Raw genomic sequence first — 72,089 nt, 5'->3', positions numbered from 1 at the left:
TTCATTTTCATAATAAAACATAATAACGAAATGACATGCAAGATAAAATTTCGTCAACGTGTCACATTTCATGCCTATTAGTTCTAATTTTTTCCACAATACTATGTCGCCATCATCAACGTGGAGTTCTCAACTAGGAAGTCAGAAGCATTAAGAAAATTTTGCAGGAGTCCGAAAAAGTGATAATCGGATAGCGCGAGGTCATGGGAGTATAGTGGATATTCGAAAAGTTCCCAAGAATTTTAAGATTTCTGATTTTTCTCAACGTGGATAGGCTCACATGAGAGCGAGCGTTGTCCTGGTAGAAGACGATACCTTTACGGTTGACAAGTTGGAGCCGGAGCGCCTTGAGTTTTGTCTGAACTCTTTCCAAGTGCTGACAGTAAAGATCCGTATCGATCGTTTGGTTTCTTCATAGGAGCTCAGCAGTGGACAATTCCACGCATAACCCATCACATACTTAAAATAAATAAATATAAATTTTTTACATCAACATTGGCATGACCTGACGGTAATTACGTCTTGACCGAAAGCTTTACACTTTTGATGAGTCTGAGACGCATTCACGCCCCTTTAAATTCATATCGTACAACAAAATTGACCTACTTTAAAAACTCTATTTTGTGATTTTATTATAAACTAGTAATAGTTCACAGGCTCTTTCCGTTTGCAACAGTTTGTGCAGCGAGATTAGGTAAATTAAAAATAATCGCGTTTTCCCTGCACTCTCGTGGATTACTTTGAAGTATGCCAACTACAGAGATTCAAAATACGAAAAGACTTTCTGACCAACCTGATAAATCGTACGTATCTAAATCGAGTTCATTGATAAAACTGACGACTCTAGCATCGCCTTAAGATGGTCTTAAATATAAGAATCGATTAAATACTGATTCAAAATTCAAAAATTTATAGAAAACTCAAGATTTAAAATGTTTCAGTATTTTCACATAATATAAGAATTTAATTACATCTTGAGAATAAGTTTATGATTAATAATATATCGCTCATTTGCTAAAAAAATGACATAAAAAAAATGTAATTCTTGAGTTGTCTACAAAAAAAAGATAATTTCAATGAAAATTGAATGTATTAAGCGGAAAGCTAATAATACTTCTATTCTTCTATGATCAATAGACCAAATTGTAATAAAGCAAAATTACAATTCAAAATTATATTACAAAATTTTAATGATTTAAAATATTCAAATTAAAAAATTTTACAATAATAAATTACATCAAACTAATAAAATTAAGCATAAGATTAGCAACTCTATATCAATCACAGCTGTTTTTAGTCCTGAATGATAATTTTCCTTTTTACAAACTCCAATTTGTTCAAACTGCACGCCGCATATTAATCGGACTTGAAACACAGTCATGAAACCGGAATACATAATATTTAATGCTTTACAAGCATCTATAAGATCCAGTCTCTTCAGAAAAAATGTGAAAAATTTTATTGTAAAAAAATAACACCTCAGCCAAAATTTGAACCTGGATTACTCAGTATTCCGGACGGGTGTCCTATCAATTCGACTATCAAGGCATGCTCCTCGAATATCTTCATATGCAATCATACGAACGATGCTAATATTTTCGCCATTAAATATAGCATTTTTATAAGAAGTTCTATATTTTTAATATAAAACGTAATGTGTCATACCATGCACCATCAATATGTATAGCATATCGATCCGTCTCGCGAATAACTATAAAGCCACGTTTTGCCAGATTTAAATGCAATTTTCTATGTGTTCCCATAACGTAACGTAATTTTAACTGTCGCCATCGGATTCCTCACTTCAAAAACTATAAGAAATAATGTTCATTTTACTTTCCCCTAATACAACAAAAATAAGCTTTTTCGTAACCCTTCCATAACAAGCTCAACTTTTCAAGATTAAAAAACTGAGAATACATTTAAAATTTTTATATTTTAAACGTTTAAGCATTTAGATATCCGACCTTTCTGCGACTTCCTCGTCGTTGATAGGGCTAGTGGGACTCTCCTTAGAAGCGGCAGAACTACTTAAACTCGCGGTGGGAACTTCAGGACTCGTAACGTCGGAGTTGACGATCATGGAACCAGTCAAAGCCGCGGCCGACGCTTCATTCTCAGAACTGACCGTACCAACATTTCTGTCAATCTTCTCGAATGGTATCCTGATTTGAGTCAAGTCCGTCATCGACACATCAGTTGGACTAGAGCTAGTTAACGCGTTAATGTTCATTGGATGTCTAACTTGTGCTGGATCTAGATTGTTATCTAGATTATCGTCCTCCAGGCTGACTGCGTTACTGAAGTCGTCATTTGGATGATGACGATGATGGCGATCAGAGGGAGACACAGGAGTAGTGACGGCGGATGCCTTCTCTGAACTATAACCAGATTCTCCGATCTCCGGATGAGAATTATCTATCTCAATGTTGTCTTCCACATCAGCGTCGCTCTCTTCTAAAAATAATTTTTTTTACACAAAAGTATTTACAAGAATATTGATTTTTAAATAATGTTCTGTTCTTTTTATTAAAAAAAAAATATATATTCTAGAAGATTTCCTAGATTTTTTCAGGAATTTTATTTAAAATTCAAAATAAAATTTAAAAAATCTTTAATTCTTTAATGCTTTGAAATACATTTATCTTATTGCATCTTTAAATGTTTCTTAATTATACAACTACAAAAAAACCATTTTATATTTTATATTTTATATTTTAAGTTTTATATTTTAATATAAACTTAAGAAGTTACTTCAGTTTTGAAAATAAAATTATCAAATTTTAAAATAAAATTATCAATTTGAGAAATAACAAAATAATATGAATTAAATAGAATATAATAATTAAAGTTCCTATAATAAGAGGTAAGAATTGCTATCATATACAGTTAAATTAACGTTAGTAGCACTAATTTTATCATTTAGGTTACTACTATAGTAGATGATGTATTATATATCAATATTATCGATTAATAATTAAATGACACACTGATACTAATGTATATATATTAACATATTCCATTTAGCAAAAACTTTGAAAATGTTTCTTGATCTAGTCAATGTTTCTTGATCAGTTTCTGACCAGAAATTAAGAAGTAAAAATGATAAGTAAATAATGCTATAAAGTTTTTGCATAATAAAAAGTTGGAAAGTACTGGGCAGTTTTTATGTAAGATTCTTACTTAGTCAGAAACTCGATAAGAATCAATGATAAGTAAATATCGACTGTCCTAGCAGTTCTTGTCCAGAAAAACGTAAAAAATACTGATCAATATTTAATGGCCAGTTTCTTGTGTCAGTAACATTGCAGAAAAAAATTTGTCAGTAAATGAGTTATTGCCTTGCTTGCTTTTTGGTCCTCGAATTTTGATGATATTGTTTGTGTGAATAACTCTTAATATGAAATAACAATTTATCAAGGAGCATGGCCAGGTGTTGTCGTTATTTATCTTACAAAAACATAAATTTGTTTACAATTTTCGACCCATTTAGATCATCGTCAGTAAATTAACAATTTTTCATCTTAAAATAGTATTATATGTACAATAGTTTCTCTACCTTATAGGAGAAAATCAATTTACGATATCGCAGTCCGCAATCATATTATCATCACCTGCCTCTAGATATGCATTAACCGTTCGTCTTAGTATAAACCTTTATTAATCAAAAGAAGAAAGTTCAATACTCAAACATTTTCAAAAAAATCGAAATTAAAGAATCCCAAACGATTTATGAGTAAGTTTTATGTGACGTTTTCTCAAAGACCGCAAAAATCAACAATAGTCACTCACGTAACTCACAATAACGAAATCAATAGTTCGAGTCTCAATAAAAATAAATTTTTTTTCAATTCATAATACAATTTTTACGTAATAATTGTAAATTATATGATAGAAATTGGTTAAATACTAATCAAAATCTTGTTAAAAGCTAGCTGGTTTTATTATTCATTGTTATTATTATTATTATTATTATTGGCAAAGCAAGTTCTCAAACCAGTCAATTTCTAGCCAGTTAAACTGGCCAAAAAATTACTAAAATTCCTGGCCAGTTGCCAGGTAGAAGCTAGTTGAATTTCTACTCGGAAAATAACATATAAGCTGCATAGCACTGTTGTATTAACTATTGTTTCTTTTTTTTTAATGTTATGTTTAAAATTCATAGTTGCTTGGCTATTACATATTATGACGAATATAAGGAACCAATCAAAAATTATTATTTTATTTATTTAATTTTCATTATAAAAACTCTAATAACGATCTGTTCGCAATACATGAATCTAGCTCATCAAAAATACAGAATTCGAAAGATTAAACACTAATTTAGAACGATGTTTATTATCAATTTTTTAAATAAAAAAATTAACGAGTCACATGAGAATGTACCATAGATGAATGTGAATGCCAGACTTATTGTTAATAGAATGTTAACAATTTGCATTATCAAGAAAACAATTTTGTCAGAAAGATAGAATTAAAAATTTAAATTTAAAAATAAAATTCCAAACATTTCGCTAAGCACCAACAAAATGTTTAAGGGTAAAAAAGAAATTCCCTGAAAATTCTAAATCCTCCCTTTCTGAGTAATAAATCTTAATATTGATCCTGAACAATACCTTGATTTTGAAATTGGGAAAATATTTTCCTTCCAAAACATCTGTATATTACATAAACAATTCGAATTGTTATAAATTCTCTATGGCTGGTATTCATACACAATTCTTATATTTAAGACCATTTTAAGTACTATCTTGAAATGTCATCAACCAATCACGGAGCCATATTAACATCTTAAGACATTACTTAGGATGATCTTGAAATAAGAATTGATTATGCATACCGACGTGTTTGTAACAAAAGGGAAAAAGAGCTATACCTGACTTCAGTACGTTATCATTGTTTTCTTCCGCGGGATTATTCAGATCCACTAATGCGTTAGAATTATTATGATTTTCGTGCCTTTTATTCTTTCGATTTTTCCTGGCAGCTTTTTTCTCCTTCTTCAATTGCTTCCACGGTGTGTCGGACGTTTGATAGTCACGCTGCTGAACGTTCATCATGTCGAAGGCGTCCTCAAATTCACTGTTTTTCCTTCTATGTATCAAGTTAATCATATACCGTTTTATAAATTAATAAAATTAATTATCGTAATCTAAAAAAATACAGAAGTTTCTCTTTACTTCAACAGTGGAGGCTGCGGCTTGTCTGCCGTGACGGGTACACTTAAATCTAGAAATGGCTCAGTGCGCTGTGACGAGTGATGGCAATCCAGACATTCCAAGGTAGACACCAACACGCCACGGAACACCGCTTCCGGTCCCAACAATCGCATGTTAGCCTGATTGCCGTAGAATTTCACGCGAGATTTTAAACCCTTCTCCACGCATTCCGGCTTCGTCTTTCCGCTCAGTCCGACCTCCTTCAGTATTATACTCTGATATCTCTGTAAAATAACATATAAAATTTTAATATGTTTATTTGAATAATGTTTGCATTTATCCTACAAATTTGGCATTAAAAATAACAAACATCTAGTGCGGAAAATAAGATGATAGCAAAAAGATTATTCAAAAAGAATTCAGATCAAACCTGGGATTAACTATCAATCACTCAAAGCATGGACATGGAAGTATAAATAATAAGATCAGCGCTTTTTGGCAAACTTGGCTGTGTTCATATCAGAGTTGGATAAAGATTTAATTACACACTTCTACGTTAGTCTACAAATGATTTCGAGTGATTATGAAATAAATTATGATAAATTTGAAAAATATGAAAACTGCAAGAAAATTTATCCAACTGTACCCGTGGTATGTCTATGATACATAGTCTAATTTATGATCTCTAAATAATAGTTCATGCATTATTACCTATCGATCAATTAGCAGAAAATGCGCAAAAAGCTCGCAACAAAGATATCAAAAGATATTGTGAAAACTTCTGTTGAAAGTATTCAAGAAAAACAATAGAAAATGTTTTCAATCTCATGGCAACTTCCGATCCATACATTTCCAATCTCAGAAAACTGCCATTAAAGAATTTATCTCGGGAAGTTGTAGATTAATCATTGAGATTTACATACTCGAATGAGCCGTAAGATAATGAGGATGGCTGAACTATGAGAAAGTCACAGCTACGTGCTGTTCGAAAATATCTGTCTCACTTTAGTAATATTATCATTAATAAAAACGATAGTAAAACAGACGTTTCCAAGCTGTCACTCTCGCACACAATTTGAATATCCCCACCACATTTTCTTAGAGAAAACTTTATATTAAAGGTAGTCTGGTCCACAAACAATAGCCAAAATTTGAAATCTGTTTCCTCAGCAAAAATAGTGAGCATCTGTAATCTAGAATGTGTAACCTAAATGCAAATGCAAATTCAATAAAAAAAAAACTATAGAATTTTAAGTGTAAAGTTGTAACCTAGTCTTTTTTTAGCATATTCTCTTCCCTATGGTTATTGGCCATTCAAATCCCTTCAATATTCTAAAAAGTAATGTCGATTCTGGCAAAATTATTTTAAAAAACATTTAAAGCAAAACATTTAATTAAGAGAGCTTTTTGGCTTACCCGTAGATCTTCATTCCGAACTATTTCCAACAAGTGTCGAAGAAACTCATGTGAATCATGCTGTCCACCATCCACACATTGCGTTGTCTTTTTTCTGAGTTTACAGAGAAGATTCAAAGGAGTATAAGTTTGATGACCGTTAGTGTTTTGCATCTTTGACAGGGTTTCGCAGAGAATCGATGTGAAACTGCCCCATCGCTCCAAGGTCCCCTCGATTGGTGGCTGGCAGACAAATAAAAAAAATATATAAATGATTCTTTTCTTCAAGAAAAAAATAAATGCAAAATTTTTAATTATTTTAAACATAAATATGAGACGGCCTTTTAATTATTATTTCTTATGTGTAAATTTTTGATAATATTAACATATTTTCTTAATTTTGATCAATTTATTTCATTAGATATGATGTTATCAGTTTATCAAACACAAACTTGATTGATTTATTTGATGACCAAGTGATTTATTGATTATAAACTTGATAATAAACTTGACTTGTTTTAGTTGACGTATCTAATAATTCAACTATTTGTTTATTCATAAATTATGTTGCTTTATTTTAGAGATATGTAAAGTATTCGAAAACTTTAAATCTAAAAGATTCAAAATTTTAAATAACATATAAAACAATCTTATAAATTACAATCCTGTAAAATTATATTTAAAATTATTCCAGTAGAAATTTAATGCATTTATTGAATAGTTTATTAGACAGCTTTAATATCTGATAATTAAACAATAAAGCTATGGAGAATGTAATCTCCAATTAAGATGTAGCGCTTTGCCTGCAGTTACTGCGCATTGTGTTTTTTTCTTTTGGACGCCGATTTCAGGAATAAACAAATCAAAATGGCCGATCCTATAAAATTTTAAAGACAAAAATTTTTTAAATGCGTGTAAATAATATAAAAATCGATATTTGGTGATTTTATAAGTCTCTAATTATTGCTGTGTAATTACAATTGTTCAATTGAAAATAGCGGATTTAATATGGTGACAAAAGTTTCAAAAATTCAACACAATAATTTAAAATTTAAAGGAAGCACAATATGTCTCTCTTTGTCTTGTCATACAGTATACATAATACAGTTTTAAGGCTCTGTATAGCGCGAAACGTCTAAAATTAATTTTGAAGGATTTGTAAGCTTCATTGTTATTAAATATTACCGGTTTTTACACATACAAATTCTTTTCATTTTGTAATCCCATACATTTTCGATATTGATTTATACTTGTTTTATTAGCCTTTTTTACACTTCAACTTTTATTGTAAAAATATATCTAGCATTTTTTAAAAGTCTTTTGAGCTACTTTTACAATATTAAATTCTATATTTTCATATTATACCAAACTTTCAAAAATCCGCGAGATACATATTTAGATCTCCTTTTGTAAATTAACTAGCATGCCATAAAAATATTAAAATAACAAATAATTTTAATGAGAACTAAACATACCAGTTCTACTTCCTCTTCAGCATCAATAGGTTTGTGTTTACCACCGGGGAAGACAAATTTCTTCCCGGGCAAACGTAGATCCTCCAGCACCTTCACCAAATAAGGTGTCTGCGCTAGACACTGAAGTACGGCATTGAAGAAACAGGTATTTCCTAGATTTGCTAAACCCTATTGCATGATTTAAAAAATTCTTTAATTAAATTTTTAATATCATTACATATCTCTCTTCTCCTATTACTTTATACATTATATATATTACACATTTTTTCAAATTAATAAAAAAATTATGAAAAAATTACTAATTGTCTATATTGCATTTGAAAGTAATACAAAAAATTTTACAATTTTCTATTTAGATAAAAAATTATTTCAATAAAAAATAGAAATGTGCTCTAGGGGAAATATAATTTAAAAATAATGATAAAAACTTGCATAGTTGTACATGTATAAGTAAATTTTATATGTATGTTAAGTATTCAAAATAATTTATGTAAAGTTTCGTTGCAACATAGAGATTAGTTGTTCTAAAAACAAAATTTATTTACAATAATTAATGTATTAGGTATATAATTAATTCAGTGTGTCCATTTTAACATTAAATATTTTGTTTTATGGTTTATGAGTGTGTACCACTAACTATAAGTTTAAAACATTTATATGATTTAGCAAAGTAGGTGACATCAATAACTTCACGAAACTTTCTATATCTGTCCGTCATGTGACGTAATTTTAATTAGCATCACCGAATTCTTTACGATGAGAAATGTTCGTTTTATTTTCCCTGAGTATAGCAAAAGCAAACTTCTTCATAACACACCCTTCTTTCAATGATTTTTCCTGGTTTTCCAAATTTATAGCAATCCTGGCAATGTCTCATATAACATATTCACATACCCCGACTTTAGGAAGATTGTTTAACATTTTATGCTTCTCCTTCTCCTGTACATCAACTATCATCTCTTTTTGGCACTGAATCGCTGGCATTTTTGGTTGTTGAGATATTTGTGGAATATTGACACACTTTTTGACAAACTCTACAGTTTCCAGCAGCTTTTTTCTAAAAAACAAAACGTACAAACGTGCATATTTGTAAATATATTCTTCTTATATTAAATCATTTAGCTTATCATTTAACTCACCTACTGTTGGCATGAACTTCAATTTCACACTGATAGCACCAAACGCTCCAATGATGAGAATCCGTCACCATGCAATGACAGTCACTGTGAGGCTTTCTGTAGTGCTCAACAGCGTGTTGCTTTTGTTCTTTGCCACAGCCTTGCTCTCCACATTGCAGGCAAATCCACAGTGGCTTCAAAACGTCACACTACAAATTTGAATAACTCAACATTAGTTTAATAATCTTTAATAATGTTCTCAATTTCCAGAAAAATAAGAAGTAGGGACACTTGGACAATTAAGAAGATTAGACCTTTTAAAATTCTTCGTGTAAAGTTTAGGAGAATGCCACGTCTTCACTGTGTATAACCACAGTAACAGTCAAAGTGGCCTCCTCCTAAACTTTACACAGGAAGATTTAAAAGGTAGTGTTCAATTCTTCTGACTGCTCAAGGGTCCCACTCTCTTCTACAATAAAGAAAAAAGTGATTATAGGTTTCTCTAAAAAATATTTAAAAAAAACGACTCTTATAATAAGGTACTACTGTTTTTAATTTTCTGGAAAAATAAACTAGGATTAATTTATGTGTCTACAGTCGCGAGTAATACTTAGTTTATGTGTCTATAAAGATGCACTTGATACTCAAGAAATCTTAAAATTATTGTGACACAAAGAACAATAAACAATTATATCTCAACAATCTTATCTTAAAAGAAAAAATCAGGAAATATATGACAAGGAAAAACAGTAACAAAAACATTTTTCACCCAATTTCTAAGAATTCTGGAGTAAAAACATTTAAGGAATTACATACATCCAGGCAAATAAAAAAAATTAATTTTTCAATTTTTATATTTTCTCATAATGTATCTTAAGAACATTTTCCTAAAGTTGCAAATCGGAATACACAAAAATAAAAAAGTTATAACGTTTTAAAGAGACAGATGTCATGTATCGCCGGCGTATCGTTCGGCAAGCGTCGTTCAACTTTAAATGTATTTTTAAATAGTGTTTCTCAACTCAATATTTCAACACAAAATATTTCAACAACCAATGGATCACACTCAAATTTTTTTCATTTTCTTATAAACATGAAAATATCCGTGTTTATCGTAGAAATTTTTTTAGATCTTAGTTTTGTTTTGATCACCCTAAAACTGATAAATTTTTAGGTAGAAATTCACACTCATATATTCAGATAAACTCTATTTTGCAACAAATGCAAATTTTTAAAATCGGCTATAATAAAGACTAGATTTATCTATCTAGTTTAAGAATCTATAACAAAAATATTGTTTTTGTGTTTCAGATGAACATATAGATTTTACAGTGAGTACCGCAAACTTTGACAGTAACATGGTTGATGTCAATGACGATATCTGCCACAATTTGAAATAGATTTAAATAAAAATTTAGCAATTTCTTAAGAAAACTTTATATAAAAGATTAATCTAAATCTCCCTTCAATAATCTTAATACTTTCAGAAGAAAAAATTTATAAATATAAGGTTATTTTTAATACATCTAGCTAGTATGTAACGATATAACTCTTAATATCTGATGTGTTTTTAAAGAGTAACACTACTGTAGAATTAAAAAAAAAATCGATTTTTTTTATTACTTAAAAAAATACTTTGTCCCTTCTAGAATGAGTTAAAAAAAATCTTGTCTGTTACAAAATTTCTTTTTTTTTAATTTCGCGCTCTTTCTTAAGCGTGTCGGACTGCTCCAAAACTATCTATGGCACATCAATACTTGCTGGAAGAGTACAGCCTAATGACTTATCTTCTGATTTCTAACTACTCTAATACACCAACAAATGTCGTTAGAAGGAGTTTATGTTGAATGAGAAGTATTTCAAAACAAAAGTACATTAGTATAGCGTATATCTGCAAAAGAACATTTCACATGTTGCAAACACATCATTTCTTTGCTTGAAAATTTGATTTTTGTGTGCAATGCTAATATAAAACCATTTATTTGTGTCAACCGGTGAAAATCCGCAACACGAGAAGTGCTCAGTGTCTTGGTGTAATTGGAAAAAGGCACAAGCACGCCGAGCGGTCTTAAACAGATGCGGCAAAGAAGGCACGCACCAGCATAAAATCGACGCAGAAACAAAATGAGGAAAAAGGGATACTTTACGGTCTTGGGATAGCAAACTAATTGTATAAAATTTCAAACAATCACATTTTTCATTTTTTCACGTCCAAAACACGTCTCTAAACTTTAAACGCGTTTTTCTCAAAATGTGCTATTTTAAAACGGCACGCAGCATACCTCCAACAATTTTCATTCTTTCCACTCAAACTTTTAACCACTTCTTTAAAATAACATTTCGAAGAGAAACACGTACGGAATTTTCAATAAGTTGATTAGAACATTATTTATTGACAAATAATTGCCCATTTTTTTCATCAAAAATTGAATACTTTTTTTAATGCTTACCAATTACTCAAAAATAAATATTTTTCAAATTTTGTACGTGTTTCTCTAGCTATACTCATGTAGATTAAAAAAAAATTTTTTTTGTTCCAAATAAATATCTACAATAGTTTTACTGCGTGCCGCAGACCACCTTACATTAAGCACGTCTCACAAAACTGGCTCTAGCGTCGCCATTTTGTAATATTTTTTAATAAAAAAAATTTTTTTAAACACTTAAAAACATGTTTAATAACATCCTTAAATATTATTATCTTCTTACTTTTCCTTTCATATAAAAAAAAATTGCAAAAAAAACACTTTATTTGAGCCATCTACAGTATTATTCCTTAAATCAAATAATTGGGTGCTTTCCATTTAGTGATACAAGTCCACACAAGCATACTTTATGTTTTTATATTCAATGAGTAACAGAGATAGAACAATGCTTGTGTCACTAAATGGAAAGCACCTAATGCGTTCACAATGTCATTTACCTCCTCGGCCATCTTGAGATCCATCTCTAGTTTTTTGCACATGGAACATTCGCTTAATATGCCAGTCTTCTTTAGATTCTTCTTCACTTTGTTTAGATTGATGGCCTTTGCTATATGCGGACATTTTGCACCTGCTAAATTTGATTAATATTACTTATAAATAAATATATATTTAAGTTCAATTTAAATGTTTTTATAGTAGAGTTGGGTATTTATACATAGAATATAAATATAAACACATGTATACAATGCACACTATTAACACTTTCAAATGCAGATTTTAGCCTAACCCAAAGTGAATCAATGTTACATGCTCTAGTTTAGGTTCTAAGTAGACAATTCCAGAACATAGTGCCATTAACCTGACTCCAAATACACTTGAAAATGCTATATATAAACTATGTTTTACATGTCATCTGTGTAAAATACTAATCCATAATCAAAGAATTATATTTCAACAGAAACAGTGGAAATTATATTTCATGTTTTATTTTTAATATATTTTATATATATTTATTGTACCATTCAGCTTTCGCCAAGAAGCGGGACTTGGTTTACTAATATATTTTTATTTTATCAATATTAAAGTTTTATCAATATCAAATATATTAATAATTTAATAACATACAATTTTATAGCTTACTTTTTCTATATTATTATGTTATCCAATTTATAATTTACATTACCTATATTGTCTAAAAAAATGTGTGTAAAATATATGTAAACATATGTAAACAATTCATGTAGAAATAATTTTGAAATGTATGACATAACCATATTTTATAGACACTTTGTATTTTGAATGTGTTAAATTACAAAATTCATTTTTAAATTAATAAGTGTAGAGATCTCGATTTCCTAAACAACATAAAGTTTAACATCGATTCACAAAGCGTTTTAAAGAAGTTTAAAAAACGTCTAACAAAGAAACATATTTTTAAAGGTAGCCTCAAAACGTTTTGACCCGATGACCCAATTTTAGACTTTATTGTATGGGTAATTTTGTTCTCTATCTAAATTATGAAATTTCCAAACTGTAATAGTTCATATTGTTCAATTTCTAAGTTACAATTAAATCTCGAAGTCGATTTATTTGACTTCTCTGAGAATTCAAAAATACGTCTTCTAAGGATCGGAAAAATTCAAGTAAAAAGTTAAAGATTCAAAAACGAGGAAGCAGTAAGATTTGAAAATTTTCGAATCCCTCCTATCAGTTCACGAAAATCTAACGAATGAAAATCAGACACTCCGGGCACGTTCTACTTATACTATGCTCCGGGTGTGATATACGCCTTTTCTAACCTGCGCTCGCCTCCTCACAAGACTCTGTGGAGGCCTCACTAACGTCGGGATTCGCATCCGGTTGCCTGTTGCGCTTTTTACTCATCTCGCCGCACTATCCGTGGACGTTCTCGTCGTCGCGTGAGTGCGTCCGTTTTCGCCGCGCTAGAGATACCCTGGTGTGTCAGCTAAAACCTGACGTTTGCGTACGTAAAAAAAACATGTGGAAACTCTGTCCGTCCGCGCGCGAGTGCACAAAGAATACATGCCATACTACCACTACGGCGATGCATGAAGTTCGTTCAGTTTAGTCAGTTCAAATATACTGAAAGGCTAAAGGTTGGTTTATAATAGTCGTTACCGTAAGAAATTCTCCAATCATAGCCGATGTATAGAAGAATAATCGACTATGTTTGGTCAATTTTTTATGATTACGTATTATTTTATGATTACCCTTTGAGGTTTGTTCGTGTCGCATGCTCCAAGAGCATTTGGATCACTTTTATCACCAATCACAGCATTAGTTCGAACGTATTGGCGCTCGTTGGAGTGAGAAGGAGTATGTGTTGAAACATACAATGCAAACAAATCTCTTGTCTTTCTACCATGGACCGTAAAAACACATACAAAGCTGCGTTCGAAAATTCTACCCGTCGAGTAGATAATAATTTTGAGTGACCAATCGGGATGAAGAAATTTTGATTTCTTAAGATTTCTTCGTCCTGATTGGTCACTCAAAGTTACTCTACGCGACAAGTAGAATTTTCGAACACAGCCCAAAGGAAGGGAGAAGGGACTCGAGAAGTTCAAGTTTTGTTTGACGTTTGACGTATATTTGTATATCATAAGAATATATTTTTAAATAAATAAAAATGGTGAACATGGAGATTGTAGGAGCATCTATAAAATGCAGCTTTGATACGCCAATCTCTGTGCGAAAGTTGAAACAGAGAGTCGAAGAAGCAACGGTAAGTGATATTGAGACATAACCTTAAATTACTTTTACCATTTACGATCATATAACCATCTGCGGAGGAAATCGAAAACGTCTGGAGATTGCCTCCTAGACCTGAAGACAATCCACAAAAATATATTCAATAAACGTCTTTCTTCTCAAAGTAGTTGGATTCGAGCAGTTGAAACTTCTAGTTATGATCCGCAATATTTTGACGATATTTATTACCCCAGATAACCAAGTGTGTTACAAAATCACGCAATCTGCTATTGCGTACGATGCTAGCAGTTTGCTGTAATTTCTTCAACAATTTCGAGTACACCTAATTCTACTTCTTTTATAACAATAATATAAGCACTGTGATATAGAAAATAAAGTCTAATATAATTGTAATATAGGCTGTTTTCCTTTTAGACAACACAGTCGACACTTAACACAAAGCGACACACTTCGCTTTTCGTTTACAAACTCACTTTTCGACTCTACTCAGGAAGAGAGTCAGACTATGTTCAAGTGTGTTAACTTGTGTTGATTTGTGTCTTCTAAAAGGAAAACAGCCATAATTGATGTGTTTAGAGCAAACAATGGATCTTACGTGAGAAGTTCAAAATTCTTATGGAACCATACAATTATAAACTTTGTTTTGAAAACACTAGGTGATATTGGATGGATATCCAGTTCAAAGTTGAAAAGCAAATGTAAAACTATGATCAATGCTTTTAATGCAAGAAACAAGACGCATAATGTTCAGTTCTATGTGACGTTTTCAACTTTCAATATAAAACGAAATCAATAATTGAATAAATATAGCAAATTTTTTCCAGACATAATAGCTATAAGAATAAAGTTAAACTTTGATTAATATTTTTTGAACCTATTTAATAAAAAAATAAACATTCTCTGGATTTCTTTGATTCTTGTAGGAATTTAATATTTACCATCCATACAGCATCAATTGTGAAAAGTTTTCAGGAAGATTTCTATCTTTCACAATTTTATGTAATAACAATTCTGGAAAGATTCTATAAAATATTATATGACATATTGCAACAGACACATTTTTGAAATCTATCATGTCATAAATTTCGAGAAATTGATCAAAAAATTATTTTTAATAATTATTTTAGAACAATTTTGATGTTTTATTTGATGTCATGATAACTTTTTTTTAAAAGTGAAGAAAATATTATTTAAAGTTTAAAACAGCAATTTTTTTATTTTTTATTTATAAAATTTTACTGTTAACAAGTTACTGTTAACCAAAATCTTTTTGAAATAATGAATATAGTAATGTTTATAAATTTCCTTGGCAAAAATTATTGAGCCCTAAAAATTGCTTTTGACCAGTCCAATGCCGTTCTATGTAATAAGTAAAAAAAAAAGACTTTGATTTTGAGAACTCTCTAGATTTGTTAAATCTTGTAAAAATTTTATATTTATTATCTATTTATATTTCTCGTTTTCTATTTGATTTTTGCGCCAGAATTTTTAAAAATAAACGTATGTTTCCCACAAAAATTAATTAATAAAAATAATTATTTGATTTTTGTGGAACATCCATCAATTTATAATAATCACATTAGTTTCAAACTTTACATGCGAAATATAATTCATATATTGTTTTCCAGTTTTTATACATGAAATGTTTATTGTAAAGTATGCTTACATTAGTTGATAAATTATAAAACTATTAATGTTTTATAATAGAAAACCAAAATTTGAATAGGTAATTTTTGTGATAAGTGCCTCACATAAGAAAATCTAGTATTTAGCTCATTTGTAAAATGATCTATTAAAAATACACAACAGCTTTATCATATAAATAAAACATTTTTGTGAAATGTTTTAACAATATGACAAATTTCCAAGATCGCACTCAAACTTTTAGATATGTTTTTAATGCTTGATTAATGCCTTTAGAGTAATGATTCTTTATTTGTTTTTATTGTGAAATGCCTGTACTTTTATTAAAGTCTAAAATGAGAGATTTATCAATTATAATATTAATAAATAAATATCATGGTCTAATTCTTGTTTTCAGGGGCTTCTACGGAATCAATATTACATCCTGTACAATGGTCGACTTATACAGGAAGATAGTATCTGCTCGAATGGCCATGCAACTGTGGTCCCAAGACTATTGGGCGGTAAAGGTGGTTTCGGATCCATGTTACGTGCAATAGGCGCGCAGATTGAGAAGACCACAAATCGTGAAGCATGCAGAGATCTCAGCGGTCGCAGATTACGTGATATAAATGAGGAAAAAAGGCTGAAAGCTTGGATTGAGAAACGGGTCAAGAGGGACAAGGAGGCGGTGGAACGCAAGCAAAAGAAATTGGAAAAACTGTGCGCTGAACCGAGGCACGAGTTCAAAGATCAGCGTTATGATCAGGAGCGTGCAGAGTTGACTGAGAGAGTTGGAGACGCTGTAGACGAAGGATTCAAGATTGCTGGTACATCGGGTATCAAAAGGAAACACGAGGAAAACAGTAAAACCAGTAAACGCAAGACTATGTTGGATTTGGAGATTGACTCCGATGAATTTGAGGATTCTGACGATAGTGATGAGGATGAGGCCCTGCCTATGGAAAAACCTAAGGCAAAAGAACAAGCGTCGATTGAAAGCGGACATTCCAATGACGATACCGAAAATATCGATGAACGTGTCAAGCGAGTAAAAAGCGAAAATTCTGAATCGTTGATTGATAATCAGATAAACAATAAAGTGTCGAATGATGACTCATTAAATACAAAATGTATCAAAGCCTGAACGTAAATGTGTATAAAAAGTACAATGAAAAATTATATTTATGCCGCCTTTAAAGTTGGATTAATTGCTTTATATTCGATTTATGTAATAATTGCTTTACATTTTAGAGAAATGTAGCTTTAATTTTAAACACATTATGTCATTTATTAATAATTGTATATGGAGTAAAAAATTTAACGATGTAAATTGCTTGAAATAATTTTTTTGTAATATATTCCTTAATGTGATGCAATAAATTATATGTTTAATTCAAATAATGCTTGAATTTTTTCAAAGAATTTTCTGATTCAAACAACGGTTCTCATTAAATTCCAAGCTTTCAATTCTACCGTTCAATTCAATGGTAAAAAAGTAATATATAGTTTTATAGCATGTAACAGAATTTTTATGTAAAAGTAATTGATATAAATGATATAAATATGTGTAATTTTTTTACTTAAGAATCGATTTTACATCAATTTCAGGAATGTATGTTAAAGTTAACATGTATAAATCATGGATTAGATTAGATTTCACTTACTACTATCTAGTTTTTCCTGGGATCTCTAGTAAAGGATAGGGCAATGTTTAAACAAGCTGCAGACTGGTTGCTGCTATTTGAGGGTAACTTCCATGCTTAATATGTAAACATAATACTAAGAATATTAAATTTAGTACATAAATAAAAGAATATCAGTAATATTGAAATCAGTTGTTATTTTTTAATATATTATAAGGTTATTTTAAAATGTTTAAGGTTAAACATTTAAATAAATATCTCTTATATTTGAATGCAATTTGAAACATCGCGCGGCGGTTGATTAATCCTAGCTTTCCACACACATTTTTTGTTACCTTCCTGCACCTATGGATTTGTGAAACCTTGTAAGTGACACCATAACCAGTATACTTGTTTTGTGTCAGCACTTTTGATCTTCGCGTGGAAATCCATTGACTATCCGTCATAAAATTTAGGACCAAATAAGAGTGTTTTATAAGGGTACTGATACAATACACAAATTATGCTGTTTTTCTCTTAACTTTCTTTTGAATAATTAAAAAAACCACTTTAAATTTATGCTTTTATTATTGCATTGATTTATACTGCACTTTACAAATTTTTGCTTCACAGATGCTTATAAATATACTTAAATTATCAATGTACGTATGTATTGTACATACACACGTTCCTACATCTCATTGCACCGACTTTTGGGAAGCAGGCATTACGGGCATACTGCTATGCTAACACGCTCTATCTCTGAACAGAAAGGATATTTTTTAGCTCATAATATGAAATCGATACTTTAGAGTGTGATAAAAATAAATGAAATCCGAATCGAAAAAATTTTATTCTCAAGTAATTGCAATTTTTTGGGAAAAGTATGTTGCAAAAATTTGCAAAAAATGAGTACTTTGAGTAAAAATAATCTTGAATTTTTAAATTTTAACTTAAAGCAAAAAAATACAGTGGGGGGTCTTTAGTTAATCCTTTGGATTAACAAAAAGAAAAAAATAGTTCAATATTAATTGTTCCAAAAAGTTTTTAATTATTTAGAGTATCAAAAAACATATTTAAAAAATCGGCAAATCATGATTTTATACTAAGAATATTACAATGCATATAATAATGCATATACATTATATTAAATTAACTTTTTTATATTCCACAATTTCATATGCTTACTTTTATACTATTTGGAATCCAGTAAATGTATATTTAATAAAAATAAAGGAATATCCAGATAACGCCGAAAACTTACAAGATGATTGGATTAAAAATAATTGGATCTTTCGGATTCAATTAATCATCTTCAATCGCTACTTAATTGTTCAGTGAGTAGTCACGCATCTAGATGCACTCAATGTCAAAATTCTAGTTAATGAGTAATCTTTATCTTTATAAAAGAGATTGATTTTTAAGATACTGACTATTCGACTATAAATTAATAGCCTTAATTTTCAGACAGAGTGATTCGGTACAGAGTATTTATTCCACGCATATTTATCGTATATTTATTTAGCAAATTATAAAAGATTGTCTTTACATACTGTTAATAATTATTTTTGCTTTTAATTTTACTTTGTGACGTCATACTTACCCAGATAGAAATGCATGCAGAGGATCATTTTATCACATTATTATCTTCAAATATCATTGGTCGAGATACGATATATGTTTTGTAATAATAAATAACATTGTAATAAATCACATCCTAAGTATATACAATTTTATATATATATAAGGAAAAGTGAGCCCAGATATTTGTTACTTTGCTGATTCATAATAATTACAAACTGATCGACTGTAATTATTATCTACTTATTTGCAAATTTGATGAGGAAATAACATTATAAATTAAGGGGTCTATGCAGTCAAAGAAATTGATTTTTATTGCATTTTGTAAAAACATTATCCTTCTGAATAAAAATGTCGCTTGGTAGACGTCGAAATTCGCAAAATTACTGGTTTGGCAACTGAAAAGGTTGAGCGGCGCATTTAATTTCACCCATCTGCAGGTAGTCCAGTATAATATCAGCCGTTACAAGCAAGTACAAAAGAGACTGTCGACATTTTTTTCTACTCTATAACTGCTTGCACAAACGGGTTTTCTCATCGGTTTTCTTATGTTATATCTATATACTAATACAATAAAATTGTGTTGTGCACGGTAATAAAACTATTTGAGTTTTAGTAAAACTATTTGAAATATTTCAAAACTTTTTAAATGTTTTTTTGAAAATTTTTCTCTTACTTTTGCTCTGATTGTGGACAGAATCCAGATTAATTTGAAAAATTCCAAAATGTATAAAATATGTCATTTTCCACCATTTTTGCAATTGACTCACAAAAAATATTTATTTTTAAGCGATTTGACTGTTTATAAGTTCGCTAAAATCACATTTATTACATGTGTTGATAAAACTAATAAAATGATATTTGTGCAAAAGTTTATTTAGATTTACTTATTCATGTAAAAGTTATTTACTTAAATTTGCATCAAAATTATGGTCTTATACGCTGCATATAAAATTTTGTTTACGAAGTTCAATAGAATTAAATAAGAAAAAATCTATATAATCCTATCCTATTTTTTAATCATAAATAACAGATGTTATCGTTTGTTATATGTTATTTAGTGTATATCGAGTAATCATCTTTAATTAAGGTATTTCTGAGTTTTATTGAAATTAATATTATTTTATGTATGATGTACCTAACCTATTTGATAATACTTTAATTTTAAAAATTTTGTTTTGTTTACATGTAAATTATTTTTATATTTCTTACATACGCACATGTATATAAAGCAAATTGTAATTTTCAAATTGCATTAGATAACTTGACAAAGTTGTATAAAAAATGCACATTTGGAATATTATTTAATTGTTTAATTAAGATATTCTTAAGAAGATAAGATAAAAATAGATAACTTCTTTATTGCAGCTCAAATGTAAGTCGAATTAAAACAATAACTTTATTATTAAACATCGATGCAGTTTAAATCTTTTTCCATCATTTTTTATCAGGTTCTTTTAAACAAGGATCATAAGTCAAATTATCTGTCGTTTTGTCCTTAGCAGCCAAAATTCAGACATTCTCATAATTTGTCATTGATTAGAAGAAAAACGTATAAATCTAAGTAGTTTATAGTTATAAAAGTTCTATAGTTGTAAAAATTCGACAACTTTTAGCTGGTATTCGATAGTCAATAAAATTTTCTTAAATACAGAAAATATATAATATATATCGCGACAACAAAGAACAGATCCTATATATAAACAATAGAATAGAAGAGCCTGCATTTCCAGCTTTCTTTTGTTTCCATCTTTTTATATACTGTATTGAATCGACTTAAACTTTTGGAAATGACTGTACTTTGTCGAAAGATGTCGAGAATCGTCTATTAACGGTACGCAGCATTGTATGACGTCACGACCGCGCTGCCTGCGTTACTCATTTTCTACGCCGCAATGCGTTTTCCCTGCTGCATTGATTTTTACTTTATAGGCGGAAATTCACGCCTGACTTGATCTTAAAATATATTTTCTGTTCCAAATAAACAAATCGTATCGCCAATATGCAGAAAATCTGCGACATTGAATATATTTCTCGATGCAAATGTGGGACTACTTTGTGGGCTAGCGCGTAAGGTTACATTTAGTAGCGACCGTTCGGCGGGGCTCGGGTACATAAGGTCCCCACTCCGTGCGTCATTCGACCATTCCGTGATTCCTCTCTGAACGGCGTGATCGAATCTTACTCGCTTGTACGCGCTCCAGGCCAACGGTTGCTGACGAGCGATCGACTAGACGCGAGTTGGATACAGGTTGGTGTATTCAATAATTAATCCATACTTAGTTATACGATGGGGCAAATGGCTAGAATAGTTCCTACTTACGAGGCGCATGTGACGCAACTATCGGCGATAATAAGAGACGTCGATCGACCGCGGGAGATTGAGGTGGGCAAGCCAAGCCATACGGAACAACTGAACAGTTGGATCACCAACGTGCGTCAGAAGAAGCTCAAGTGTCACAGGAGCCCGAAACGCGACTTCCGCGTGGAAGCCGTGCTGACTCACACCTTGAATAAGGCGGAGTACGAGCTGCGGGCTAAACAGCTGTCTAGGATAACGCGCTGGCGACGGTTGAGAAAGCATCTCCTCAAGGGCGTGGAGTACGGCAGCTGTGGCATGTACAATGCAGCTGAACGAGAAAATGAGAGATGCGACCAGCATCATGACTCAAGAAACAACAATTTCTGGCAAGGAAACTTGTGCGAGGACCTCAGCAGCATGGTTGATTTTCTTCAGCAGCTTAGTGAAATTAAATCGCATGTGCAGCGGTGACTAAGCTTGAAGAAGCCTCGTTTTCTCAGGTGATCACTGAAGCGTCGATCGATGAAGATCTGCAACAGTAAAGAGTTTTCGAAAATATCTTCAAACGTGTCCAAGTTTATTCAAACGATGGGAGGAGTCGTATCAGCGAATACTTCTTGTTACATTAATTCTCGATAACGCACTTTATCAACTGCAGCGCGCTAGAAAATGAACTTGATAATGTTCATACGACATTACGTCATTCATGGATGATACCTCGATGGCTTCTACTTATTTCTTCTCTGTCAGCTCGGATAGAGTGAGAAATGTTTGGCGCGCGAACTAAAACTCGAGTAAATCTCGAGTGAATTCTGGGTCGTCTATTTCAATATCCGCAACCTCGACGCATCTGGAAGATTGGCCAAATAGTCCTCAGCAACCTTGCGGCAATCTTTGCAGTCTTATTGTTACTTTGGTATATATTTGGTATTTTTTACTTACAGTCTCACCGTTTGAGATGGCACGGATGCGGGTGGAAAGAAAGGGATAGAAAGAGAAAAAGAGAAAGTTGCTGTAATGCAGGTGCAAGTGATCCTTGGAATTTCATACATGCGCACGCACACACGCACATCGGCGCTCCTACCTATCGTCGAGTTGGTTTGTAAACTGTATCGAAACCAAAGTACTTTCATTATTTAGTTAACTTGTCAATGTAATATATCTAACATTATGTATACTTAAAGCAAAATATTCACAGAAAACAGAAAGAAGGACAGGTTTTTATATTGTTTAAAGAAATATTTTCAAGTTCCTTAAGTTTGTAAAATCATAGATATATTTTAATACTGCCTTGCATTGTGATAATAGTTCTATTAGTGTATAGCATTTAACTTTCCTTGATCTTTAACAGTATAACAAATAATTTGAAAAATAATAAAATTCATTTTCAGAAAGATAAGACTTATTTATCAAATTATGAATTGATTCCAAAATTTTATGTATCAAGTTTAACCCATCAAGGCTTTAACATAGATGGATTTCTCTGTTGTTTATTTCCAAGATTTTTTTTTATGCTGTTTAGGATCAAGATAACAAAGATAAAAGATCTCCATTATTGTACAGCCGAAAGATATTTGTGATACTTTTAATTTATATTTAACATTTGTAACAAAACTGTGATACAGATTAGATGAAGCAGATGAAGGAGAAAGTATGAGATTATGTAAGATGAATAAATGCATTTTGCAAATAATGTAAAACAATTCCTTTTCTTAATTTCTCTATTCACCAACTTATTAATGTGTCAATCCTTTTCAGTCTGGCACATAGACATCCATAGAAAATTCACCTTATCGCGAACAAAGGGTCTACCAGCATGGACGACGTCGTCGTCGTCGTCACCGGCTTAGAAAACTGTACCTATAAGATTGCAGTGAGCGAAAGAGAGAGAAAGAAACCATAGGGGAGTATATCTGCGTTTTTGAGAGGGAGGGAGAAAAGTCTGTGTTTCTAGAGACTGGTTGAATCGGCGCACAAGCAAAATTGTCTTCTGCACGATACCGAGCTCATCTGCGTGGTAGTCTGCAATGAGAAATTTCATGCGGTGAGGCCTCTATTTTCCCCCGAATCGGTCGTTTTCCCGGACAAGGTCCAGAACAAGTCGATTCTCGTTGAATAACATAGGATAAATATCTTTGGATGCGAGAAGCCGTTACTCGACAGGCTGGTATACTTCAAATAAGGTAACTCATCATGCGAGCATGTGGATAACCAATTTGAGTTACCGAAAGATTTTCCTGTGTGATATAAAGATAAGCCACATATATATGCTTGTCTGGTGTTGCCGTAATAATATGTTCATACATCTGGGCAATTTTCGGCCACGCCGAGACTATGATTAGGATAGGATGTTAACGCGTATGTTTTAGATATTTGAAGAGTAAGAAGCTTTCAGGAGATACCAGAGATTTAGCAGGATGTAAAAGATGTCGATAAAAAAGGGTGTTTATGTAAGAATGTATTGAATATAAAGAAAAATGGAAGTGTTAGATTTTTTCGATTTGGTAATATTGATTTCAACCCAAGCAGGAATTAAATTTTATTCAATTTTTAATAATGATATGCATCTTGATATTATTTTACATAAGCAATCTTGAATTAATGTCAGTTATGAAAAATCTCAAAATTCAAAGATTCGAGAGCTTGGAGATTGAGTATCCTGAAACTCAGAGATCTCTGGCATGTCCAGCAACTTTGATTATCCAGAACTTTCGGAGTCGAAGTCTATGGAATTGAAAAAGAATCTTGGCTTTTTCACGGATCTCCCAAACTTCCAATTTTAAACTGCCATACTAAGGATTTAAGTACCAGAGAAATGAGAGGGAATCGAGGCACGAGGAGCAAAATAGTGTAATATATAAAATATAAAAGCCCAAAGAAGAGTGTGTATGAGTAGCAAGTATGAATAGCAGTACTAAATTAATACCAATTGAGCGATACTGTTTATTATGACTTGGTAAAACCTAGATAAGTGAAATTTTTATATGTATATATTTGGATTTTTTAACAAATCATTTATCCGGTAATTATAGGTATACTAAATTAGACAATATTTCAATGCGATAATTCAATACGAGACATTTTTTAGTAACAAAATATTGAATACTATTTTGATAGTATTTTATATTGAAATTTTCTTTATAAAGATGAGTTGTAAAAGGATAGAAGGGTTGGAGGGGGGGGGGGGTGTGCAAATGAAACAAACCTTTTTGATTGACAGAGTTACGTGTATTTGGAAGATCTCGTCCCATTCGACCAGTGGACCGTGAAGAGTATGGTTTGAGTTGCTCGAGAATGTGCGTGGTATACCTATATAGATTGCAGTCTATTGAAAATGATCATCGTGGAGGTTTGAAAGAACCTGGACGGCTTGAAAGAAAGAATGCGAGTCAGAGTGAATTTGCTAGCGTAACTAGCTATCGTTCCTTATATCAATTATAATACATCTATATGTTATATTTTGTTTTGCTCGGTTCTCTTTGTGTTTCACACAGCAGGCGGCAGAATGACAAAGCTAGCTCTAAATCTTTCATAGATTAGAGAAGTGGCCCTTCCGACATATCACTGTCTGCACACTCGACAATCTATAGGACTACGCGTTGCTTCGTGATCAACGGGAGATCTAGCTGGATTTGCGTATTGCGTGAGAACGATGAAGGTAACGAGAGACGATGGATTATTGCTGATCCTTGTACCTTGTACCTTGCGATATATGTTAGACGGGACGGGGAAGGGGGGGACAAGACAACAATGTTTTTATGAGTCATAGGAGGAAGATGCTGTTTTGCACAATGGCGACGAAGAAACTTGGAGAGAGCACAAGATACAATCGCTGATGTATCGATGTGATGATATGCTGATGTCCCATACTTCGATTAGTTTACAAAGATACAATGTCATCCGAATCCACACGAAATTAAAGTTTGCACGAAACATTTCTACAAGGATACTTCGAACTCACGGATCTGCAAAGTTGAAAATCTCGGAATGAATTAAGTTCAAGGATATAAAATTTAAGCAATAATCGCAAAAAGGGATATAAAGCTTCAATAATTTAAGAATTTGAGACACACTTGGAATCTGTAGACATCTAAAAATCGAAGGACAATTTTGGATAATATCCAATCACTTTTCATCATTAATTTATTTAAAATTAAATTATCTTATCGTAATTTTTTTTTTTTTTTTTAGAAAAAATTGCGACAATATATTTGTCAAATATGAAGCAATCTCGTATCAAAAGAATTGAAAGTATTTTACAATATAACTGAATAAAAATGAATCGGAAATTTTCTAACTAGAAATAAGAAAAAAAACACATTGTTTTTAGAAGGTATCGATTTTAAAAGTTTTTATAAAAAGGTGTACAATATTTTATTCATGATTGTCAATATATAAATGTCTACATTGTTTTCAGAATATAGAAAGGTTACATATAGAGGGGTTAGCAAAATGTCATTAAGGGAGGGGTGGAAGGGTATCAAATATCATTTTGTTTTTTCACAGAAAGCAGTCATTCGAACGTTCACTATACCCAACATGTGTTCTATTCATGGAATAAGTAGGATGATTTGATCATATACGACAATGGTTCACGAGGTGATGTTTGTTTTACGATGCCACGTTTTTAAAGAAGCAAGGAGAGCAAATGTATGAAAATTGATATACTAGTTTGAAAGAAGAAATGATGCGAAGCAATTCAGTTCGATGGGAAATTTCTAGTAAGCTGTCTCCAAAAACGTCTCATTGTATTGGGTGAGTGCAAAAGTTCGTACCCGATTTATAATTAAAACTGGAATAGTAATTTAGCAAGCAGGACCCAGACACGAACTTTTGCACTGAATACTTTCATCAAGAACTTTATCTCTTCAAGAGATAGCTATAGGTTTTGCAACAAAAAGGTATTGGAAAATACAGTTTTTCTGAAGAGGATGCAAATTACAAAATTTGACATAGGTTGTGTGGACCGAAAGTGTGAACTTTAATAGAGTTAATTAGAAAGAAGATAATTTATGGTATAATTAAGGAAGATAATAGCATGTGACTCGATGAGATAATAGCTTGTTAAGAAAAATGTATGGAGTAGAGCAGTGTAATAGAGGTAAGCTGCAGAATTTTAGTCAGGTAACGGTTTCAAAAAAAAAAATATTTTTTGTCATTTCGCTTTTTTAAGTATTTCATTATTATTAATTATTTTGAAAAGTTAGCGTTGGTTTTTTTAAACAAATAGTTATTGAGCATTAAAAAATTAGCACTACTTGTTGACTTCCTTAAAGATTACTAAATTTTATTGTGTGAAATATTTGATTTGAATAATTTACCAAGGTTATTGAAAACTAACTTGAGAATTAATTTTATGTTGATTTTTTTTTTAATATGAGTTTCTAGATTTAATTTATTGAATTTATATAAAAACATCATATTGATTCCAATTTCTATTAATATATTCATTATATTTGCATTCATATCTAGATTTGAACGGACTCATGTCTTAACATAATTTTAATTAGATAATTCATGTTTTTTTCCTATATAAGTATATATTTAAGAATATTAGAAGAGTGATGTTTGTATGCAAAGTAGTTGCATTTTAAAAATGAAGCTGAAGAAGAACATTTGAATCGCACTTGAATGAAATGACTTGCACTGCCGTTCCTTAGTGTCATTATAAACAGCCTTATATTTCTTTTGGTATCTTGAAGAGGCTTGATTCCATTTTCTTTCTCGCTGTGAGATTCTGTTGCAGTCGTCAACCAAAAGGGCATCTCGGACGTGAGTTATTTGTTTTTCTACAATTTTGCGTACTAATAGAGTGTTTTAGAGAGGCACAAAAGTGATCAACCATGTCGTGATCTATCGTCAGCCTTCAAATTCGACGCTGGTCTTCAAACATTTGCTTAGCTGAGTGTACAAATTTGGTTCTCGATTTCTTTCATCGTTGGCTACTGTTGAGATTCTTTTCTGATACAAAACTTCACACGAGATTCACTTGCGTTACGTAATTCACCACCTGCTAGATCATCGAGATTCTTCGTAACTAGGATTTTATCGTAAAAGAAGACCATGGATTATCGTTGCAGAATAATATTGTCATAGGACCAGAAATTGGTTTTTTAACAGCACTGGTACGAGATATGCAGAGTTCCAGAAAAATGGCATATTATCTTTTCTAAAAAAAAGTAAGTTATTTTATATTTAATTACATCTAAATATTTGTTTTGTTAAAAGATTATTAAAAAAGTTTGTTACGTTTCTTTTATAGATTTCTCCGAAAATTGTATATTTGTGAAAAATCGCTACATAAAAAAAATATCAAACATTAAGGAAATATCCTATCTTAATGGAAATTGAGCATCATAATATCATTAGCTTAGGACTTTATTGTAAAATATAATAGACTTTTTGTCACAAAAAAATCATATCTGTAAGAAATTTATCACTTATCACACAAGAGCATCATACAATTCATCATAAAAAAATCCTTGACCTTCATTGAAAATAGAAATCACTATGAGATTGCATCACAAAACAAAATGGTCGTGGAATTATATGCTCAAAAATATCGAGAAATTTTGTTGAAAAAAAAGGATCATCGCAGATTGTCACGGGACTCCATTGTAGAGGAAGATCGTCGTGAGACTGTTACAGAAAAGATCATCACAGAATTTCGTTGCAAAAGAGGATCATCGTAGAACTTTGTAATAGAGGATCATTGCAGAAGATCATCACAGGACTCAATCGCAGAAGAGGATCATCACAGAACTCAATCGCAGAAGAGGATCATCACAGGATTCCATCGCAGAAGAGGATCATCACAGGACTCCATCGCAGAAGAGGATCATCACAGGACTCCATCGCAGAAGAGAATCATCACAGGACTCCATCGCAGAAGAGGATCATCACAGGATTCCATCGCAGAAAAGGATCATCACAGGACTTCATCGCAGAAGAGGATCATTACAGAATTTCATCGCAGAAGAGGATTATCGTGGAAGAGGATCGCGTGTCTTGGGACTTGGTTGCATAAGGATTATTATGGGATTTTATTATAGAAGAGGATCACGGGGACTCAAGAGGATTATCGTAGAAGAGGATCATCGTAGAATTTTGTTGCAAAAGATCATCACAGGATTCCATTGTAGAAGAGGATCATCGTAGGACTTTATTGTAGAAGAGATTCGTCAAGGAGACTACATTGCAGAAGAGGATTGCACGTTGTGAGACTTTGTTGCAGAAGATTATCACGAGACTCAGTCGCAGAAGAGGATTATTACAGGACTCCATTACAGAGGAGAATCATCAAGGGGACTCCATCCCAGAAGATCATCGTGGAAAAGGATCATGTGTCGTGGGACTTTGATGCAGAGGATCATCACAGGATTCCATTGCAGAAGATCATCACAGGACTCCATCGCAGAAGAGGATCATCGTGAAATTTTATTATAGAAGAGAATTAACACAAGACTTCATCGCAAAAGAGGATCATCAAAGGGACTTCATCGCAGAAGAGAATCATCGTAGAAGAAGATCGCACGCCCTGAGACTTTGTTGCAGAAGAATATTATCACGAGACTCAATCGCAGAAGATCATTGTAGGACTTCATTGTAGAAGAGGATCATCAAAAGGATTTTGCCGCAGAAGAGGATCATTGTGGGATTTTATTGTAGAAGAGTATCATCAAGAGGACTCCACTGCAGAAGAGGATCATCGTGAGACTTTATTGCAAAAGATCAAAAGGATTTCGTCGCAGAAGAGGATCATTAGAAGAATTTTGTCGCAGAAAAGGATCATCAGGATTTCGTCGCAGAAGAGGATCATCATCAGGATTTCGTCGCAGAAGAGGATCATCATCAGGATTTCGTTGCAGAAGAGGATCATCAGAAGGATTTCGTCGCAGAAGAGGATCATCAGAAGGATTTCGTCGCAGAAGAGGATCATCAGAAGTATTTCGTCGCAGAAGAGGATCATCAGAAGGATTTCGTCGCAGAAGAGGATCATCAGAAGGATTTCGTCGCAGAAGAGGATCATCAGAAGGATTTCGTCGCAGAAGAGGATCATCAGAAGGATTTCGTCGCAGAAGAGGATCATCAGAAGGATTTCGTCGCAGAAGAGGATCATCAGAAGGATTTCGTCGCAGAAGAGGATCATCAGGATTTCGTCGCAAAAGAGGATCATCAGGATTTTGTCGCAGAAGAGGATCATCAGAAGGATTTCGTCGCAGAAGAGGATCATCAGAAAGATTTTGTCGCAGAAGAGGATCATCGTGGGACTTTATTGCAGAAAAGTATCATCAAGGGGACTCAATTGCAGAAGAGGATCATAGTCAATTTTGTTGCGGAAGAGGATAATCATAAGATTCCATTGCAGAAGAGAATTATCGTAGGACTTTATTGTAGAAGAGGCTCATCAAAAGAATTTCATCACAGAAGAGGATCATCAAAAGGATTTCATCACGGAAGAGAATCATCAAAATTTCATCGCAGAAGAGGATCATCAAAAGGATTTCATCGCAAAAGAGGATTATCGTGGAAGAGAGTCGCGGAGACTTTGTTGCGTAAGAGGATTATCATGGAACTTTATTATAGAAGATTATCATCAAGACGAGTCCATTACAGAACAGGATTATCGTAGAATTTTGTTACAGATGAGGATCATTACAGGACTCCGTCGCAAAAGAGGATTATCACGGAAATCTCATTGCAGAAAAGAATCATCACGGAATTCTGTCACAAAAGAGATTTATCGTGGGACTTTGCAAAAGAGGATTATTACAGAAAAAAAAATTATCCTGTGATATACAAGAGTGCGTCATAGAAGAGGATATATATATATTTGTATATGGAACTTTTGTTAAGAAGAATCGTTATCATTTGACTTCATTAGAGATAAGTATTGTTAGAAGATTACGATATAACTAGGTCATCTCAATTTTGTTACAAGGTTATTGCTCACTTATATGATAGAATAATAACCGTTTTGTAAATTGATCACAAAACTGTTATTATTCTATCATATATAATATACTTATTATACCTTATGTTTTCATTTGTTTTATAAAGTCAGGAAAAGGTTTTCTAATGTATAAGAAAATACAAAACTACATGCATGAGAATCAGTATGACTTATTGAAAAAGGATTATCCTGGATATATAGAAGATCGTAAAATGTCTGTGCAGAAAAAAAATTATGCGAGTTTGTCAAGAATTATTGTGTTATCGTTATTGAGAAGAATCGTCATAGAATTTCATCACAAAAAAAAGATTGTTTTATTGTAATATAGAATTATAATATTTGAACATAGAAATTTAGAATTTTAATATCATACAAAGTTTTGAAATCGTGAATTATTAACGTTATTCGCATCAATTTTTCAACTTCGTAATTATTGAATATGCTACTAAATTATAAAATTTTATTGTAAATTTAAATTTGTATCTATGATGTTCATCATGCATGATTGTTGCATCTAACTTGTCATAATGAACTAGACGTGATGCGTTTGTCTGAAATGCGCCTAATCTAAAAAGAGAAAACTAATGACCGCTTCTGTATACATGTATCAGATCACCATTTGCAAAAACACTTAACGCATCAACGAATCAACAAAAGCGCATTAAAGAAAAATGTGAACTTATATATGAGCATATGTTTAGAGAAAATTTTGTTATATTTTTGTCTTGTTTGTATTTGATAATTTACTCATAATCTAACATTTATTCTGTATTTTTCTCGAAAATCACAATATAAATAAAGTTTAAGCAAAAGTTGTTTTTTTTTTTAAACCCATTCAATGATATCCTATTTATTTTCCTTTCTTCCCTTTAGAAGAAAGATAAACTCTGAACTAGTACGGCCAATTCATATAAAAAGAACAGATCTACTTCAAGTAGTTTCCAGAAAACTAAAATTATACCTCTATTGCAATAATATTGTAGTAATATTGCAATATATTACATGCTGTATGGGATATTAGAAATAAATATTATTTATTTCAATATTTTAAAATATCGGGAAATTATAGCTTTTAAATGTAATAATTATAAAGTTTAAGAATATTTTATGCATAAATTATATTAACTTTTAAACAAAAATAATATTCGTAGAACATTTTCATAATATTCCGGATATTAAAATAATATATCATGAATATTATATAAAGCGTACATATAACGTTCATACGTTCATTCCCTATATAGATTTATAGATATCGTGATATAGATTTAATTATATTTACAGCAAATTTAATTGAGATAATATAAATTTTTCATTATGTTACAAATTACATAAAAAAAGCCGATTATCACGATTATGAATGTGCAATGTTAAAACAGTATTGGAAAACAAGAATATGCATAAAAATAACTGCAGTGATATTTATTGGAATTTTATCCATCGAGATACGCTTCTACTGTAATTAGAATTCGAATAAAACAATACAGCCTACCTTAATTAATTAAGAATTAAAATACAAACTAGGAGCAACATACATTATTTTTACAATATATACAATTATGTATGTACATACACACATCACATATATACAAAATGCTGCATATTATTTTGAGAGGTAAATATCTCGAAAAATAGAGAAGATACGGAAAAATATTTCAAACAAAAGTTGCATAATGTGAAGAAAGACAAATATTAAAAGTTTTTTATAAATCAATGAACTTGTGAAAGCCATTTTTTAAAACGGAATTACATACTTTTTTAAATATGACTCCTATTATTATTTTACATATAAAAGTATTAAAATAGAGTTACTGAAACACTTTACAAGATATTTTATACTTCCCTATAAGCGCTACAATATTATTTAATATTAATATTTTTGAAATATTAATTAAAAGTTATATGTCCACTTTTTATAATATTACATGAATTTCATATGAGAAGTAAATAATATTATTTACTTCAATATTTTAAATTCTCGGAGGTATTATAACTTTTAAATCTATAAAGTTTATGAATATTTTATGCATAATAATTCACATTAATTTTTGTTTACAATAATATTCGTAGAACATTTTCATAATATTCCATGGATATTAAAGTAAATACCACGAATATTATGTTAAAATACAAATTTTAATATGTGACATATAACATTCATATAACATTAAAATAATTAAAAATATTGAATATTCTCAGAATATTTTTTAATATTTTAATTTTTAATAATATTCGTATAATATTTTAGGAATATTGTGTGCTTATGGGGTTTATTGTAACATATTTCGACATAAAGTATAAAATATCTCATAAATTATTCAGTTTTTCATAATTGTACTTTAATCTCTTTGTGCACAGAATGAGATGAATCAATTGTATATAAAAGATATATTAAAAAAAACATACGTAAATGTATATTACAAACAAGTATAAAATTCTTGAAAAGTAACTATGTGTTTTCTTTATACACACACGTACACACACATGCACACGCATACACACACACATACACACACAGAGGATATCTGATAATAACTGTACTTCTCGTGAACAGGTAGAGTGAATTAAATTGACAAAGAAAACACTTAATATTTTATGTATGCACTCAGGAGATCTTCTCCTATAAACTATTAAAGTTTGGTTACGATTTATATTTTTCGCTAGCTCTTCTTGTAAGTAGAAAAGTTATCGTTCACGAACTTTGAAATAATGAATAAGATATTAATAATTAAAGATTACTAAATAAGCGCCTTTGGCCTACAAGCAAATGCAAGTAAATAGCAAAATATTATGACCTGCGCCTAACGTCTAACGTTACTAGGCAGTTGTTTATAAACATTGCCATGGTTATGCAGGAGTGGCGTAACTATTAATTGTGCTTTTCATAGAACATATGTATGTATGGATATACATACATACGTAGTGTACATACATACATACTTCCAAACATTTCTTCGCGTGTAGTAACAATATAGCATGTGCTGCACTAATTTTGTGAGCCATCTTTTTTCGCGGACATGCGAGATCCGCTTATTTGCAGACTTTTATTAATTAATATCTCATTAATTATTTCGAAATCCATAAAACAAGACTTTTCTGTTCAGTTCATTTTGTTCTACTTACTCACGAGAGGTAATGTGGTTAATGGACAATTTATTGAGTATTACGTAAGTTCGTTCGGTTTTTTTAATCTTTTTTTTTCAATGAAACATATTTCTAAAGTTTTTGTTAACAAATGCACTATCTATTATTTTCTATCACTTTGGCCCAACATTTAAGCAATTTCATAATGCCATCTTATTGCATATCTTTTCGGCTGCTTGGCGTCACGTTTTTTCTTTATCAGAAATAATACAGCATAAAAGTGCTCGTTGTGTTTCTCCATTTTATATTATACAAAACTCACTAATTAAATCGCTAAATTAAAGAAAACTGTACACTAAAATATAGCCACAACTTTAAAATACAAGCAGGGTTAACAATGCATTTTCTTCCATGTAACCTTTTCTTTCTCACCAGGCGTCAAAATGAGTGCGCCAAAATTTGAATGAACTTACGTAACAATCCAATACAAGTACAATAGACCGCTCTTAGCACTTACCCCACACATTATAATATGATCCGACAGATAAATAAAAAAATCACAATAATACGCATTAATATTCTAATTAACCTTTCACAAAATATCCTAATGTCGAGGAAACATTTAAAGCACGGCTGTGCAAAGAACTTTCGGGATTCTGGTGTAAAGATAAAGATGTGGAGCCCCTTATCTGTTCATTTGCGTACACAAACACATGCTTTTTGTAAATGAGCAATTACTTTCTTAGGGCATATACGTTCTTCGCATTTAAAGAATTAAAATTTGAAAAGTAATAAAAAAATCATTTATTACAACTCTCTATTTCTTCATTATACTTATTATCAGATAGCAAGTTTACCGAATGTTACTATCAATGAAAGTGCATTGCCTGAGTTGCTCTATTTATTGAAAAACTGGCTTCCCATTTCATTAAGATTCACTATTGGCAATGTATGCCATGTGTGATTGTGCGCAATTATTTATAACAAGTTATTGGAAATTTTATATTAATAAGTTTCGCACATTGTTGTCCTTTAGTTTCCTGTGAAACAGTTTCCCGGTTGCCTTCAAGTTATCCCTATAAGATATCTTTATTATTAGGAACGTGATTCGAATCGAAAGGAAACTTGTAGTAACAATTTCTCTTTTTGTGTCAAAGAATAGCTATCTGAGTACACAGTACTTGAACGATGTCAACATATTCAATTATGCACTTGATTGATGTCAATATATTCAATTAATAATTGCTCGTTAAATAATCGTCAAATTATATATGTTATATATCTTACCGTAGATAGTTAAGTATGGCAATAAAAATTTACTTAAATTGACTTTACTTAATTTATATATTATAGAGGGTATCCCGAATTTAAATGTCAAAACTTCGGGAGTGATAGGGGATATAAAGAAATTTTCTCCAAAACGAAGCAAAAACGAACATATCTCTAAAGAGCATTTTTTCTTAATTTATTGATTATCCCTTATACGCTCCCGAAATTAACATTTAAATTCGGGACATTCTGTATATGTAATTTGGACACAAAATTAAATAGAAATTAATTTAGAATGGTAATAAGAACAATAACCGAAATTTCGGGGCTCCTTATCATTGGAAGATTTGATACGGTGCAGCACAGACCTTCTAAAGACATTGGCAGGACATTCTAAGGATATTCATACGTCCTAAAGTCGTTCTCAGGACGTCCTTTGGATAAAGTGTATTTTATGGGCTATTGCAATCCCCTTTTGCTCGGTTCTAAGTCTAAAATACTTAAAGCATATCCACAATATTTGAAAGAACTTCAACATCTTCTAGACTTCATTATCTATTGTGTGAATAGGATAGACCCAAGATTGTTAAGCAATGTTATCGTTCTGCTTGAAGCCTTGAAAAGGATTTTGTATCCTGACGGGTTTGCTGGGCGTAGCGAGCAATCTGCTCCAGGCACGGCAGGTCTTACCGGACCATACCCACATACCGGAGGTGACGCCAACCATGAGGGACAGGAAGAGCCTGAGAAGGGCAACTTCGAGACCGGCGGCTCGGTACACCGGGCCCGGGGCGCAATTCTGTGCCGCGCGGCAGTCCAGTGCGGCCAGCAGCGCCAGTTTTTGCCATCGCGGCCTCACGGAGGCCTCGTGCAGTACGCAAACAAGGCCGCCCAGCGCCGGCAGTGCGTACAAAAGCGCGAAGATACCCAGCCGCGTCATCAGGCGCTCTAGTTTCGTTGCACTGCGGCCGGCGCAGCGCACAGCTCTACGCACGCGGATTAACGCATTTCCAGCGACGCTGCCAAATACACAGCCCAACAATAGCAGCACGGTGTGCGGTAGCACTTCTAGCCATAGCGCCGTCTCGTCAGAAATCTGGCATAGTCCAGTCAACTCGTCTGCTACTACGTTCCGCGACAGTAAACTTCCTATATAAAAAAACCGCAAATATTCGTAATTATTTGGCAAGAAAATATCACAAATATATTAAAAAAAGTATAACTGAAACAAATCATTAAGGGGATGCTGAACTAACGAAATTACCGACATTACAGGAGTACAGTATAATTAAAGGATCTCTAAATACTCGGAAATAAATAAAATATTAATATATTATATTCAAGATGTATTTTAATTTCTTCGTTATTAACCTTCGATTGATTAAGGTATACAATTAAGGTGATGCTGGAATCGTCTGTGTTATACGCGAGACTACAGATCTTTTTATTGAAGATACGGATTGAAAAATTCTCTTACAAAATTAAAGTACAGATAATAAAAAGGGTGGTGGCTACAATTCCCAGTAAACCAACACATAATTGTTACATAGCTGAGAGAACACATGAAAAGAACAATGCTATATATCACTGTTATGTGGATGAAACGTAAATATTATATAAATTTGAGAGCACTCTAAAAGAAGAAAATTATATTTGGTTAAGACACCCGTACCGGAGATTCGAGAGATCCCAGGTTCGAACCCTAGCTAAGGTGATATTTTTTGCAATAAATTCTTTAAAGTTTTTTCAAGGAGGAGAGGGTTAAAATTTGATGCTAGTGAGCATTGTGTATTATTAAATTAATTTTAATTTAATAATAAATGTGATATTACTGACTCTTGTTCAATTATAGCTATGTTACGACCGAAAGTAACGGCGTGCAGTTTGTGTTGAATCTGAGAAAATATATAAAATCACATGAATAAATACAAAAGCACCAAGATCCGGCTACGACCGTAAAGGCGTTCTTGTTTAGATTTGTATGTTACATGAACGGTCGAATATCTTTCTACTTTAAAATTATATTTTTTTGTTACGTATACAGGGTGATTCAAAATAACATATTGGTACTGTTACTGGCATATTCGTAATCAAATTCCGAGACGATTTTTTCTTTGGCAAAAATTTGTCCGGAGGTTACCCAAGTAGAACAACGAGTCAAAATGACATCAAAGTGATTCACACCCAAGTAGCACATATACATATGTTTCAAAAACGTTTTATAAACATTTTTCCGAAATATTTTTTCGAAACGTTTACCAATTTTTAGAAACGTTTCTCATGCGTTAAAATGCCCACTCAGTTAAACGTTAACTGAAATGTTTCTTTTCTGATAAAATAACGTTTAAGAAACCATTATCCCATACAGCACAGAAAATTCCAGCAACATTGCAGCAACGTTGCAATGTTGCAGATTGCAATGCAATATTACGGAGACATTGCAGAAACATAAATTACCAATATGCCTGCAACATCGCATGGCATATGCCAGTAATATTCCGGAAACATTGCAATATCATAATTTTTTAATAAAGTAGTGGCAATAAAGAGCCAAAGCAGAATATTCGTGTATAATAATATATTAATTTAACTCATCCATAATTATTTATCCGCATTTAGCAAACTAAGGTCGGGCGACTAAATTTTCCGCTGAATCTTTACATTTCCTAACAGTATAATCGTCCATATATCGATTGTAAGTCGACTCATCCAAGTCAGGCTTTCAAAGTTGACTGCAAATCGACTTTGCAGAGACGTCTACATACATCCTTTAAATGTTGACTCTAAAACGTATGCAGCCCCGTGGGGCTGTGTGAATCATAGTATTGTTAAGAAACATAAATATTTATATCAATAGATGAAATAAGTCCATATATGAAGAAACCTCGATCTACAGCCCAATGAACAAACAATATTTTTTAATTGCTTTTTAATAAAAATTTTTTCATATTTAATTTAATTATTGTATTATATTGATATATATTTTCTAATTGCATCTTATTTAAACAAATAACAGAAAAGTTATTCCAGATGCTATTCTGCATTTGCAAAATTAGTAAAAAAAACTATAATTTTATATTTGGTTATATAAATATTGTGCTTTAATTATACATATTTCATTTTTTCGATAACGTATATTGACCTGATCTACCAGTTATATACACATATTAGCATAAAGTGTTAGTTATCATGAAGGATCAGTTCGGCAGCGATCACGGAGGTCAAGCAACGTTCACCGGAGTCGCGACTTGGATGGGTAGACCGCTTGGAAATTTCCGAAAAAATATTCCCGAGATTTTATTTTTGCGAAAAATGTTTTTTAAAATGTTACACAAATATTGTTTTGTTCATTGGAATTATGTGATGTAATAATATTTATGCTAATATTTTGAAAAAATGGAATGTTTCAATGCAATATTTCAAAAAGCGGACATCTTAATGTTGCTGCAATCTTCCAGCAATGTTGCAGCAATGTTTTGCAATCAAAATACAATATTACAATGTTTCAATGAAATCGTTCTGCAATGTTCCTGCAATCTCTCTGTGCTGTATGGGTATAGAAACGTTTTTTTACGGATAAAAAAAATTTTAAGTTTCTACTTTTTTAGAATTTCTAATTAATTTTCAAAAACAGTTTTCTTAATATTAAATAAAATAGAAATGTTATTTAAAGTAAAAAAAAAAAAAAAATTCGGGAATCTTTCTCAAGAATTTTTTTGGAATTTTCAAGTGGTCACCCCCATTCAAGTCGTAACCTCGCCGAACGTTGCCTTGACCTGTAAGACTGCTGTAAATTGATGTCTGATGATTTGTGAACACTTTATGTTAACACATGTATATCGAGTCAATATATGTTATTAAAAAGATGAAACATATAATTAAAACTTATTATGTATATAAATATATATAAAATTATACTCTTTTACGATTACGACTTGAATGAGTGACCGCTTGAAAATTTTCGGAAAAAATTCTTGAGAAAGATTCTCGATTTTTTTTATTTTAAAAAACATTTCTATTTTATTTAATGTTAAGAAAACTGTTTTTTACAGTATTACTTTTTTACAGTATTTACAGAAGAAACGTAAAAAAATACATTTCTTAAACTATGGTTTCAAAGACGTTTCTGTTTTTTAATGGTTCTTTACGGTTATAAAACTATGGATACGTTTTAAAAACGTATTTGAAACCATTATGTGCTACGTGGACAATTATGTCAAAATGACATCAAAGTGAATCGTAATTGATCGAAAAGTGACTTTTAATGATCATTTTGCAGTCACTTTGACATCATTTTGATGTCGTGATGATTCTCTGTTCTGCTTGGGTAGTTTTCAAATTATAAAAAGAATTAGTTAACGTATGACGGGTCGGATACAAGTGGTAGACAAGGGCGGCGCGAGACTCACTATTACACGCGGATATTTCCGTGAGGCGCCTGCTGCGCTCAAATGACTGACAACAGTACACGGACAACACATTCCTATTTAAACTTACTTTCTCTCTCCTTCTCTTTCTCTCTCTCTCTCTCACTTTAATTATGCTACATTTAACTTGTCAAATATCGATCTCTGTCATCCAGCCATCAAATATCAGGATGACCGTGAAATCTTCAAGTTTACATTATTATAATGAATGTACGCTCGTGAATAATAAAATTTAATGCAAATAAGAATACTTAAATATCATTTGCAAGTTAAAAGTAGCACATGCAACAGTGAGTCGCGCCCCTGTCTACCACTTGTATCCGACTTGTCATACGCTAATTAATTCTTCTTATAATTTGAAAACTAAGCTCCGGACAAATTTTTTCCAAAGAAAAAATCGTCTTAGAATTTGATTACAAATATGCCAGTAACGGGAATACGTTATTTTGAATCACCCTTTATAACTCATAACATAATGTAAAAATGTAATTTCGTAAAATATATGCAAACAAATACATGAAAAAATTTTTGGCTTAATTTTTTGCTAAAAGAAATGCTTAAGTTAAGAAAATTAAACATCTTTTGTGACTCTTCACACGAGTTTAATTATGTTATAATTATATCATATATGCAGCTAATATGTGTTGAGGGTTTTTTAATAAATATTGTCGATATTAAAAATCTGTAGTTCATATATTGATTTTTAATACACAGAGAAAAAAGTATGTGGTATTTGTAACTATAGTTGCATATTATAGTTGGAAAATTATGGTTAAGAGAACTATTTTTATAGTCATTATCCCTATATTGTTAGTACAAACAACCTTATATGTATAGTTTTCTCTGCGTATAGTAGTACACAAAACTGTCACTAGATGGCTGCTATGACTTATATTTCTCGTAAGAAATTACATAAATGATATAAAAAGCGGAGCTTTATGAAATTTTTCACCGATAAGAACATCGGTGTTATTATAGTAAAATAATTTTTCTGATGAATTGAATGATTTTTCCTTTGAAAATGAAATCAAGTGGGAGATGCTTTGATTTACTAATGATTAAAACTAACCTTTTTAAACTTCCAGTATTGGAACCATATAAGCATAATAATATAAAATTGAATTACGGTAATTGCAACCATTCTCTTCTTTCAGTGTATCAGCAGTGTATATCGGAATATAATTTACATCCTGCAAACACCGAATAAAAGAGCAGCAAAGAGAACCAAAACTTACCACTACTTTTATGTAACATACATGTTTTAAAGACAAATATGTTACATTGCAGTATTGGCACGATTATATATTATAGATATAACATTTAAAGTGTTCTGTTGCAAATCTGAAATAGATCAGAGACGTAATTTTGTTGCTGATACTCAATAGTACATGTAGCGTACATGTATGTCACTTTCTATATAACTCGTTACCCTGTGATACCTACTGTTTTTGTGTATTTAAGATGTATATGTTATATTACCGTATTTGCTAAATTTGATATGAAAAACAAGAGAAAATTATAAAAATATAGTTATGTTAGTCAACATTTGCTACGTATAGAAATTTGAGATTTTGTGCGTATAAAAAAAGCAGTTGCCACCTTGGAAATGACAACAAAGAACAATACTGTGCTGTTAGAATGAGCCTAGAAGTTTAAGTATAAGAGAAATTCCACTTTGAAAATTTCATGTGTAAATTGGCGTGCGGAAGCAGTTTGAATAGTAACAGAGCAATAATTGTGTAACATGGTAGTTGAGAGATATTATATTAGATGGCACTAAAGTTGAAGAACAAGGACAGATGAGTGCGTTTGACAAAGAGCACTAGCCTATTTTCCTTATTCTTCGCCCGCGCGCGACCGCAAATCGCTCGACTTTCCATCGAAGAAACATTTGCAGTACCGACGTCGAGTGAGTTCCACCGTCACTCCAGCATCTCCTTAATTACAATTATAATTAAATTTTAGACATGAAATGCAAGTTACCTCCTGTAAAAAATATTGGGAGAATCCATGCGGTCGCATGAAGATAGGGTGCTATGTTGTGAAGAGCTTCGCTGCTCCATTCGTTCCTGGCGCTCAGCAGCCAACAACCGCACAGCACCGTCCACCACATATTGCTGGCCAGTCCTAGATAGTACCTAATCAGCCACCAAATTGTGCAGGGAATGCTCTTCAAAGCATCACGAACCTGTTCATAAGTAAACAGACACTATAGTAGACAGGTATTGTAGCAATAAATATAAAAGTTCTCTGTAGAAAGATTTAACAGTAGTAAAGAACATTTTTGATGAAAAAATTTCTCATAATATTCTTATTCTCAAGAATTTTTTATATTTTAATTATGAAGATTTCTGAAAATATCAAAAATTTTTTCAAATTTTATACGTTTTTTTTTCAAACATTATAGACCGATAAATCTTAGAATACGTCAAAATTCATATACATAAAGAATTCTAAAAAAGATGTAGACTATCTCAGTATTTCTGAAAATTATTTAAATTCAAATAAAATACCTGAAAAAAATTTTTTTATATGATAAATAGAATAGAAATCACGCTTATACATTAAGCTACAGACAGACAGAAACACAGTCAAAAAGCGAGTGAAAAGAATGTTTTATCTATAAAATATAATTTAATCTTTTACAAAGTGAGTATATGTTGTTTCGGTTATACTTAGTTTCCTTCAACATTTAAGGTGATGTAAAATATAATTTAATTTAATATATATTTGAAGTGTTATAATATAATACATTGTAAATATTGAACAATATACCCAAACATAGAAATTCGATTAAATAACAAATAAATTTGAAAATATTACATGTTAATAAACGTTATGAACATTGAACTCTACAGACTCAAAGTTATAATATAATAGTGACAAAATTGATAAAATTGATAAGAGTCAAATGTATTTACTTGTAAACTAATTATGAAATTTAATTAGAAATAGTTTGTTCTAAGTGTTTATGTCCGATTATTTTAAAAAAATATCCTATAAAAAAATATTTTTTTTTTATTGATATTTTATTGACAAAGTCTGTTTTGAATTTTAACTATCTGGGCTTATTTTTTTCATTGTATCTTTCCTATGTAAATCACACTGGATGTAATTAAGATTTTTAGTTAGATCTTCTTCAACCAACAATCAAACATGCACAAATTATAAATAAAGATTTCATTAACTAAATCTATTTACTTACTGGAACGTAACTCGGTCCATCAATCTGACTGATGCAGCTGAGATTTTCAGCACCAACCACACCGCGAACGATGTAAGCTACGGAAAGGAGATTGTAACAGAGTGCTAGGAAAATGATCGGCCTCTCGGGATAACGAAATCTGCACGGTTCTACCCAGAATGTCAATAGCGTGAAGAGTGTTGACAGGAAACATAACCATGCCCAGCCAGTCATCCAACGCTCGGCGAATTTTTTGTCTTCCGCGCGATAATACGCATCGGTACCGCAACGTGGTGCGCAAGAAATCTAAAGCATAACAGTGAAAAATATTGAGGTATTTTCGATTTAAAAAAAATTAATTATTTTTTGTATTTTTTTTTAATAATTTGAATATTAAGAAAGTAAATAAAAAATCTATACAAATTAGTCCTCTCCATATTTTTAGAATTAAACTTTTTAGAAATTTAGAAAATTAGAAATAATAATTGCTTGTTAATTACAATAATTCTCACACGAACATTTTGTGTTGGCTTTTACGGCATTAATTCATATTTTGATTTACTTCTTCAGAGCCTCTCCTATTTTAATTTCAATTTAACTTGATTGTAAATCGCATGAGAACTATAAAGAATTTTTTTGACTAACAGTGAGACGATATGTTTTAAACACTCATACATACAGATTTGCAAATAATTATAAAAAAACTTTTTCTAGAAAAAGAAAGTTGAAAAAGTTTGAAAGTAAAAAATTAAAATATTAAAGAATAAAGGTATTAACTTTTAAATTCATAACTCTTATATTTAAGAAAAAAAGAATTCTTAAAAAGTGGTAAAACAAGAGTACCTCCTTAATAATGAAAATGTATATAATTTTAACTTTCTACCGCTTATTCGTTTATTCTAACCATTTCCATATCGGGTATCTGCACGAAATGAGGAGGACATTGATGATGATGCTGTTGCTGTTGTAATCGAGTAGAAATTTTCAGTGATTGTTCGTGTATCATCGGCCACTGCTGCTGAACAGTTGGCAGTATCGGTGAACTAGTGTCATCCAATGTTTCCTCCGGCGGTTGCACGCACAATGTATTTCCTGTAACATAGAAAATTAGTTATTAATTATCAAACATATTATATAACTAATTAATTAATAAAAAGTCAAGTACAAGGTAACTGCATTGGGATTGTGTCTAAAGTAAATGATTAGGTATTACTTCGCAAACAAGTATAATAGGCTAAGTAAAATGAGTAAAACATCATTTTGTAGAAAATGTGTCAAATTTGATTATTAGAAGTTTGAATACATATTTTAATAATTTAACCCTTAAACACACAAAGGGGTCAGAGAAACTCCATATGAAGTTTCGAACGCTTGCTGTGTGAAGACGGAATGAGATAAGAGGTTCGAACCAGGGGGTAAAAAATGTTTGAAATCTTCTCTTTCGATTGATTTCGGTTGATTAACTTTATTGGTCAACTAGAATTTGAACGGCACGGCAGCAAAATTTTGTTAGGATCTGTGGGACATACCAGTGTGTGTGAGTAAAATTTTTTTATGAGTAATCTTATCAATAATCTTACAAAAACGATTGCTGGAAAAGTTGTGAATTATACCACTGATACTACATGTAATAACGAATTAATGACACTTTATTGAAATTAATAAATTTTTGATAAACTCAATTAAATTACTAGTTAAAACGTTACAAACTAAACATTCAAATCCAGAAAAACAAAATACAACAAACACCGAATATAACTTTAATGTAATATAGACATGTATTATATAACATTACGTACATATCCATGTTATATTCGATGTTTGCTAACGATGTCATAAAAATTGCACTAATTGTAAGATTTTACTAAAATTTTTCCACAAAAGAATTAATGTCAATTTGTTGTAATTTCTGTTCATATTTGCCGACAAATCGTTGACATTTTACTTGTTTAACATATTATATTAATGATTCAAAAATGAGCGAATGCTTACCGCGATCAAGGAAGCGATCACAATCCAGCATGTGCGGCCACGGCAGCGTGAGGCTGGTTAAGGCCGGCTCGCAGTCTCTTCTTACGGAAAGGCAGAGAGACTTGCAGGCCGGTATGGCCACATGCTCCGAGCAGACTGGGGCGAAGACAGCGCATAAGAAGAGCCTGAGATGTCTCGAACAGTTGTAGTGGACCAATGGCATGAAGGCAGCCAACTGAAAATGCACGTGCTATTAGAACCAGGTGGTAGCAAATGCGTGAATTTTGTCGCATAACTTTGCTTTCCTGACTTGACCAGTTTCTGATCTAAATAGCTAAAAACTCATTTATTTATTTTTTACTTATTTTCTATCTAAACAGTACTATGTTCAAAATTGAGACATAAAATGTTTTAAAGACGTTAAAGATATCTTCAATACATATTTAAGATGTTCTTAAGATATCTGAAACATTTGTTGCTAGTTGTTATAACATGTTGAAAATAATTTGTTCATATGTACGCGTCATGACTTAAATTCTTTGTCAAACTCACATAAATTATGTATTTCTGACATATTACAGTTAGCAACAAATTCAGATCTTATTTCAATAATATTTATTTTCGAGACCATTTCAGTACCGAGTAAATAAATGCAACAACTTTGACTATAAGGTAATAGACGTTAGAGCGTGATGCATGCGTTTCCTGGATAAACTAAGTATTTCTAACGTGTAACAGTTACCACCAAATATGAATCTTGGATTTGTGAATTATTTTAATAATATTTTCCAGATTATTCTAGTACTCAATACTTGCGAGCAACAAATTCTTTGAATGTAGATGCTACAGCAAACACGAAAGTGCAGTTTTGAGTACTTATTAAGTATTTATTAAAAATAAACAACTTTCTAACAAACACCAAATATACATATACATATAACATAGTATAATGCTATATAACATAGTCATGACTAGAGTCCTATATAAAGAGAGAAGCGACATCGAACCCCCACCACAACCTTCAGTATCCAATTGAGTCCTCCACCGCCATTTTGGGACCGCTTAACGTCATCAAACACCATTTGTACCATTCTACAAACAGCTGTGGTCACAATATGGCTGCTCGCTTAGCCAATCAAATATCAATCAGATTACCAATCAGAGCTTCGGACATCAATGTCGCTTCTCTCTTTATATAGGACTCTAGTCATGACGTGTTTATATGTACAGGGTGCTGCGTTACATACATGTCGGTCTAACTGGTTGCCTATTCGTACAGGCGCGCATGGTAGTACCATATCTTACCGACATGCCGAAGCGTACGCAGTTGTGTACCACCATGCGCGCCTGTACGAATAGGCAACCAGTTAGACCGACATGTATGTGAACGCAACACCCTGTACATGTTATTATATGACATTACAACATCCATGTTATATTAAGAGAGTACTGAGAGTTTTTTAATTATTACGTAAGGAGAGTAAAGTAACAAGTTACACTTTTTAATGAGTAATATAATTGAATTCACTTATCATCTTGCGTAATACATCTTTTAAGTAATCTTGTTTTATTTACAAGATTATTATTACATTAATGCTTTTCAAGAAGTTTATAATTATGATAATTTATAATTGCAACAATTTTAATTAATTTTTATCTCATCAGGTAATACTTGTTACGAGGGTCGTTCAATAAGCCCTTAGAAGAAGATAGAAAAACAAATTATTTTAGGTAGATTTTTTATTTTTTAACATAATCTCCTTTTAGCTTGATACACTTCTCCCGGCATTTCTCCAACTTTTTTAAGCCGTCAAAAAATAGGATTTTAGAAGGTCCTCAAAATAGGCCTGTTTCAGTGATGACATCATTCGGCCCAAATCTCTTACCACCGAGCCATTTCTTCAAGTTCGGGAATAAATAATAGTCGGGTTGGCCAAATCAGGAGAATGTGGCGGATGAGGAATCAATTTGTAGCGAAATTCATGGAATTTTGCCATTTTGACGGTCGATTTGATTTCAGCAAATGCAGCAAACATCTTGCCGAAATTTTTTCACACTTAATTTTTCGTGCAAAATTGAAAACACTGTACCTTGTGATATGCTTATAGCCTCAACTATTTCGCGCACTTTGATTCGTCGAGCACTCAAAAACATTATGGATTTTGTCAATCATTTCGGAGGAAGTCACTTCCACTAGACGTCCCAAACAATGTTCATCATTTGTGGACGTACGGCTACGTTTAAACTCATTTACCCAATTGTAAACAGTCGCAAACACAGAAGCAGATGTGCCATGAACTTCATCCAACTCTGCTTTGATCTCTTTCGGTGTTAAGCCTTTTAAATAAAAGTGTTTAATCAGCAAACTTATTTGTTTCTATTTTTGTAAATGAACAAAAGTTTCTTACTTCAATCGGTTATGAAAATAAAACCACATGATAGATATAGTTGAAACTTTAACGGCAGTCTAGTGAGAAATGACGCTTACTAAAAGCAAACCTTTTTCGATACTACAAGCGTCATGTCTTGGATTTTCTAAGGACTTACAACTCTCGTACTAACAAGTACAAATGACTGCGGTCTGGTAACATATTAAAGGCCTGTTCTTTGTTGATGTACCATACTGCATTTAAACTTTCTGACTTTTGTCAAATATCAAACAATATATCTATTTCATTTTAAATATGTATGCATCAATTTACCTTCAAAGAACAGGATTCAAAATTACAAACAAAATTACATACAAAAATGCCGAATATGTTGCTGCTGAAGATTTTGCCCATTTTTAATTTTTATTTATCACATAATTAGTTGCTTATCGATACAATTAATCCCTTTTCAATTTCTGCGTCTCTAATTATTACGCTATCTATTGTATTTCATGTTCACATTTCAACACTGCATTTTTTACATCTTAAATGTCTTCTATATGTTATATTAAATTTATTATGATTGGGTTATAGTTTCCCAAAATATTGTACGTATTTTAAATTTTTATGAAATCACAAAATATGTTTTATGAAATTATTTTAATAAATATAAATAAACTTGAAATAATTACAATTTTATTTCTTTCTGATATTGTATTTGATTTTTTTCATTGCATTTTTAAAATAAGTCTATACACATTACAAAATTTTGTGTTTTTTTTTACATTTTTAATGTCTCTTTAGATGGATTTCAATTGTTTTCGCCAGCACTGGTATCTATACACACATTTAATTCAAATAAATCGTAATCTAACAATATGGATACGTGAACAATTTATTTCGGCATATTGCATCTATTGTATTTCTTTTATAATGTTCTGACGTTTGGGGTAAACTTTTATGTTCCTCCGTTTCTCTAAACGCGAAGCAAAACTCACGACGGAGATGGAGAGCGAGAGGGTAATGCACCTAAGCAGGCGGAGAAGACGCCTCGCTTCCATGAAATATAACGAGCGGCGGGCATCAGGGGTAATTATCCCGCCCATTCTTCCCGCCTCAATCCCGATGGACGTCGCTGGGATCCACCGAAGCCGGTTCTTCTTTACCTCCTACCCTTTTCTCTTCCCCTCTAGATTCGCCCATTACAAGCAGATCCTGATGCTCTTCTCCTCCACGGCGCTCCCAAATTATAGCCTCATGAAATTACGTGGTAACCCGTAACGACAGAGCCTTCCATCTCGCCCTGCATTGCGTCCCTCTCTCCGGATTCTCTTCTCACCGATCAAGGTGGACCAGCCGACAGCAGCCCCGGGAGAGAGAGAGAGAGAGAGAGAGAGAGAGAGAGAGAGAGATCATCCAGAGATTGTGCGTGATCGTTTTCACTTCTCTATGCGCGCGATGAATGCGAATCGGTAATCGATACGGGGAAGTCATTTAACATAATTTTGATTTCCCCATAGAATTAATAAAATGTTTAAAAAACAAATTTACAATTTGATTTTATAAAAATTATTACATATAAGAAAAAAAATAACTTGAATAAAAACTCTCAAAATGCAAAATTCGAAGCTGTTAAAATTCTAAAAATTACTCTTTTTGGGTTCTTACAATCGGAATTCAAAATAAATAGAAATGTACGAACTTCCAAAAAATAATTCAAAAATTCAAAAAATAATTCAAAAATCTGGAATCTAGAAGCTTCAATACAAATCATGTATAGATATTGATAATTTTATAAAATTATATTTAAAATAATTTTATATTATACAATCAACATTACAGAATTCTTTTTTTATAATCTATATATTAAAATTCAACATAACAATTATCAAGAGACGCGGTCGCATCTAGTGCCAAGTCAACGCGCAGCAAACCGTCTCTCTTTACGCGAATCAGCGATTTCCATGCATACAAAATGATAATATACACGACATAAAAAAACACAAACATAAAAGAAATATTAGTCGTTTATATATTTATTCGCATATTGGAAGCTGTTGAGATAAAAGGCCAATGTCAATTTAATTTTTATTCTCTTTCTACAAGAGAATCTTACGACGCAACGTGATGGCGACAGATTTCAAATATTGTTTATATGAATAGAGTATTACTAAGACCTTTTTTTTCTTTTGCGTCTCCTGAGTCCTATATTCATAAAAAAAAAACAAGTTACGGTTTGAAAGGTTGAACCTTCCCCTTCACAATGCCAATATAAATAGAACATAGAAATGTACTTGCTTTAAAGTATGTATAATACATATAAAAATGTCAACCAATGCTAAGTATTTCAAATAGTCCTAAGCCCGGGGTAATTCGAAAATAGTCTGGGAATATTCTGAAATTTGTGTTTAAAAATAAAAATATATAAAAAAAACTATTGTGAAGACCTTCTTTTATTAAAAAAAAGATATAGTGTTATAAAGAAATGCTACATACAACAAAAAAAAAATACAAACACACAATAGAGAAATTTATTGCTTTAACGTTTTCGAAACAAGTCAGAGACTATTCGTATTTTGTGTAATTACATTTGTTAAGTATTAAATTGTGTATTTTGGTACATAGAACGCGAATATGAAAGAAAAAAATCGTCCGAATCGATTCGACGTTTGGTTTTTCGAATAGCCCCGACGTCAACTATGCGCATTATTATGTATGATCTACAAAAATAGACATCACACAACAAAAAGTAAACACGAAATGTTTCAAATAAATTCAACTGCACACGATACATTCAAAATTTTCAAAAAGAATCTTATTTATTTTACTTAAATTTCGAAGAAATGCTGGCTATCAGAAATTACTTTAACTGTCGGAAAACACATCTTTCACTACTATGACTTCAATATGACGCCGTTGCCAACAAAACTTTGTTAGCAACATTGTTATATTAGAACGTGTTTACAGTATTTAAAGTAAATTTTTAATGTGTACCCATAAAAAGATATTTCCGATATTTCGTAGCACATAATGGTTTCAAATATGTTTTTAAAACGTATCCATAGTTTCGTAACCGTAAAGAACCATTAAAAAACGTTTAAACAGAAACGTTTTTGAAACCACAGTTTAAGAAACGTATTTTTTACGTTTCTTCTTAATTGTAGAAACGTAACAAATACGTTTCTTAAACTATGATTTTAAAAACATTTCTGTTTGAACGTTTATCAAAAGTTCTTTACGATTATGAAACTATGAATACGTTGAAAAAACGTATTTGAAATCAATATGATATTATGTAAACAAATTATATAATTCTTATCGTATATTGTCAAGCATAATCCGATATGAAGTAGTATTTGTCCATAAATCATCATATATGATCATGTACGAAATTTGTCTCTATATAACCATGTATGAACATATATGATATTATAAAAAATTTATTTATAAATAATTATTTTAATACTGTAAAAAACAGTTTTCTTAACATTAAATAAAATAGAAATGTTTTTTAAAGTAAAAAAATCGAGAATCTTTCTCAAGAATTTTTTCCGGAAATTTTCAAGCGGTCACTCATTCAAGTCGTAATCGTAAAAGAGTATAATTTTATATATGTTTATATAAATAATATGCTTTAATTATATGTTTCATCTTTTCAATAACATATATTGATTCGATATACATGTGTTAACACGAAGTGTTCACATCAATCATTAGGCATCAATTCGCAGCAGTTTTACAGGTCAAGCAACGTTCGGCGAGGTTACGACTTGAATGGGGGTGACAGCTTGAAATTCCCCAAAAAATTGTTGAGAAATATTCTCAAATTTTTTTACTTTAAATAACATTTCTATTTTATTTAACATTAAGAAAACTGTTTTTGACAATTAATTAGAAATTCTAAAAAAGTAGAAATTTTTAAATTTCTTTATCCGTAAAAAACACGTTTCTATAATGGTTTCTTAAACGTTACTTTATCGGAAAAGAAAAGTTTCAGTTAACGTTTTTTTGAGTGGGCATTTTAACGCATGAGAAACGTTTTTAAAAATCGGTAATAAAACGTTTTGGAAAAACTTTTTTGAAACGTATATGTGCTATTTGGGATATTTCCATTCTAAATCATAACTACGCGCTTTATTTAACATTTAATTATTGTAATATTATCAACACCGAAGCAGACGCAAAATTTTAACATTTATTAATCTTAGTTAACGTAATTACGAAAATATGCGTTGAAATTGTTTTATAATGGCTGAAGAGGATTTAATTAAGTTGAAACGTAATTATTAATATTACTCATAAAAATTAATTAATGAAAATTTCCAATTCACTCATTTATTAAATAATTATGACGTTAACTTATGTAGAATATTTGCAGGTTATTTGCAGGTTATTGTGTTTATGTGTTCATTATATAATAGCTATAAATTTAGTATCACACATACAGTGCCTCGGTGATCGACCTGGCTAACACACGCATACGGAATCAGGTTTACATCTGACCAAGGTAATAGTTTTCGCAGTAAATTCTTTACAAGTTTCGGAATAAGGGGGGGGGGGAGATCGTAGAAATGCTTGTAAGCATTAAAATTATTAAATTAATTAGCAATTTAATTTTCGTTATGTTACATTTCTGGATTCTTCTTAAAAAGTTATATTTTAAATCTAACTAGTATATGGCACACGCAGTTTAAAGAATTTTGTAAATATTTGTAAAATTCACGTAGAAAATTATATTATTATTGAGTCTTAATTGTAAGCTCTACTTTCGACCGGTATAACCATTCTCATTCTTTTTTAAAATAACATCTTATGACGTGAAGTTTTGTTGCAATATTGTTGTTATAATTTTGCTCTTTCTCAAAGGTAATGATAATCATATGTTTATGTTAAAATACATTACAGGTTTGTCTGCGTCGCATGTTCCATCATACTCCTCCTCCTTCAATGCGCTTCAAACGTGTTGGAGTGACTAATAGGGCCGGTATTCATAGTAGATTCTTATTTCAAAATCATCTTAAGATGCTGATACGGCTCTCTGATTGGTTGATGGTATCTTAAATATAAGAACGAACTATGAATACCGGCCTTAGGAGTATGTTGGAGCATGCGAACAAACTTGCACCATTATAGATATGCTATATGCATGTTACATACTTCCAAATATAAATAAATGCTGAGGGATAAGATATTATTTATAAAATGTTGTGTGTGTATGTGTTACCAATTTTTTGTATAACGTGTATATTCTAATAATTAAATTCTATACTGAAAGAACAATTTCGCTGAAATACAGATCTGCAAACAATTGTTAAACCATTAAAAAAATTTTATTGAACGTTTTACCTGGTTATTGGAATGTCAAAACTGGTTGTAGAAACATTATTATGCTTGAGCGACCTACATAATTCTTTTAATGGTTTAACATAAAATTATTTTTCAACCTATATCTAGCTAAATTTTTAGATCCCGCAGTAAAAATTATTCTTTTCGTGTAATAATAATAGTAGTTATGCAGCACTGATTAATGCAGAAAGTCTTCAAAAATATTTCAACCTTGCACATTTCATGTGTAATAATTCTGAAAGGATTCTGCAAAGTATCATATGAAATATTGCAAAAAAAATGTTTCTAAAGTTTTATAATATGAAATATTAATATAAAGGTTTGTAAAATATGTTATATAAATAAATCTGAAAATATATCCAAGTAAAATAAAAAATCATTATGACATTAAAATTATTTCAAAATGTTTCTAAAATAATTATTAAAAATAACTTTTTGATCACTCACAATTTATTTCGTCGTTTTATGTCTTGTTATTTCATATCGATATGTTTTGTAACCATACAACTAAAGCAACAGAATGATTTGACACACAATTATATGTGTTTTGTGTAAATGAATTATGGGATGGCAATGACCATAATTATAAATTAGATATTGTAGTAGACCGCGTTTAATAAACAAATAGCATTTACTTTAATTTTGCGTTTTTTTTTTAATTTTGAAAAGTTTTTTTTCCAAAGAAAAGTTGAATGTTATTCAAATATGGAGTTCAAATTTTTATTTTGTATAGTAACATAAAATATATTATTTTATATATAATAATAACACGTAATAATAACAAGAATATTGCGCTGACGCAAAATAATTAGAGAAAACATTAAAAAATCATATAATTCTATTTAAAAATAGCAACCTTTATCTACGCTTAAAAAATTGATTTTTTCAAAAATAGATTTTACTATAATTTGTCCTCCTTTAAAACCATACAACTTTTTATTTGCAAGATTTTTTTCTCAAACGCCTTGAGATATTTTACTAGTTTACTATTTTCCGCGTACCTTTTTGCTCATCTTATATAAAATATTATTTCCAAATTATATTAATATTATAGCAATTACAAATTATTTTGGCTGACAATGAGATGTTTCGATGAAAATGATTCGATATAATTTGATTCAATTCGAGTAAAATTTTATTAATTTATTTCAACTCGGATTCGAAAAAAGAAATAAAATTTGATTTGGCGTCAAAAAACAGTTTATTCGCATATCTTTATAAATATCTACATTCATTACAAGAGAGAAAAATGTAACTTAAATGAAAATAACTCTCAAATACGAGATTCGAAATTAATGAAATTCTAAACGGTATTCTCTTTTGGGTTTTTATAATCGCCGAGATATGAAATAAACATGATTGTATAAAAATAGGATAATCGAGAGTTTTATGATGTCAAATAAAAAATGATTTTTTTTTTTTTCAATTTTTCCCACGTACAAACACATCTGTAATAATATAGAGACTTGCGATAAGTCTCAATTCTTTTATACGGGACTGAGAATTTAATCACTCGAAATTATGTTACACTTACTACGTGTAATCAGTTTTATTTTGTAATCTTAGATGTCGTCTTGGTTATCTCAAACCCACAGGAACGCAAGGGGAAGCGTGACGCCGACGAAGAAGAAATCTGAGCGGACCGGTTCGTTCATTATTTCGCATTCTTCTCCTCCAGGAATGACCAGAAAAAGACGGAGTAGGAAACGGCGCATCCTACTCCTTCCACTCTCTCCCCCGCTCCCGTATACAGTCCCTTTGGAGCATTTCCGAAGCGACTTGACAGACAACTCACGGATAGAAGAAGAAACGCGAACAAACAGATGGGACGCGGGACCCGACTTACTTCTTATTGCGATCCGCTCCTTTTCCTTCCTCGCTTTTGTCCTTACGCGGCTCGCTCGTTTCGCCTTGATCGAGTCATTGTGAAACCTTTTGTAAGGCAGCATGTATATTTATGTGATGTGACGCATAAATCGCTGAGACGCGATGTCGAGCTCGGGGAGACGGACAGAAGATGCTTTTTGCGAAAGGGTGCAATCGGGCTCGCTTTCGGAGGCTAGATTAGGTTTTCTACGTCGCTCATCTTCGTGGACAATAAATTACTATTGTATTCCGAGACACGTTTCCGAGCTGTAAAGAAACGTAAAAATCTCTTTTCTCGATATTAGATCTCGATATAAATTTTTAAATAATAAAATTTTACACTTTTTTCCTTCTTTAAAACGATGAAACGGCTAGACGAATTTACAGAGAAGTTAAATAAAAATCAGTGGAGATTACTGACATGGAGGACTATTATTTATTTATTTATAATTGTGTATAATATGTGTGTCGAACCTGTGATGTGATTTATCGTGTTTGGTATTTAATTGACTGTTTTAAAGAATGTAAATACAATTCGAGATGTGCCCAAATGTAATTCGAGTTTTGTTCATAATCTGTAACTGTTTAAATAATGTTTAAGGTTTGTTCAATAATTTTTTAACTATTTAAATAATGTAAAAGATTTTTTGAGAATTAATAATTTCGGCTGAAGAAGGTTAAGTTAAACCGAAACGTCCGACTAATTTTCAAATAAATTTATCAACTATATACCAATAACACCGTGGTGTTTGCTCGTTTTTTATCTTTCTCTTTATTGTTTTGATAAAATTTTAGGTTCATTGAAAATGTAGAATGTGTATGCATACACATCGCCATGGCCATTTGAAAAACAGATTTGCGAAATTTTAGAGACAGAGTATTAGAGCTTATTTGGATATCTAGATAATCAGATGTCTCTCCGAAATCTAATTGAAAAACACACACACGTATGTACATGCACGCACGCACGTAGGCACGCACGCTCTCTCTCTCTCTCTCTCTCTCTTGAAAAATTGTTATAATATTTAAATTATTTAAATAATTCGGATATCCGAATTATTTTAAATTGAATCGGAATTTTTCATAAATTTGAATGTAAGTTTTATATTCAAGAAGAAGATAAACCGCTATAATCAATTTCAAAGATATTTTTTAATTGAACATTTTACGTTATTTTCAGTTATATTAGTCAATTTCGAATCTAATACTTACCGAACTCAAAACACAATTTTTAAGAAGAACCCAACAATATAATATCCATACAAAAATCTTTTTTTTTTAAAAAAAGAAAAATGTACGTCAGATATATAAAAAAGTGTCGTATATATAGTCTTCCAAAATTCTTAACAAAAATCCTTTTTTAAAAAAGTATCATATATTAGTCTAACTATCTTATATTAAAAACATGTTTTTAAATTAAACTATTCCAAAAAAGATTAGATCACACAATTAGCCAGATATTTCATTAGACATAAAAAAATAGTATTTTCCTCTAAACCCACGTAAACTATAAACTTTTTTAAAACATGTATATTAAGACTATTCATTAGAACAATTAGCAAAGTGTTTGATTACTAAAAAGTATATGCAGTAAAAGTTTAATCTATTATTTTTCCAAATAATTTTAAGTTTCATAAAACAGATTTCAAGTGATTAAACGACAAATGGGATCATAGCAAAAAAAAAATATACTTGACGTGCTGGGTCTCTTTATATTACGTCTTATATATTTAAATAATACGACTCGAGGGGCCACAACGTGGCCATTGGTGGCAGTATCATGTTCTGTGTTGGTGTCAATGACTGAAACTGCCTCTGACTGAAATAGTGTAAAACGGTGTGAGAAGATTATGGAACGATTTGTTTCACCAGTTTTCCGTGCGCATGTGTCAATCGTAGCCTGTAGATGTTCTCAACGCATGCACACAAGCGACCGCTGATAGAAAATTATCCCACAACCTCATCATACTGAAGAACCCAATCAGCGCGGCACATGCGCGCTATTTTGCTCGTTTTAATGACGTCACATGCTCTATTTCAAGTTTTGATTGGATGATTCTGATATACGTCGTTAACCTAACTTGGGTTATTAAATTTTAAAACTTACTGCACTCAAAAGCGTTATTATACTTCTCTCCCCCTACCTTTCTCTCGGTAGCTGCATAGTGCATAACCTCACATAACAACCTATCTTAACGGACAATCGCCCGTCTTGACCGTTGTACATGCGCCTTGGTGGACACTCGCGAGACTAAACGACAAGACGACGAACAATACTGAAAACTGAAATCGTCGAAGTGACACTTTTCATAGACTCGCTGTCAAAATCTCGGGATTGACTGAACCGATTTCATTCGGACCAGTCGTAATCGGAAGCTCGTAAAAAGTTATTATAAAAGTATCATTAGAATTTTTTTCATTATAACCTTTGTTTCCGAATAAATTCTGAATTAATTAAATCGGAAAATGAGCAAGGCAAAAACTCGAGATAGAGCTACTGCGGTAGCGCTTCGATAATGCCAGTGCCGTAGTCATCATTACATATTGATTCAAACTTTTTTTTTTATATACCTGGCGTCGCGGTGCTACCGCATCGCTTGATCATGAAAATCAAATTGTTAATCAATTTAATTTTGATGCTTATAAATATCTTTACTATTTCTCCCCCTCCCCTTTGTTCCAAAAACTGTAAAGAACTTATTGTAAAAAGTATTACTTGAATTACTTTGGCCAGGGTTTGAACCTGGATACTCCAACGTTTCATGTGGGTGTCTTATTGTTAGCTAGTTTGATCATCAAGGCACTTGGCAATATCTTTTACAATAATCGATAAAGTAAAATAAAATTATATTTGGTTTTATTTAATTAATTTTGAGATAATATCACTATTGAGCAAAACAATTTAGGATGAAAACAATATGTTCATACTTTTATTCCTAAATCTTTATTTCTTAAAAATAAAAGTTCTTCATAAATAATTTTAATAAAAAATATTCCTTTTTAGAATTGAATCGATAGGCAAATAAAAATCTAAGTAAAAAAATAGAAAAAATATATAACTCACATTACACAATGACTGGCAAAATTCTTTGTAAGTTTCCTAATTTATAATTGGGACAATTTTTATTATATTGTAGTAAAAGAGAAGAAGATATTATGGCTATTGTGGACATTATGGCTATACCCTCCATTATCTCCGTTATTAAGTGACAAATTCTAACAATTGTTGATAAAATTATTTAATTATTAGCCCGCCGTTTCTTAGTGATTTTAATATTTCAATATACAATAGCTAACAATTATTATAAGGCATTTTTACTTATGAGCACTTCTAAACTTTTTCAAGATACATTTTTAACCTTTAATTACATACACTTCCTCATTATTCTTAAACTTGAGTGTCACATGACGGTACGTACACTCGAGTGTTTTTTTGTTATTTAACTTTTTATTCGACTGTACACACTTTGAGCTATGCAGAGTTAAACAATAATATAGGATTTTGTTTATATAGTTTTTTAAACAAAATTTTTATATCAAAAATTTCTTTAATAAATCGATTGTTATCCTAAAAAGCGATGTTCAGAAATATTAGAGATATCATTTTATGTTTGTTGTTAAATGTTAAACAGCGATAAAATGATAATTCTAATAATATCTCTAAAATCTTTGAAGAAAGTTTTGAATCAGCATAATTCTAAATAATGGAAAACTGAAAACATAATTCTGAAACAAAATACCGTGTTTTTTTAAATTAAACCGACCTTTAGAAATTACTTTTGGGTTAGCCATAGTACCACCACTTTTTTTTCTTTTACCGATTACGCAATGCGTCACATTTTTATAAATCATATCCTAAGTAATAAATATTTTATTACTTTAAGTCTAAAACTTGTTAAACAACACTATGACAAATATAATTGTTCTAGTTTCAATATAAAATATTAATATTTATTGATTAAACAAAGTTATTCAATTGAAGGAAAATGGGTGCTGTATTACTTTCTTTTCTTCTACTCTTAATCTTTGTAATCTAGGCTGTGTTCACATTACGTATAGATTTTTAATATTAGCACAAAATTTCGGAGCACAACCTTGCTATCACTTGAAAAATTCTCTTATTGGGACAAATAGAGAAGAGGATAATATGGCACCCATTTTTATTTTATTGGATTAACTTTGTTTATAATTAATATTTTCTATTGAAACTTGAACGATTACATTCGTCAGAGTGTTTGATAGATTCTAGACCCAAAGTAATGAAATATTTATTATTTAGGACGTGATTTATAAAAATCTAATGCACTGCATAATTGGTGGAAGAAACAAAATGGTTGTAATATGGTTATTCATAAAATTAATTTTAACAAATTAGTTTAAAAGAAACACAGTACCTTGTTACAAAATTATATATTTGTAATTTTCCATTGTTTAGAATTTTCCTGATTTAGAATTTTTCTGCGTTCAGAAGCTTTAGAAATACCATTCCAAGTTTATAAAAAAAATCATTTTATCCGTCAGTCAAATCAGTTTAACATTAAACAACAAGCATAAAATAATGTCTCTAATGTTTCTAAGCACCGCTCTTTAGAATGACATTCGATTTATCAAAGAATTTCAATATAAAAATTTTGCTTTAAAAAACAATATTAATAAAATTCCATGTTTTAACCTTGTATAACTCAAAATCTATACGGCCAAATAAAAAGTTAAATAACAAAAAGACACTTGAGTGTATGTACCTTTGTGTGTTAATACACTCAAGTTTAAGAATAATGAAGAAGTGTATGTAATTAAAGGTTAAAAATGTATCTCAAAAAAGTTTAGAAGTGCTCAAAAGTATAAATACGTTATAACAAGTGTCAGTCATTATGCATTAGCCATATTAGCATCACTAAAAAACAGCGGTCTAATAAATAAATAACTTCATAAGCAATTGTTAGAATACGTCACCTAATAACGGAAATAATAGGGGTAGCCATATTGTCGACAGTAGCCATAATACCCTCCCCTCCTTTAGTAACTTGGAAATTGAGGTTAAGAATAATATTTCATTCTTGCTATTGTTTATATTATTTTACAATTATATAATACGAGGGTTGCCCAAAAAGTAACTTGCTTTGGTTACGGAGCCAGGTTTTTACTACACTAATCACCTCTTCGTCGTCTTCAAAATGCTTTCCACGAATGCTATCTTTTAATGGCCGGAGAACGTTTTGAAGACGACGAAGAGGTAATTAGCGCAATGAAAACTTGGCTGCGTAACCAGAGCGAGGATTAGTACCGACAGAGCATAGACACCCTAGTGAATCGCTGGAAAAAGGCAGTAGAATTTGAAGAAAATTATGTAGAAAAATAGAGTGAGTAGATAAAATATCATTCTTTCATATGTGTAAATATTATTTTTGTAGAATAGTTTTTGAGAAAAAAAATATGGGGCATTACTTTTTGGGCAGCCCTCGTATGATAAAGATATCACTTTTTTTATCTAAGAGAAAGATGAAGATGATATAATAATCAAACTAAAGCTATTTCTGTATCTAAATGATTATCTAGATAATGATTTATGTAGATAAACTGTGTGCGGAAAATTGTATACCTTTGATTGTTTCAAAGAGTAACTTAAAATTCTTAAACGTGATTGCGTTATCCAACATTGTCTTAATTCTTGAAATCTTGAAACGTGTTCAAACATTCAAATATTAATTTCTTTAATTTAAGACAGCGATTTCTCTATCTTCGATCTTTTTTCTTTTTTTAAGTAGATTTTTGTCTTCGAGATATCGTATCCATACAAGATGAAGATGATCAAGCGCACCCTGCAATTTGTCGTTTTCTGGGAACGACAGTACATTGGCGGTGGCGCCAATTCTTAGGCCTTGCGCACAATAGAGGAATATTAGATATTGGGAATAGGATTTAAAATTTTAGAATTACTTTCGTGAATGAATATTAAACGTAACGCAAAATGGATACAAATAAAACGTAAGATATAAATGTGCCATACTAGATACAACACGAGTTATTATTTATCTACAGCGTTCATTGAGGAAACTGATTCTAAAATTTTAATTCCTATTCCTAATATCTAATATTCTATTGTGCGCAGGTTCTTAGGATCATTCAAGTTTAGGGAAATCATCAGCCTTTGCAAAACGTGTTCGAGTTAATCTCTCTGTAATTATGTCCAATGGATGATTTGAAAAAAACACCTTCTGATTTAAATCGCAAATGATTTCATGATTAGACACCTAGATTCCAAAATCACACGTGAAGTCTGAAGAGATAGGCGATCGTGTGAACGAAAATCACTTTTTCATCGTAAATAATTACAGATCCCTGAAATTTAAAAATTATAGTTTTATTTTTAAAAATTAAAAAAAAAATAGAGCTCCGAATGACTATTAAAGAAACGTTCCAGAAGAAGAAAGAGAGATTTCTCAGAAAGACTATTTTAAAAAGACAAGGGCTGACCATTATTTGTCGAAGTTAATTTCTGGGTGTATTTGGAAAACACTCTGAAAAATTTATGTCGAACTATAAAATTATCTAAGCTTTTCGTATAACTCTAAATAAAATTATGACTCTGAAGTAATGAAGAACGTGAAATTAATTTTATATTTCAAGTGATGGTTTTATTGTTTGGAAACGAAACATTTTCTAAAATCACTTGACACCAAAAGTAATCGGTGAACAACCACAATTCTAACGATTTCTTTTTAATTTTGAAAAAGCAACAGCTTCACCGATATGATTAGCTGGCTGAAACGATTCTGACGTTCGAGGACAGAGCTAAGCAAGCTTTCGAAAGAACCACCACAGGCATCGACGATTCCAAGATAACGATTCGAAGAATCATGGAACGACTCTTTTACGATCACTAGTACATATATACTGAAGACTTACACACGTACATTTAATGATATCACTAGCGGATACCACGCGTAGAACTTGTTAACGGCACGATGGAGAAGGGGAGAAGGAAGCTGGAAAGGCGAGGTGAACGGCAGGATGGAAGTGGAAAATGATAGCGGCGTTTCTTTGAGCTCCGTGCCTTAGGATGACCAGAACCGCGGCGGTTTATCTTGAAGACTTGTCAATACCATTTATGAGACAAACTCCGATATGCTCCGCGCAAATCGGTAATCCGAGAAAAATCTCATGAAGCGCTATCAAAGAGTAAAACAAATAAGTGCACATTTAAAAACTATCAAGAATTTTAACTGCTGTCGAATCAGAAAGCTAAATCTCTAATCTAACGAAACAGTATTTAATTGAAAGATTTCTCACGAAAAATCACGTAAGTGTTAAAATTAATTTTTCACTCGTTGAAAATAATAAACTTCTTCAAACCGTTTATTATATAAATCTAATTTTTTTCTGGACAATAGTAGATACAATAGATAACAATAAAGTTTTAGACCTCGATTTAATATATTAATATTTTTAAGACTTATTTAAAAAATTAATAAATATCTAACCTCTGAGTAAAATAAAGAATAAAACTTGTTTATGTAATTCCTGAGGAAATTTTATATTTACTACCTTTTTATAGGGTAAAATCGGTATTTTCACTACGCTGAGATGTACGTCGCAGAAATCAGAAAAAAAAGAAGGAATAAACATAGTTTGCTCACAACCATTCTATTATGTGTTTTCATGCTATATTGTGTTGTAATTTCAGAAGAAAAGGCTATTATAGCTACTGTCGACAATATGGCTACCTCTATTATTTCCATTATTAGGTGACGTATTCAAACAATTGCTTATGAAGTTTCGTTTAGCAGCCCGCCGTTTTTTAGTGATGCTAATATGTCAATAATGACTGACCATTGTTATAAGGCATTTTTACTTATGAGCACTTTTAAACTTTTACAAGGGACACTTTTAACCTTTAATTACATACACTTCCTCATTATTCTTAAACTTGAGTGTATTATCACACGAAAGTACATACACTCGAGTGTTTTTTTTTTGTTATTTAACTTTTTATTCGGCCGTATATATTTCAAGTTATACAAAGTTAAAACACTAACATGGAATTTTATTAATATGGTTTTTTAAGCAAAATTTTTATATCGAAATATTTCTTCGATAAATCGATTGTCATTCTAAAGAGCGGTGTTTAGAAACATTAGAGACATCATTTTATGCTTGTTGTTTAATATTAACAGGGATAAAATAATATTTTTAATGAAATTTCTAATGGTATTTTTAAAGCTTCTGAACGTAGGATAGAAAATTAAAAAGATATAATTTTGTAGCAAGGTACTAAGTTTCTTTTAAACTAAATTAATTTTTAAAAATTATTTTTATGGATAGTCATATTACAACCACTTTTTTCTTCCACCGATTATGCAGTGCATTAGATTTTTATAAATCACGTCCTATAAATATTTCATTACTTTGAGTCTAGAATCTGTCAAACAACACTCTGGCAAATGTAACTGTTCAAGTTTCAATAGAAAATATTAATTATAAACAAAGTTATTCAATAAAATAAAAATGGGTGCCATATTACCCTCTTTTCCTCTAATATTAACGAAAATATTGTGAGTTAAATTAATTTTTTCATGTAGAAGTAGCGCGATTGTGCATTACGATCTACGTAAAATGATTACTGTAAGAAATGTAAAAGGCATAATGGTTATATCATGATATGTACCTAAATGTAGAGCGATAGTAAAGGATGGAATACAAGCAAGATACAAGTGCCTAGCACTTGTATTCTTTATTTAGTTTGATATCTTGTATATCCCACTTGTTTAGAAGATACGACAGCTATCGACATTTATGCCGTAATACAGACGTTGCATGATTGGAAAGCAGCACTTGCCCCTATGTTGACAACACAATGTGTACATTCTGCACTCTGTTGATGTTTGTGCATATTAATTTCTTTAATATTACATTATTATTACTTTATATGTATATTTACTGTTCTTATTCTCTAATAAACTTTGTAAACACATTTTGTAATTCACTTTGTTATTTTATATCATATTTGTAAATGGTATATGTAAATGAGCAATGCATCGTATATATTACATATGAGTAAATCCACTTTTTTTTATACAACAAAAATGCAAGGGTTTATTAAGTTTCTTCTTGAAGTATAAGAAAAGAAATATATATTTAAAATTTTTTTATAATAGTAAATAGTATAAAATTTTTATTGATATCATTTATGTTCCTTAAACATAGTAAATAATACTTGATAAATTAAATCTTCGATGCTGTGGCATACCGATTTTATCCGATTTATATTTCCCATTTGGATTCTTGCCAAAACAAAATTGTTGACGTTGTGATGTTAACAAGGAGTAATTTGTCGCCTTAACACAGATTTGAAAAAAAAAATGGACTTGTTTAGGTTTTGTAGGAAATCTCTCAATTAATTGAATGTTAATTAAATATAATTAAATTAATATTTAAAATACAATCTTGTTGAATGATAACAACAAAGATTAGAGATAACAATATGATAAAGACTCTCGAAACAAAAATATAAAAATATAATGCGTAGGGCTAATAAGAGTGCAGCGCGGTTGATTTTGCGCGAAAATAAGTGACAACCACATGGAATCGGCGATGACTGGAGCACTGATTCGTTAAGAAGATAGGATTATTTACGAATTTCTGATTTGTGTATTCATACTTTTTGCTGATGATGATTCCAAAGAGAGTTGAAACGTTCAAAGATTAATGTTGATTGATTAAATGATTCTCAGTCTATAAATGACTTTTTATTTTTGCGCAAAATCAACCGCGCTGCACTTTCATTAGCCCTACGCATTATATTTTTATATTTTTAAAGATTAGAGATGTTTATTATGTCTATGTTAAACGATTTGATTGAACGAGTTTATTCCGAGCAATCCCTTTTTTTTTCGTACGTGCACCTTCGTAAAAATTGCAGGTACATACATATCAATCATAATCGTGAATAATTGGTAAAGGTGCATGTAATCATACGTGTTACATTAGGTTCGCATTAAGTTCGCATAAAGCTATTAAAGTGCAATCGCGTGTAATTGCAGCTGTGCCAAATTGCATCTGTATTAAGTTACAGACGCGTTTTCAATTACAAATGCAAACTGGATTGCAATTTAAGAACCTCGTGCAAATCATAATTGTAGGTCATTATTAAACGCAAGATTAGTATCGTAATTGTATGTAATTATATGTGAGATTAATAATAAAATAACTGTAAGATTCTAATAACTTAAACGGATCCTAGTAAAGTCAAATCCTGTTTTATTAATTAATTTTGTAATAATTTTTGTATGTATTTTTTTATAGTTTTAGAAATTCTTTTCTAGAGAGAGAGAGAGAGAGAATAAATGTATGAGCATTAATAACTAATTGCATTTAATTAATTAAATTGTTAAATACAATTTGCCAGTTTATCGACTAAATTATAATTATTTATTAATACGTGTATTATATAATATAATTATACAATTTAATAATTAACTTTATTTACAAGGTTTCGACCCTAGATTTAGATACATTTCAAGTGAGTCAATATATGCATTAATACGTGTTTTATATATTTAAAGTACATTAAGTGTTTACATTATAAAGTGCATTGTACACTTAAAAGTGTTATAAAAAATTCATTGTACTGTTAAGGTACAAATTAAATTTAATATATCTCTAACTAAAAAGTATAGTGTAAACATGTGTGTGTACTTAAAAAAAGTAGAATCTCTAGACATGCATTACAGAAAAAAATAACATCTCGTTTTGAGAAGTGGACTTGTTAGATACCTAATTCAATATAAAATGTTTATACGAAAATTTGTAACGTAAAATGTGCATACAATATTGATAAAAAATTTTGTGCTCAGATAACTTAAAATTATCTAGATAAAGATAAATGACATGTAAATATATCTTAGATAAAGATTTAATTTTAATCTAGATAAAAGATAAACTTATATATGGTTTTATTTAATTATTTTTTAGATAATATCGCTATTAAGCAAAACAATTTAAGATATTACAGCAATATGTTTATATTTTTATTTCTAAATCTTTGTTTCTTAAAAACAAAAATTTTTCACAAATAATTTAATTTGATAAAAAATATTTTTTTTTTTTAGATTGAATTAGTATGAAGACAAAAATCAAAGTCAAAAAATAGAAAGAATATATAAATCACATTATATAACGATTAGCAAAATTCCTTCTAAAAGTTTTCGAATTTATAGTTTTGGGACAATTTTTATATTGCATTACTACTGATCTGTATACTGCCAGTACTAAAAATCTATAGTTCACATTACTACAGATTTTCAGTATTAGCAGTGAATTTGAGAATGCAACCTTACTGTTATCACTTTAAAAAATTCTATTAGGATAAAGAATAGCTTGAAGATTGAGACGCTAGAAAAAAGGACAATATTTCTATCTCGCTCATTCCCGTTATTGTTTATATTATTTTAAATAATTTAGAAAAGATAATACTTCTTTTATCTGTCTTGTCTATATTATTATCTAATATAGAGGAAGATAATATAGAAGAAAGAGAATACATAAAGAGGAATGTACTTATAATATAAATATAAATAAATAATACAAATAATAATAATAAGATGAAGTTATTTCTTTATCTAGATAATTTTGTATAAATAACGGCAAACACTATTGATAAACTAGTATGTAAACGTATTCAGAGTTTTTCTTATCAGGTTTTTTCAGGATTTTAAATTAGAGTATAAAATAAATTAAATAATTATTTTTATAAATTAAAAATTTTTTAAGAATCTTTTATTCAATATTTAACATCACGTATTTTTTTAAATACAGCCAATCAAAATTCTGTTAAAATCATCTTAAGTCAACACATTTTAAGATCTTATTTATTATCATTTTATTTAGGGATATTGGGTTATTTTTATTGTTTCGGTTGTTCAACTTAAAGTCGAATTTTAAATTGCATATAACTAATAGTCTATTATTTAAGAAATCTTAAGGATTTCAAGTGATTTTTCAAATTCTCTGCGCGCGGATTCAAGTCATCGTCAGTTTCAACCCATCGCGTGAAAAGCACATATCAAATCCACATCCGCCAACGATGTTCCCATACACGCACGCACACGCCTCCACGTGCGCCACGCACACGTGCGCACGGGGAACGCAGCTGCTACAAAAATACGCAGTTTTGCTCGTCAGGGCTATCTTGCTTCAGGCGGCTTCAAAGGAAGCCGCCTTAATGTTATTACGATAATAAAACTGAGCGAGCGAGAGTGAACCCTCGGCTATAAATACCTCTCTTTCCTTACGTCGTGCGTATATGTGTGTACTTGTATGTGTGTAACAACGTGTACAATCGGGTGCATTAATGGTACGGTGTGTCTGCATTTCCAAAGGTACTTTACGACATGCGATTCATCTATTCTTTTTAATTCTTGCGAACGTAAAGCGATTGTATAATCTCAATTACATATGAAAAAAGTGTATTGTTTAAATTAATACTACAAGTAAATTTAATTTATTGTTGAATGTGAATTACGGATTCGAGGTCCTACAGTTTTCACATAATTTAATCGATTTAAAAAATTTTTTGAATAACCGTGTTAATGTAATGATTTAAAATATTATAGAAACACTAAAATATTACAATATAACATTGTTTTAATATCGCATTGCAATACTTCTAAAGGCTAACGCTTTATCATTGTAAAAATATTGCGAAATGTTACTGCAATATTGCTGCAATGTTGCAATCTTGCGATAAAACATTTCTACAATGTTGTTACATTTTTATATGAGTAGTTCAGAGAAATTGTATGAATACGCACAAACTGCATTGCTTCAAACTGCAAAACATAACTGAGCTGTTACAGCTACTCAATCAAATAAACAGTAAATTTATTTTATATATCTAGTTTAAATTACAGTAGAAAACAAAAATAAAAATTCTTTTTTTTTTTTCAAATTAAATTTAAAAAACACAGTTATATTTTAAAACACATATTGTATACATTGCATATTTATTTTTTTATATTTAATATTATTTCTTTTAAGTAATATGATACAAGGCATTTATGGCATGGTGATAAAACGTATTGATAAAGAAATATGATAAAAACCGATGCTGCTAAATCTAAAGATAGCGATGAAGAGACAAGGAAGAAAGGTAGTGAAGAAGAATAAACTAATTGTAAGAAGAGAAAGATCATTATAATTATTAATTATTATATTATGCAAGCTGTTTTATTTTTATGATATGTTGAAGAAATGTCGAACGTAAAACTTTTTAAAAATAATTGTCAAAAAAGAATTACAAATGTTATTGATTAATTAAATTGTCATAATGACCATTATTTGTAATCTTATACTACAATAACTATAGAAAAAAATACTACAATAATCACACACAAATATTACAATAACGTGTAAACATTACAATAAACTTATGGTTTTTTTTCATACTACGATCAATAGATCACAAGAAAATATCACAAGATTAGAATAATCACGGGGATTACAATTCCTAGCTCAAGTTTAAAAAAAATAAAGAAATACGATTAATGTTAAAATGTACTTTAAAAAAGTTTCAAAATGCTCAAAAGTAGAAATGATTCATAATAAATGTTGGCTCTGTATTGGTACATTAACGTCACTATGTAATGACAGACTAATAAACAAATGATTTTATAATCTATTAGAATTTGTCACCTAATAAAATAACAGAGATAATACAGAATAATCATAATACCTATTCGACCCATAATATCATCTTTTTACCATTTTAATTTTATTTTAAAAATTTGAAAATATTATTACTTGAATTTTGATACGAATTTTCTTATTCGAGAAGCATATACATTTTTATTATCCCTTTCGAAAAGATAATTTTGTTCAGATAAATAAGATCTCTGATTGGATTGCACAAAAATTGGTTAAACACTCGAATAAAATATTAACAAATAATTTGATTATTATAATTTTACCGGAAACCAGTTCAGATTAGCAGAAGTTAATAGTTTAAAAAAGTCAATCATTTTTATCGGTATCTAAATCTATTCGCGGCGACAATAACTAATATTTATCAAAAACAAATTATTTTATATTAATGCTTTAATTTTTAAGTAAACATTGTTATATTATTTATAGCTTTCAGGAAATACAGTCAATCGGTCAATTGATTGTAAATTAATTCTGTGAATAAATAACTGTAAAATTAATTTACAAAATACGAAAAGTATCTCGAGCATTTTGACAACGATTACATAGGAATAGATTCCATCATTTTACCGCTAATTAATAATTGCATTCCGCGGAAATGGAATTTGACCGGAAATCAGTGTTGAGCATCGAGGAATCCAGCAATTCGCGAGCATAGAGAAAACGACTTCTAATTATGTCTCCAGTGGAGAGAACCGTATATCCTGCTCGAAGAAAAAGGGACCGGTATTCTCCCCTTGTCCTCCCTCCCCCCCCCGCACTCCAATCTTCTCGTTCCCTCCCATCCCGTAACGTCGCGGTTCAGCGACTTTGATTCGCCTTATCGCTGCTAATGAGAGCCGGACGCGCGTTCTTTGATCTTCGATCGCTTATTAACGCTCGCTGCTATGAAAAGCAGCCCCCCCTTTTTTCTACCTGCCTTCCACCTGAAAATTACTGAGTCCACAGCAACATTTAATGTATTGTTTTTTTTTTAATTTTTTGAAAATGAACATCACGTATGATCTACATATTAAATATTATCAATGTTTAATAAATAGTTGAAAACAGCTTATTCTTATGAAAATTGCATTTTCTGTTAATACAGTTTCAAATCAAGAAATTAATCTAATTGTGCTCTTAGGCAAGAAATTACAGAAATATTAATAGCTAGGAAAAAAGAACTTACTTTGAGAATATTTTTATTCTCAAAATGTATAAATGTTGAAATAAAATTATGTAGCGTTAAATAAACGCAACTTCACAAGAAAATATATATTTTATCAAAAAAATATATTTGCTTATTATTCAATAATAACAGAGTAGTTCAAAGCAAAAAATTTTGAACCAGACAAGATGTTTCTTGTAAATTTTGAGGGTTGAAAACACCGCAAACCGAACTTTATCAGTATTTCTGAAATAATTATGATTTAATGTGTAAAAAATGGTATTTTGCGATTTCAAATTTTTTTGTAAAAACAAGTTTAATATTATCTTGAAAGGCTGTAGCCGAATAATAAGGAGAGCCGAAATCCCGCCACAATGGATTTGTCTGAAATTTAATCTATCTTTTAGTCATTAAAAAGAAAAACTAAATTTCTCAAATTTTCAAGTCCCGAGTTTCTTCCTCTCGTCCATTGCAAAAAATGTTTTCTGGTAAATAATTTTTTCTCTGCGAGTTTTTAATGAATCGATTTGAAATTTTTACTGGTAGTAGATATTATTCAGACACATAATAACAAATTTTTGCTTTCCATTTTGACGAATTCGCACATTCGTTATTTATTCGCGCTAATTCGTTAGCGAATTAAAAAGTAGCTACTTTGGCAAAAACGAATCACCACATATCACATATAGTCTGGCTCAAAAAAGCAAGAAAATAATTTGGTTTTTAAAAAAATTAGTTACCCCTCGTTCTGCTTGCCGCTGATCTTCGTGACCCATGAAATTTGGCATCGCCGTCAGATTATAACGTAATCCCCGGCAGAAGGACACGTTCAGTCGTTCGCATTTGGCACCGGTCCCAGGATGCGCGTGGTTGATGCCCCATCCTCGGATCGACGCTGCCGAAAGGATGAGCACCACGATGCGTAGCACCATTTTCAATGTCGATGGCATTCACATTTTATTTTGCATACTACGGATAAATAATAATAATAATGTATAATTCGTGTATACACTCGCAACGGCGAGGTCACATGATCGCGACACGCGACATCCTACAAAAACCCATTCACATCAATGGTCGACGGCCGACTGAAGTTGCCTCAGTTGACTGAAGTGTTCGTACTGCCAGTGCTTGCGCGATGCAGATGCAGGCATTCGGGCAACTTCGTTCGCGTTCGGCCACGTTTTCTCCCTTCCACCTCACCTACCACTTTTTGCCGCCACGGCCGCCGTCGCGGCTGGCCCTATCATCTCAGCCCGACCGCCGAGGATTATGGGGATTGATCCTGCAGGCATAATTAGGAACAAAGAAAGCGCCGGACTTTGCGCTGTCTCACCGATGAACTTCTGTCATTTTCTTGGAAATAGAGAATCTAGTCTACACGTTACTTTTACTTTTGTGTGGGGAAGGCGGAGGGAGGGGGGGAGGTGGTGAAATTTTTTGATGAAATTAGTTTTGGGAAACTCACCAAGGAGAAGACAGCTTTCATAAGATCAGCTGACTTATCTTGTAAGGCTGATCTCACCATTTGATTAGCTTGATTGGCTGATTAAATTTAAAAATAGCCAACTGCAGAATGCAAAATTGACCATATTGTTCTTCTTGTCCATTTTCTACTTCTATTTCTTTAATCAATTTATTTGCGTAAAGTATAATATTTTAATAAATAAAACTCCTGCTGGCTTGATTGCTAAGTCTGTGTTAACAGTTGCGATTCAATTCAAAGTGTGTATGATAAAAAAAAAATTACACAATTTTATCTCAAAAAATTAAATTATTCTTGTAACGTACAGCTTGATTTTTCATTGTAATGCAGTATTTTTTATTTTTATAATTATTTTAATGAAGCAGCTGTAAATGTAATTGTATAATAACCATATAGGTTATTTATTGATCATTCAAACGAAAGGAAAGTTTTTGATATATTTTACAAGTCTTACTATCTATTACAAAAACAATTAAAAAAAAAACATTTTTATTTTAACAAAATAAATAACGAAAAATAGCATTACTGGACAAAAACAGTTTTTAAGACCGTATTCATAGTTCTTCTTTGAGAAACGAGGATTCTTTGTTATTGCCTGTCTTTGTCTCACGTACTACGATTTATCCCATGCAAAACATAAACAGACAGAAAGAAAAAATCCTTATTTTTCAAGAAGGGACTATGAATACGGGTATTAGTACTCGATAATTTTTTAGGTAAATTTATAAACATTTACAAAACTCTTCAAACTGCGCGCCGAATGTTTTCCGAACATAGCTTTTTAAGGAACACCTCTAATGGTAATATAACGGAATTAAATTGTTAATCAATTTAATTATTGTTTGATGCTTACAAGTATCCCTACGATTCCCTTTAATCCTGAAAAACTGTAAAGAATTTGTTACCGAAAAATGTTATCTCAATCAGGATAATTATTATTTTGTGTTGCAAGAATTTTCAGGTATAATTTTCTCACTTGTGATAACATCGTTCTAAGATGGCTACAGTGGGTAAACAGAAGCCTTAGGTAATTTTTTAATTGAAATAATTAAAAATATGGATTAGGGACAATAAGTCCCTAATTCAGTTTTACAGTTGGTAATTTATAAATTTAATCGATTGATTTCAGATTAATCATAGAGACCAGTTACTGGCCCATAACTTTTTGAAATTTTGAGTCTATGCAACTTTAATTATATTTCATTATTCTAAATATTTATCTCCGAGCCTTAAATTCTTCTTTTCTAAAAATTCGAAAATCTGTTTCTTACTTAAAAGAATAAGATTTCCTTTTTTCATCAGATGTACTATACATTAATTCATTTGTCTACGTTCAAGAATAAATTAGTGTCAATGGTAAAACATTTTGTTCTTATTTTATATAGATTCTGAGTTCCTTGCATTTAGTTACAAAACTTATTATTAGTTAAAATAAAAGATCTTTAGATCAAAATGTTCCATAGATACAATCTTCTAAATTAACGCTGTTTAGAGATATACTCTCTGAAACAGCGTAAAATATATAAAAGAACTTTTTTTTATTCAAATTACTGATTCGAGCGGTATTAGCTTTTTTCAGCAGTATTAGCTATTCAACAATCTATTCCTTTATCGATCAATTTGCGATTCGTTACTATCCATACAGCACAGAATATTCCAGCAATGTTGCAGCAATATTTTTAATGTTTCTGCAATATTACTGAAATGCTGTAGTATTGCTACAACGTTGCTAACGTTCTGTGTTGTATATACATGCGAGACATTCATCATAGGCAAGGTTATTTAGCTCTTTGATAGAACCTTTAAAGCCTCCGTGAAAATGCGTAATAAATTTTGAAAAATTTAATATCTT

The 72,089-nt window shown here is 31.0% G+C and overlaps 5 protein-coding genes across 7 annotated transcripts in view; 3 read left to right on the top strand and 2 right to left on the bottom strand.

Annotated features, from left to right (window-relative positions):
- LOC105201353 (ubiquitin carboxyl-terminal hydrolase 45) overlaps positions 1 to 13,623 on the bottom strand; it is an 18,801-nt gene extending 5,178 nt beyond the window's left edge. The window contains exons 1-9 of one of the 3 annotated variants that reach the window (XM_011169342.3): positions 13,373 to 13,623; positions 12,071 to 12,204; positions 9,169 to 9,356; positions 8,924 to 9,086; positions 8,030 to 8,197; positions 6,576 to 6,797; positions 5,181 to 5,443; positions 4,877 to 5,094; positions 1,968 to 2,454 (exon numbers count right to left, since the gene is read on the bottom strand). In XM_011169342.3, coding sequence (XP_011167644.1) covers positions 1,968 to 2,454; positions 4,877 to 5,094; positions 5,181 to 5,443; positions 6,576 to 6,797; positions 8,030 to 8,197; positions 8,924 to 9,086; positions 9,169 to 9,356; positions 12,071 to 12,204; positions 13,373 to 13,457 — 1,928 coding nt within the window. In that variant the 5' untranslated portion in view covers positions 13,458 to 13,623. Of the gene's footprint in view, positions 1 to 1,967; positions 2,458 to 4,876; positions 5,095 to 5,180; positions 5,444 to 6,575; positions 6,798 to 8,029; positions 8,198 to 8,923; positions 9,087 to 9,168; positions 9,357 to 12,070; positions 12,205 to 13,372 lie in introns of all 3 variants that reach the window. The other 2 variants (XM_011169341.3, XM_011169339.3) reach the window with 2 other exon arrangements.
- Positions 13,624 to 14,053: 430 nt separating this feature from the next.
- Positions 14,054 to 17,763, top strand: LOC105201352 (replication stress response regulator SDE2). Its single transcript, XM_011169338.3, has 2 exons — positions 14,054 to 14,319; positions 16,348 to 17,763. The coding sequence occupies exons 1-2, from the start codon at positions 14,224 to 14,226 to the stop codon at positions 17,074 to 17,076; spliced, it is 825 nt and encodes a 274-aa protein (XP_011167640.1). The 5' UTR covers positions 14,054 to 14,223; the 3' UTR covers positions 17,077 to 17,763.
- Positions 17,764 to 21,392: 3,629 nt separating this feature from the next.
- LOC105201351 lies at positions 21,393 to 22,339 on the top strand. Its single transcript, XM_011169337.3, has one exon. It carries the CDS (start codon positions 21,426 to 21,428, stop codon positions 21,906 to 21,908), a length of 483 nt encoding a protein of 160 aa, XP_011167639.1. The 5' UTR covers positions 21,393 to 21,425; the 3' UTR covers positions 21,909 to 22,339.
- Positions 22,340 to 27,970: 5,631 nt separating this feature from the next.
- On the top strand, positions 27,971 to 31,202 carry LOC105201354. Its single transcript, XM_039456928.1, has 6 exons — positions 27,971 to 28,070; positions 28,156 to 28,591; positions 28,672 to 28,866; positions 29,106 to 29,109; positions 29,203 to 29,992; positions 30,083 to 31,202. The coding sequence occupies exons 1-6, from the start codon at positions 27,971 to 27,973 to the stop codon at positions 30,250 to 30,252; spliced, it is 1,695 nt and encodes a 564-aa protein (XP_039312862.1). The 3' UTR covers positions 30,253 to 31,202.
- A 1,441-nt stretch (positions 31,203 to 32,643) lies between these two features.
- LOC105201348 (frizzled-9) lies at positions 32,644 to 71,852 on the bottom strand. Its single transcript, XM_011169335.3, has 6 exons — positions 69,492 to 71,852; positions 44,347 to 44,560; positions 43,259 to 43,446; positions 42,376 to 42,660; positions 41,154 to 41,358; positions 32,644 to 35,892 (listed from the first exon to the last, which is right to left on the bottom strand). The coding sequence occupies exons 1-6, from the start codon at positions 69,699 to 69,701 to the stop codon at positions 35,330 to 35,332; spliced, it is 1,665 nt and encodes a 554-aa protein (XP_011167637.1). The 5' UTR covers positions 69,702 to 71,852; the 3' UTR covers positions 32,644 to 35,329.
- Positions 71,853 to 72,089: the final 237 nt, after the last annotated feature.

This window comes from Solenopsis invicta, chromosome 13, assembly GCF_016802725.1.
Source record: "Solenopsis invicta isolate M01_SB chromosome 13, UNIL_Sinv_3.0, whole genome shotgun sequence".
In the NCBI taxonomy this organism is placed as follows: Eukaryota; Metazoa; Arthropoda; class Insecta; order Hymenoptera; family Formicidae; genus Solenopsis; species Solenopsis invicta.
The sequence above is the reverse complement of the archived record's forward strand: the minus strand, read 5'-3'. Positions and strand labels throughout refer to the sequence as shown.

Bases quoted from the DNA above. Each gene is read 5' to 3' on its own strand.
- LOC105201348 (XM_011169335.3), bottom strand. From the start codon at position 69,701: ATGCCATCGACATTGAAAATGGTGCTACGCATCGTGGTGCTCATCCTT. The intron at 44,561-69,491 runs GTAACTAATTTT...GTGCATTTTCAG, and splicing joins AGCGGCAAGCAGAACGAGGG to TTGGCTGCCTTCATGCCATT. The intron at 35,893-41,153 runs GTAACTTGCATT...TTTTTTATATAG, and splicing joins CCCAATATTTTTTACAGGAG to GAAGTTTACTGTCGCGGAAC.
- LOC105201354 (XM_039456928.1), top strand. From the start codon at position 27,971: ATGGTCGTGGAATTATATGCTCAAAAATATCGAGAAATTTTGTTGAAA. The intron at 28,592-28,671 runs GTAGGACTTTAT...ACTTTGTTGCAG, and splicing joins CATTGTAGAAGAGGATCATC to AAGATTATCACGAGACTCAG. The intron at 29,993-30,082 runs GTAAGAGGATTA...ATTTTGTTACAG, and splicing joins AGTCGCGGAGACTTTGTTGC to ATGAGGATCATTACAGGACT.
- LOC105201352 (XM_011169338.3), top strand. From the start codon at position 14,224: ATGGTGAACATGGAGATTGTAGGAGCATCTATAAAATGCAGCTTTGAT. The intron at 14,320-16,347 runs GTAAGTGATATT...TCTTGTTTTCAG, and splicing joins AGAGAGTCGAAGAAGCAACG to GGGCTTCTACGGAATCAATA.
- LOC105201351 (XM_011169337.3), top strand. From the start codon at position 21,426: ATGGGGCAAATGGCTAGAATAGTTCCTACTTACGAGGCGCATGTGACG.